General features: G+C 39.2%; 1 protein-coding gene across 9 annotated transcripts; it reads right to left on the minus strand.

Moving 5' to 3' along the window:
- Positions 1-24,673: 24,673 nt before the first annotated feature.
- Positions 24,674-54,047, minus strand: LOC119826715 (zinc finger protein 431-like). Of its 9 annotated transcripts, XM_038348186.1 has the most exons (6): positions 53,922-53,991; positions 50,640-50,764; positions 49,310-49,449; positions 28,880-29,006; positions 28,620-28,680; positions 24,674-27,454 (listed from the first exon to the last, which is right to left on the minus strand). In XM_038348186.1, the coding sequence occupies exons 4-6, from the start codon at positions 28,911-28,913 to the stop codon at positions 25,792-25,794; spliced, it is 1,758 nt and encodes a 585-aa protein (XP_038204114.1). In that variant the 5' UTR covers positions 28,914-29,006; positions 49,310-49,449; positions 50,640-50,764; positions 53,922-53,991; the 3' UTR covers positions 24,674-25,791. The 9 variants fall into 9 exon arrangements, with proteins under 9 accessions (XP_038204114.1, XP_041911930.1, XP_038204115.1 ...); XM_042055996.1 differs by lacking the exon at positions 49,310-49,449 and having other exon boundaries at positions 50,640-50,762; positions 53,922-54,028; XM_038348187.1 differs by lacking the exon at positions 50,640-50,764 and having other exon boundaries at positions 53,922-54,021.
- Positions 54,048-72,089: the final 18,042 nt, after the last annotated feature.

The following is a 72,089-nucleotide window of genomic DNA, read 5'->3' on the forward strand; positions in this document are numbered from 1 at the left end:
CTGTCCTCGTGCCTCCTTACTCTGTTCATCAGCTCCAATAATTTCTTCAATCTTTTCAAACCTTTTTATCATTGTCTCTCTTAAATCCTGAATCTCCTGACTTGTATGTGTTTCTATTGATTTCAATAAGGTATCAATTTTTTGGTCCCTATTCTATATCTGTGTTTCCAAATTTTTAATTTTTTCCTTGTATATCATGTAGATTCCCATCTTGGAGGTACATTCTGTCTGTTACCTTATCAAAACTTTGTGATAACATCAGAACATCAAATTCAACATCCTGAACCCTTTCAGGTAACTTCCTAGTACCTTTGGATATGGAGTTAATTTTGTCTATCATAGTATCCACTTGTTCAGATAACCTCTGATTTTCAATAATTTTAATCCTTTCAACTAGTTGTTCATTATTAGTCCATAGAGATTGTATCGTTCTTATGAGTCCCATATTCTTCCTTAATGATAGAATATGGAAAATAAAACTGAAACCTAGTAACAAGTAAATTAGGTATCCCCATAATCATATAAACCTTGCATGATATAATCCGTTGTATTAGTAAACAAAGCAGTAAAATTTGTGTTGGAAACGAAAACTGCCATATTACCTATTATCCAACAGGTGGTGCTGTTGCTGAGTCATGACTAGAACCACTGCAAAGGTGATGAAAACAGGGTCCTGTTTCAGTGTCTGCCTTAGTAATTGTTAAAAACTGGGAAATATTAATTGCTCAACAAAGTAAATGTAATTAAATCAATTCCATACATGGAATCAGAAACCTAGAATCCATGGGTAGAGAAGAGCAACCCAAAAGTCGCATATGCCTCCATGTGACAGAGTCACCCCAGGGGTTGCAGCTTTCAGCAACTGCTTGTGCTCTGGTTCACGCCATTCAAGTGCTGCGCTTGCAAGGGAGATTTAAAAATGACTCTGAAAAGAGCAAACCAGGTGAGCAGAGACTGTCCAGGCCTGTGGAGTTTAAATCCACATGGGGAGACAAACAATAGGGTGCGTGGGACTGGAAGCCAATCTGAGGCATGTAAAGAGAAAATATAAGGAATTTCAGCAAGAAAAGTCACTTCGTGATAATTTATGTTAAACACTGTCTCCATGCACAAGGCACAGGCCGTGGCTGAGGGAGGGCTGGTTCCAAGCTAAGCTGGCGGCAGGCAACCAAGTCCGGGGGGGGGGTCCTAAAACCAAACTTTTGGGCGTCAGATGAAGGCATAAATCATAAACAATCCCACACCAGTTTGGGATTATGATTAATAGAATGGTTATTTATTTAAAGGGGAAAAACTTAGAGATAACCGTCCCAGACAACAGCCCTCTGTGCAATCAGGAAGGGAGCCTAGTCACTGGATGCTGAGCCAGAAGCCAGAGAACGAGCAGAGGGAAGTGGCCGCTTTTTTAAAGAGAGACCACACCTCAGTGGGCTGGTATCTCAGCGGCTATTGGCTGAAGGAGTGGAAGGAGAACCCGCAAGAGGACATAATTTTTGTAGTATGCATATTACCTTCCTGGAGAGACATTCTATCAATCAATCTGTCATACCCCTTTGACAGAGTCAGATTAAGACATTCAACAGTGCAAATTCTCTCAAATAATGTTTCAGTACCCTATTGGGTTTTTTGTGCCAGATTGGCTGCTTCCTTATTGAGAGTGCTGAATCTTCCTTTAAATAAATTACTATCAGTCTGTACCATTCCCAAAAGTATGTCAGTTGACTTAGTTTTGTTAGTTAAATTGGCCATATCCTTCTTTAGATTTCCATACTCTTTCCTGAGAAGTGTGGTTTCAGTCTGAAAAGACTGTACCATTTCTAAAAATGCCTCATTCCTAGCCCAATTTTTAAATCATTTTTAAAGAAAAAAATATTGAGTAGAAGACTAATCCCCAGAAACAAAATTATAAATCTTGTAAAACCTCATACATGGTGTAAGTAAAGAGGCTATTGAAACCTTGGATAGTTAGATTGTCTAACATATTGTGCTTTTAAATTAGCAACTTATGCTCTATATTTAGGATATTAAATCTTACCTGTGGTTCAATTTGTTGGATTAGGTGCAATAACCATAACCTGCCAGTAAGTGTCATGGGCCACCTACAAAACTAATCCAGAGGGGCATAGTGGTGCATATAAATTCACCTGTGTCTGTGGTCTGGAATCTGATTTTAGAGCACAATGCTAAGAGATAAATCACAGACTGTGTGCTCTGTGGATCTCTAGAGCAATGGAATAAGCAAATGCAAACAAATCATTATAATGCTGCAAAACAGCTGGCTCAGATGGGGGAAGCCTGTGTCTCATCAAAATGTTTACAATGTGCCCTGGTGGGAGGCAAACATCAAGCATGGGAACTTGAAGCCAATCCCAGGCATGTAAAGAGAAAAGAACTCTGGCTGATCCGTAGAAAAAGCCACTATGCGAGATTCTATATGAAATGCTAGCTTCATGCACAGGCTGTGGCCTGCTGAGGGAGGGCTCACACCGAGAATGGCTGGCAGCAGGTAGTAGAGCTGTGGTTTCTAAACCCAAACGCTGAGCACCAGATGAAGCTACAAAACAATCCCTCACCAGTTAAGAATTATGAATAATAAAAAAAGTTTACTTGAGGGGAAAAACTTACAGATCAATATCCCAAACAACAGTCCTCTCATCGCAAACAGGAAACAGAGTCTAGCAGCCAGATTGGGAAGCAAGAAAGAGCGCACATTTCCAGCTGCTTTTTAATGTATAAGAGACCATGCCCCAGTGGACTAGTATTTTAAAATCTATTAGCTGAAGGAGCAGAATGTGCTCCTGCAGCATCCCCTTTTATACCATTATCTCTATATTATATCCCTTTTTTCCTTACAAAGAGACTTTGGAATTTAATTCTTGTTTAATATATTTTGACTAAGACACATAACAATTTGCAACAAATTCCCCATAAATGACAACAAATATTCATAACTCATCTTTTGTAAATATGGGGGTTATTCTCATGACTACTTACTATTGTATAGGGGCAATGGTATCTTTGTGAAAACCTTTAGAAAAGAGGAAGGGTGCAGGAAATCCTTCTGTATATGTATTGCTTTTATTGATTAATGAACAAAGAATCTGCCTTGGCCTGTGATAGGGTAGAGTAGAGCTACGTGGGGAAAACTAAATTGAATGCTGGTAGAAAGAAGGCAGAGTCACAGAAAGGTCATGTAGCCTGCTTCTGGAGACAGATGTGCCGGAACCTTGCTGGCAGGCCACAACATCATGATGATGCACAGATTAGTGGAGATGGGCAGGTTTAAGATATAAGAACGAGCTAAAATTATGCTTAAGCTATCGGTCAAACACTATTGCAATTCATATAGTTTCTGAGTGATTTCAGGAGTCTGGGCAGCCAGGAAATAATCAGTCTCCTATAACAAAGAACAATTGCTAAGTCTTGACTACAATATTCTATGAGGTAGCATCATCTCAGGTAGAACAGCTTTGAAGCTGTCTAGATGCTGGTTCACCTGGGCAATCATTTTTTTATTGATGTCTGACCCACTTTTTCTGAAAATACATGAACTTTAAAGGTTACATACATATCTTTATTGATACAGTATAGACTCTTCACTATAAACAAGTAAGCCAAAAATGAATTTTTGTAAGGTAAAATATATATCATGTGTCTTATAGTTCTTCTAGGCTTATTTCTTTATGTCTGTAGCCAGGGTTTCCATGGTTTCTTTCTCAATCAAACCTGATCATCTTAAATTTTGAATCAATCCATAATCTTTCATTTACCATGGAAATAAAGTCATAATAAAGTAATATTTTGAAGTTAAGACATGTTTAAAATATATAAGTTGGTTTAATCTAACTGTTCTCCTAATCCAATTTGTTTTAGCAGCTGCTGTTTCTTATCAGCAATCAGAAAATCTAAAGACAACACAATAACATACAGAATTTAGACTTTCCATGTATTTCCCATTTTATGTGACTTATTTTTTTATTCTATACTTTTTAATGAAGATTATTTTAAACCATTTCTTAATCATTGTCTCTTCCCTTTCTCTTTTCTCTCCCAAGCCTATGTATATTTTTAAACACACTTTAGCCCATCTAGAGGTTTTTTTTTTAATCTGGATCTGTCTTTACTAGGCATCTCTACTCTTTTTATATCATTATATATCAATAATATTACCTCCTGCTGGTGTAGCACTGCTTACTATATGATGATAGTGAATGGTGGTTGATGGTTAGCTCTTCCTATGTGCAGCTGCTAAGAGATGTATCTTGGTACTGTAGCCATCATGAAAGACACAAGAATAGGAAACCAAGTTTGGCTCCAGTTTTATATGCTTAAAATCTTTTTTTATGGTTTTGGTAAGGTTTATGTGGAATTTTGGCCACATAGTAAAATGTCATTTGTAGGCACACTTTTCTGTCTTGCCACCTGCTCCGAGGTAACCACAGAGATGCTTAATGTTAATTTTAAATGCTCAGCCAATAGCTCAGGCTTGTTAATAGATAGCTCTTACAGTTTTAATTAAACCCTATTTTTTATCTACAGTTTGCAACATGTCTTTTTTTTAAAGATTTATTTATTATGTATACAGTGTTCTATATGCCTGCAGGCCAGAAGAGGACACCAGATCTCATCTTGGATGGTTGTGAGCCACCATGCGGTTGCTGGGAATTGAACTCAGGACCTTTGGAAGAGCAGCCAGTGCTCTTAACCTCTGAGCCATCTCTCCAGCTGCAACATGTCTTGGTACCTTTTCTCAGTACAGGATGTCCATCTTGTTTCTTTCCGCATTTTCACACTCCTCTGTCTCTGCTCTTTCCCTTCCCAGCATTTTCTGTTTGGGTCTCCTCCTAACCTTCTCCTGCCCATCTATTGACCAGTCTGCTTCTTTACTAAATCTATCACAGCAACATCTATACACAGTGTCAAGGAGTATTCTCTAACAACCCTTCCCAAAAGAATTAAAAATATAATTTTAATTTTAATACCATTGCTTTTAAAATACAGTTGCATACCCACTTATTTCTTAATATATTTAATGGTGTTTTAAAAGTATTTTAATTTTATATAATTTGTTCCTGAAATCATGGGTGGTAAGAAATCATATTTCAAATGTTACCCCTGAAAACCTTTTTGGATATAAAATGTGGAAGGAAGTATAACCAGTGGAGTAATAACACAAAGTATGTTTTCCTGTTCTCATCTATACAACTGCTGAAACTATGGCAAGCCAAACTTCTACTCCTGTTCTAAGGGTAGTCTACTGTGTGAATGTAACTAACATTTTATAAAGTTAGTGTTTGTTTGAGGATGCAGTTCAGTAGTAGAGCATTTGCCCTGAAAAACTAAGGCCCTAGGTTCTTGCACAAGTGTCACAAAATAGAAAGAATATGAACTACAACTTTTGACTGAAAATGTGTTTGTTAAAATGTATAGTCTTTCAATGTTACCTATTAGTAGTCAATCACAAAACATTAATCACAATGCACAATCACAATGCTTAAATATCTGTTTGTAGATATTTGTGTATCAGAAAACCAACAAACATTCAATCTTATGTACCAGTTAATTCTCACAGAAGAGACTATCCACTGAACATTACACATAGAAAATTAATGAGAAATGAGTACTATTCCAGCACTCAGAAGGATAAAGCAGGAGATTCCTCGTCATATCAGCCTGGACTTTGAGTATTCAAAGGAACTTAGTAAAGGCTTCTGTCAATGTTTTAAAGATACTTTTATATGATATATATGTAGCATAATTAATAAAAATTGAGAGACAGAAATTAAGGTTCAACCTAAAGGTCAGAAAAGCAAAAGATCCAGCCACTGTCTATTACCTCTTCCTCAGTCCAAAATGGTACTCCTATCTTGAGAAATCTCAGAATGAGACTGTGTGTCAGAGCTGTCTCCTCCCATCTTATATTCCTCTCTAGGGATGTGATTAATGGCTTGCACCACTACTACCCAGTTTCTATGGCAAACTAGTGGGGCTACTGGGATTAAAGGAGTGTGTTACCACTCTCTGGTCTGTAAGGCTGATCAGAGCAGCTGTCTTACTCTCTGAACTTCAGGCAAGCTTTATTGAGTAAAATACACATGAATCACTATACTTCCTCTTTTGTTTAAAAAATAAAAAGGCAATAACTAATATTAGAAAACTATATACAATAAGTATAATGATTATACACAATATATATAGGCAATAAATACATAAACAATGTCTAGTCCATTTACATTTCACAAATTCAGAGAAAAAATTCCATATTTAGCCTATCTTGGTAGTCCAAAGTCTTGTATTTAATTTACTTTCTATCATAATTTGCTTTCTGCATCAGGTAAACAAGAAAATCTACTAGTAAAACTATGTAGACTTCAACTACTATGTAGACTTCAACTACTCAGAGAGCTGACAAGGAAATAATATTCACTGAGTATGCATGAATTGCGAGCAAGCAACTTCCAAAAATGTGAGAAATGACAGAAACAGCTAGTTTCCTAGACAATCACCCAAAGTTACTCTTCAACATTGGGTCAATGTGGGAGTCATACATAGGGTTGGCAGCAAGGTATGGGGACCATGGGAGTGATAGGAATTTGTGGGGTGCCACAGGGAGCAGTATGGATGCTGCATATGTGGCAGCAAGCCATGGGTGCCATGAGAATCCAAGGGTGGACAGGAGGGGCAGGAGAGGAAGTATATGGGAGTATATGGGAGTTAGGAATGCTAGTTTTTTTCCCAAACACAGGAGGCTAGGTTTGGGTCCAGTTGTGACCTATGCCTATGGTTAAAAGCCTCTGACAAACAACTTTTTCTTGTGAAATTCCACAAATGTTGGATGCCAAACGTCATACTACATATGGAGATCTGAGCATATGACTTGATTGTTCATATGAGTTCCAAGGATTGAACACAGGTAATCAGGGTTGGTGGCAAGAGTCTAACCCACTTGCCATCTTGCCAGCCTTCAAAAATGTAAAGAAGTAGTAGAGCATTTCTCAACCATATTATATGCCATAAGGTCAATACATAATATCTCCAAGCAAACAAATAAACAAACAAACAGAATACTGAAAGAATAATCCAGGAGAGTAGGAAAATGGGTAGAGAATTATGTGTCACAAATATAAAGGTACTGCATTCCACTACACCACTAACGTACCACAAGTTGAAATATATTACACAAAGATTGTAATTTACCCAAATAAAAGTGCTACTACAGAAAGAAGGCAAGAGAACGTAGCAAGTATTCCAAAGAGTGATAATGATAGCTCATGTACTATGTAATTTAAGATAGCTGAGAAAAGATACAAGGATAACTTGGAGCACTAAGTTGAGAAGATACGTGACCTTCAAGCCCTAGGAAAACTGAAGAAATTCTGTCATATTATTAAACATACTGCAAAGAAACACTGAAATTGGTAGCCAGAGGTTGGGGTCATGAAATAAGTTTAGTGTTTGAGATGAAACAGAAGACTATTAGTGGAGGAATAAAATCCAGTGAAGTGAAATGTCATATTACATGGACTGTATTCTACAGCTAAGGAAATCAAGAATTATGACAATGGATTTGAGAGAATCAGATTACTACATACATACTATTAGTTTCCTATTACATACTGATTCTTCTGTTGTACTAGCAGAATTTAATTATTACTGGAAATAACATTTGTCCACTACTACTACTATCAATGGTGATGTCATTTAACATTTTCCAGTGCCACAAAAATGATTATAACAGTAAATACCCTGAAAGGTATAGTAGTGACACATATTCCAGGGCAACCTAAAACTTTCTAATTTGACATAAGATGATGGAGGACTTTCATTGGTTAATTAAGAAAGAAACTGCTTGGCCCAATAGGTCAAAACATAGGTGGGTGGAGTAGACAAAACAGGATGCTGGAAGTGAGGCAGATGCTTCAGGCAGTTGCCATAGTCAGTCACCATGCTTCTCCTCTCCAAGACAGATGCAGGTTAAGATCTCTCCTGTTAAGTGACTACCTCGTGGTGCTACACAGATTACTAAATATGGGTTAATTAGCCAATAAGAGGCTGAAACTAATGTTTAAAAGAATACAGTATCCGTGTAATTATTTCGAGTGTAAAGCTAGCCAGGTGGAGGGACACAGCCCCGCTGCTCCATCTACAATAAGACCTGCTAAACAGGGAAGAATTCATCTCCAATATTATAAACCTTGTCAACTACTTGTGACTCTTGAGTCTATGGACACTAGCAGAGAATATCCTATGGACAATTTCCTTAACCACAATAATTTCTGACTGCATTCTAATACACATATCTTTATTTTTTTTTCTCATGGTTTATTTTTTTTTATATATTTAAAAATTTCCATCTCCTTCCCTCCTCCTCCCTCCTCCCTCCCCTCCTCCTCCCCCTACCCTCCCCTCCTTCTCCCCCTTCCCTCCCCTCCCCTTCACCCATACCAACCCTCCCTCCCTCTCAAGGCCAAGGAGCCATCAGGGTTCCCCATTCTATGCTAAGACCAGGGTCCTCCCAACTCCCCCCTGGTCCAGGAAGGTGATCGACCAAGCTGAGAAGGCTCCCACAGAGCCCGTCCATGCAGAAGAATCAGAGCCCAGAGCCATTGTCCTTTGCCCCCGCTGTTGGCCACATTCAGAGAGACGGGTTTGGTCGCATGATCCATCAGTCCCATTCCAACTGGAGTTGGTGATCTCCCATTAGTTCTGTCCCACCGTCTCCTTGAGTGAACGCACCCCCCTCTCGTTCCTGACTTTCTCCCTCATGTTCTCGCTCCTTCTGCTCCTCATCAGGACCTTGGGAGCTCAGTCCAGTGCTCCAATGTGGGGCTCAGTCACCTTCCCCATCTGTCGCCAGCTGGAGGTTCCCTCACGGTCCTGACTTTCTTTCTCATGTTCTCTCTCCTTCTGCTCCTCATCAGGACCTTGGGAGCTCAGTCCGGTGCTCCAATGTGGGGCTCTGTCATTTTCTTCATCTATCGTCAGGTGGAGGTTCTATGGTGATATGCAAGAAATTAATCAGTATGGCTATAGGAACTGGCCTTTTCAGGCTCCCTCTCCTCAGCTGCCCAAGGGACTAACTGGGGGCATCTCCCTGGAAACCTGGGAACCCCTCTAGGGTCAAGTCTCTTGACAACCCTCAGGTAGCTCTTTAAATTAGGATATATGCTTCCCTGCTCCCATATCCACCCTTCCTATATCCCAAGCACCCCATTCCTCCGAGCTCCCCCCGTTCTTCCCTACACACTTTTCTCTCCCCATCTTCCCTTGGCCCAGTCTTGCCCAACCCTCAAGTTCCCAATTTTGCCTGGCGATCGTGTCTACTTCCAATATCCAGGAGGATTACTATATCTTTTTTTGGGAGTTCACCTTCTTATTATCTTCTCAAGGATCCCAAATTTATAGGCTCGATGTCCTTTAATTATGGCTAGAAACCGATTATGAGTGAGTACATCCCATGTTCATCTTTTTGGGTCTGGGTTACCTCACTCAGAATAGTGTTTTCTATTTCCATCCATTTGCCTGCAAAATTCAAGATATCATTGTTTTTTACCGCTGAGTAGTATTCTAGCATGTATATATTCCACAGTTTCTTCATCCATTCTTCCACTGAAGGGCATCTAGGTTGTTTCCAGGATCTGGCTATTACAAATAATGCTGCTATGAACATAGATGAGCATATGCTTTTGTTGTATGATTGGGCATCACTTGGGTAGATTCCCAATAGTGGAATTGCTGGGTCCTGGGGTAGGTTGATCCCGAATTTCCTGAGAAACCGCCACACTGCTTTCCAAAGTGGTTGCACAAGTGTGCATTCCCACCAGCAATGGATGAGTGTACCCCTTACCCCACAACCTCTCCAGCAAAGGTTATTATTGGTGTTTTGGATTTTAGCCAATCTGACAGGTGTAAGATGATATCTCAAAGTTGTTTCGATTTGCATTTCCCTGATAGCTAGGGAGGTTGAGCATGACCTTAAGTGTCTTTTGGCCATTCGAACTTCTTCTGTTGAGAATTCTCTGTTCATTTCAGTGCCCCATTTTTTAATTGGGTTAATTGGCATTTTACCGTCTAGTCTCTTGAGTTCCTTATATATTTTAGAGATCAGACCTTTGTCAGTTGCAGGGTTGGTGAAGATCTTTTCCCAGTCAGTAGGCTGCCTTTGTGTCTTAGTGACAATGTCCTTTGCTTTACAGAAGCTGCTCAACTTCAGGAGGTACCATTTATTCAATGTTGTCCTTAAAGTCTGTGCAGCTGGGGTTATGCGTAGGAAACGGTCTCCTGTGCCCATTTGTTGTAGAGTACTTCCCACTTTCTCCTCTATCAAGCTCAATGTGTTCAAATTAATATTGAGGTCTTTAATCCATTTGGACTTGAGTTTTGTGCATGGTGATAGATATGGATCTACTTTCATTCTTCTACAGGTTGACATCCAGTTATGCCAGCACCATTTGTTGAAGATGCCCTCTTTCTTCCATTGTGTACTTTTGGCTCCTTTATCAAAAATCAGGTGTTCATAGGTTTGTGGTTTAAGATCCGGGTCTTCTATACGATTCCATTGGTCAACTTCTCTGTTTTTATGCCAATACCAAGCTGTTTTCAATACTGTAGCTTTGTAATAGAGTTTGAAGTCAGGGATGGTAATGCCTCCAGAAGAACCTTTATTGTATAAGATTTTTTTGGCTATCCTGGGTTTCTTGTTTTTCCATATAAAGTTGATTATTGTCCTCTCAATCTCTTTGAAGAATTTTAATGGGACCTTGATTGGGATTGCATTGAATCTATAGATTGCTTTTGGTAGAATTGCCATTTTTACTATGTTGATCCTCCCAATCCACGAGCAGGGGAGATCCTTCCATTTTCTGGTGTCCTCTTTAATTTCTTTCTTCAAAGACTTAAAGTTCTTGTCAAATAAATCCTTCACTTCCTTGGTTAGAGATACTCCCAGATATCTTATGCTATTTGTGGCTATTGTGAAAGGTGATACTTCTTTGATTTCCCTCTCTGCTTCCTTATCCTTTGTGTATAGGAGGGCGACTGATTTTTTGGAGTTGATCTTGTAACCTGCCACGTTACTGAAGGAGTTTATCAGCTGTAAGAGTTCTTTGGTGGAGTTTTTGGGGTCACTTATGTATACTATCATATCATCTGCAAATAATGAAAGTTTAACTTCTTCCTTTCCAAATTGAATCCCCTTGATTCCCTTATGTTGTCTTATTGCTATTGCTAGAACTTCAAGCACTATATTGAAGAGATAAGGAGAGAGTGGACAGCCTTGTCGTATTCCTGAATTTAGTGGGATAGCCTTGAGTTTCTCTCCGTTTAGTTTGATGTTAGCTGTCGGCTTGCTGTAAATAGCTTTTATTATATTTAGGAATGACCCTTGTATCCCTAATCTCTCCAAAACTTTTATCATAAAAGGGTGCTGAATTTTGTCAAATGCTTTTTCAGCATCTAATGAGATGACCATATGGTTTTTTTCCTTCAGTTTATTTATATGATGGATTACATTGATAGATTTTCGTATGTTGAACCAGCCCTGCATCTCTGGGATGAAGCCTACTTGATCGTAGTGGATAATTTTTCTAATGTGTTCTTGGATTCGGTTTGCCAGTATTTTATTGAGAATTTTTGCGTCAGTGTTCATGAGTGAGATTGGCCTGTAATTCTCTTTCTTGGTTGAGTCTTTGTGTGGTTTAGGTATCAGGGTAACTGTAGCTTCATAGAAGGAATTTGGCAGTGACTCTTGTGTTTCTATATTATGAAATACCTTAAGGAGTATAGGTATTAGGTCTTCTCGGAAGTTCTGGTAGAATTCCGCATTGAAACCATCTGGTCCTGGGCTCTTTTTGGTAGGGAGGTTTCTGATAACAGTTTCTAATTCTTTGCGTCTGACAGGACGATTTAGAGCATTTACCTGGTCCTGGTTTAACTTTGGTATATGGTATTTATCTAAAAAACTGTCCATTTCTTTTACATTTTCCAATTTTGTGGCATACAGGCTTTTGTAGTAAGATCTAATGATTCTCTGAATTTCCTCTGTGTCTGTGGTTATGTCCCCCTTTTCATTTCTGATCTTCTTAATTTGCGTGTTCTCCCTCTGCCGTTTGATTAGTTTGGCTAAGGGTTTGTCAATCTTGTTGATTTTCTCCAAGAACCAGCTTCTTGTTTCATTGATTCTTTGGATTGTTTTCTGTGTTTCTATTTTGTTGATTTCTGCCCTCAGTTTGATTATTTCCAGTCTTCTACTTCTCCTAGGTGAGTCTGCTTCTTTTTTTTCCAGAGCTTTCAGGTGTGCTGTTAAGTCACCAATGAGTGCTTTCTCCGTTTTCTTTAAGTGGGCACTTAGTGCTATGAACTTTCCTCTTAGCACTGCTTTCATTGTGTCCCATAAGTTTGAGTATGTTGTGTCTTTGTTTTCATTAAATTCAAGAAAGACTTTAATTTCTTTCTTTATTTCTTTCTTGACCCAGGTGTGGGTCAGTAGTTGACTGTTCAGTTTCCATGAGTTTGTGGGCTTTCTGGGGGTAGCATTGTTGTTGAATTCTAATTTTAATCCATGGTGATCCGATAAGACACAGGTGGTTACTAATATTTTTTTGTAACTGTGGAAGTTTGCTTTGTTACCAAGTATATGGTCAATTTTCGAAAAGGTTCCATGAGCCGCAGAGAAGAAGGTATATTCTTTCCTATTTGGGTGCAATGTTCTATAGATGTCTGTTAAGTCCATTTGGTTCATTACCTCCATTAAGTCTTTCAATTCTCTGTTAGGTTTCTGTCTGCTTGACCTGTCCATTGGTGAGAGAGGAGTGTTGAAGTCTCCAACTATTAGTGTGTGTGGTTTGATGGCTGCCTTGAGTTCTAGAAGTGTTTCTTTTACATAAGTGGGAGCTTTTATATTAGGGGCATAGATATTCAGGATTGAGACTTCATTCTGATGGATTTTTCCTGTTATGAGTATAAAGTGTCCCTTTCCATCTCTTCTGATTGATTTTAGTTTAAAGTCAATTTTGTTGGAAATTAGTATGGCCACACCCGCTTGTTTCTTAGGGCCATTTGCTTGATAGACCTTTTCCCAACCCTTTACTCTGAGTAGTTGTCTGTCTTTGTGGTTGAGGTGTGTTTCTTGTAAACAGCAAAATGTTGGATTCTGTTTTCGTATCCAGTCTCTTAGCCTGTGCCTTTTTATAGGTGAATTGAGTCCATTGATATTAAGTAATATTAATGACCAGTGGTTGTTAACTTCAGTCATTTTTAGTAGTAGAGTTTGTGTGTTTCCCTTCTTCTAGTTGTGCTGGTGAAGGGTCGCTAGAAGCCTGAGTTATTGTGGGCGTTGTTGGACTCCTTTGTTTGTGATTTTCCGTCTATTACTTTCTGCAAGGCTGGATTTGTGGCTGCGTATTGTTTAAATCTGTTTTTGTCCTGGAATATCTTGTTTTCTCCATCAATGGTGAATGCAAGCTTTGCTGGGTATAATAGTCTAGGCTTGCATCCATGTTCCCTTAGTGTCTGTAGCACATCTATCCAAGCTCTTCTGGCTTTCATGGTTTCCATTGAGAAATCAGGTGTAATTCTGATAGGTTTCCCTTTATATGTTACTTGACCTTTTTCCTTTGCAGCTCTTAATATCTGTTCTTTATTCTGTATGTTTTGTGTTTTGATTATTATATGGCGTGGGGATGCTTTCTTTTGATCCAGTCTATTTGGTGTTCTGTAGGCTTCTTGTACCTTCATAGGAACATCCTTCTTTAGGTTGGGGAAGTTTTCTTCTATAATTTTGTTGAATATGTTTTCTGGGCCTTTGAGTTGTAATTCTTCTCCTTCTTCTACCCCAATTATTCTTAGGTTTGGTCTTTTCATGGTGTCCCAGATTTCCTGAATGTTTTGTGTTAAGAATTTGTTAGATTTGTTTAGTTCTTTAATCTGTGAGTTTATTTCCTCTATTGTATCTTCAGAGTCCGAGATTCTTTCTTCCATCTCTTGTATTCGGTTGGAAATACTTGTCTCTGAAGTTTCTGTTCGTTTACTCAGAGTTTCCATTTCCAGTCGTCCCTCAGATTGTGTTTTCTTCAATACCTCCATTTCATTTATCAGGTCTTGTACTGTTTCCCTTACCTGCTTGATTGCTTTTTCTTGTCTTTCTTGTTTTTCTTGGGTATCTTTGAGAGATTTATTTATTTCCTCTACCTTTTTGTTTGTCATCTCCATTTCTTTATGGCAGTTTTTTACCTCCTGTTTAAGGTCCTCTATTATTTTCATAAAGTACTGTTTAAGGTCGGTTTCTTCTATATCTTCTGGGGTAGGGTATTCAATTCTTGTTGTTTCGGGATGTCTGGCTTGTGGTGATGTCATGTTGCCTTTCATGTTGTTGGAGGAGCTCCTGCATTGGCGCCTGCCCATCTCTTCCTTCAAAAGGAGCCCGGAGGCGTTTGGTGTCCTAGACCAATCTTTGCTGTGACTGAAACTGGTTGGATCTCCCCAGTGCCAGAGGAGGACCTATTCCTTGCGTCACAATCTGAAGAAGCCCGCACTCCCTTGCAGGAATCCTCAGACCTGCCTGGAGGCCAGAGTCTGATCCCTTTGGGTGGATGGCCTTAGAACAGGAGCAGGACACCTGAGAACACTAGGGAAAGCTTGGGAGACACAAGCCTGCAGAGGGAAGTGGGGGTAGGGGGTCTGTGCTCTCTTCCAGGGCAGGTTGCCCCAAGGTCTGCATTCACTCACCAGTTCAGATGGAATGTCAGGGCACAGGATCAGGGATTCCAGGCAGCCCAGGGTCGCAGCCCAGACAAAAGGGCCAAGGTGGGGGCAGGGCGGGATGGAATACCACACAGCGAACCTGGCAGCACAATCTGAAGGAACCCGCACCTCTCCGCAGGAATCCTCAGACCTGCCTGGAGGCCAGAGTCTGACCCCTTTGGGTGGATGGCCTTAGAACAGGAGCAGGACACCGGAGAACACTAGGGAAAGCTTGGGAGACACAAGCCTGCAGAGGGAAGTGGGGGTAGGGGGTCTGTGCTCTCTTCCAGGGCAGGTTGCCCCAAGGTCCGCATTCACTCACCAGTTCAGATGGAATGTCAGGGCACAGGATCAGGGATTCCAGGCAGCCCAGGGTCGCAGCCCAGACAAAAGGTCCAAGGTGGGGGCAGGGCGGGATGGAATACCACACAGCGAACCTGGCAGCACAATCTGAAGGAGACGCACCCCTCCGCAGGAATCCTCAGACCTGCCTGGAGGCCAGAGTCTGACCCCTTTGGGTGGGTGGCCTTAGAACAGGAGCAGGTCACCTGAGATCACTAGGGAAAGCTTGGGAGACACAAGCCTGCAGAGGGAAGTGGGGGTCGGGTGCTCTCTTCCAGGGCAGGTTGCCCCAGGGTCCGCATTCACTCACCAGTTCAGATGGAATGTCAGGGCACAGGATCAGGGATTCCAGGCAGCCCAGGGTCGCAGCCCAGACAAAAGGGCCAAGGTGGGGGCAGGGCGGGATGGAATACCACACAGAGAACCTGGCAGCACAATCTGAAGGAGCCCGCACCCCTCCGCAGGAATCCTCAGACCTGCCTGGAGGCCAGAGTCTGACCCCTTTGGGTGGATGGCCTTAGAACAGAAGCAGGACACCTGAGAACACTAGGGAAAGTTTGGGAGACACAAGCCTGCAGAGGGAAGTGGGGGTAGGGAGTCTGTGCTCTCTTCCAGGGCAGGTTGCCCCAAGGTCCGCATTCACTCACCAGTTCAGATGGAATGTCAGGGCACAGGATCAGGGATTCCAGGCAGCCCAGGGTCGCAGCCCAGACAAAAGGCTACACATATCTTTAAATACAGAGATGTGAAGTTCTCATCGCTCTTCAAAGAAGTTTCATTTTGTAGCAGATAGGAGACCACCACATAAACCCACAACTGTCCAAATGCAAGGAACAAGTGACTATAGGGTGCTTTTATCTATAGTTAATCCATTTACAACACAACCCCCAAAAATAACATTCATGGAGCACCATAGAAATGCTACCATAAATATCACAACAGTAAGAGTATAAGGATATCTCCTGTGAGATGAGGTCCTTTGTATATGACAGGAAGTTCTACAAAATAAAATCTCAACAACATGGTTGCCTCAATGAGACATGAATAAGCAGAGGGGGAAAATCTCACAGAGACCTAAAGGAAAAGCAAAAGGTAACTCATAGGAAAAAAGTGAAACTAAGTTTTCTGCATGGATGAGGTCCCTAATTGGTTATCCTACACCAAATGCCCTACAATCATATACAAAAACACAGTAATAAAAGAACTCAATAGACCACATTTATAAATATAGATTACTCACATATATTTTTATATATAAATATCTATATTTAAATTTATTAAACAATTAATTTTATTTAAATTTAAAATATTAAATTTATGTGAAAATAATTATATATGAATATAATATAAATTATAAATTTATAAATACATTCATAAAATATGATTTTAATAAATATGTATTTATGGAGGTATGAATATAATTTGTAAACTACAAAACTCTGAATATATGTTTGTAAATATATATTGCTTATATGTGAATACAATATGTAAATATATATATATATATTTTTTTTGGTTTTTCGAGACAGGGTTTCTCTGTGGCTTTGGAGCCTGTCCTGGAACTAGCTCTTGTAGACCAGGCTGGTCTCGAACTCACAGAGACCCGCCTGCCTCTGCCTCCCGAGTGCTGGGATTAAAGGCGTGCGCCACCACCGCCCGGCTAAATATATGTTTATAAATGTGGCCTATATATAATATATGTTATGTGTGTATGTAATGATACTAAGGAATAAAAGATTGATTTTGAGGAGGGCATGATAGGAGTTGGAAGGAGAAGGAAGAAAATCTTGCAAATATAAAAGTCACATATAAAATTCTAACAAAATTTCAAAAGATAAAAATGTCACCAAGATATAAGCATTGAAATAAATGCAGTATGAAGACATATAAAATTTTCATTCTCTAAAGATAGATTTGTGTCCCAATAAGGAAATGGAAAAAAAAAAATCACTGCAAAATAACACTGGTAGAAGTATCCCTAGAAATGAGTCAAAACCATCACTGAGGAACAAAATGTAAAAAGAAATGTTATGCTTTATCTCTAGTAGTGCTGACACAAAAGAAAAAATATTAATTTCTGTAATTCTCAGTGAGAAAACAGAAAAGGAGGCAGCATATATTTAGAGGAATTGAATTCCACAGAACAAGCTTCAAAGAACCAAGGAGGCTAATATGGGTGTGGAGGAAGCAGAATAACTCTTGCCTCCTGGACCATCTCCAAGCACTCTGACATTTATGAACAGAATTTGAAAAATCAGTTGAGCTTTTAGCGACGGCAGACCTGCGAGCTCTGCCCAGTGGAGGACAGCAGACAGCGTGGAACTCTCCAGCCTTTCCTCCCCACGCCTCTGAATAAAGTGCTTTGACTCCGAAAAAAAAAAAAAAGAAAAATCAGTTGAGCCTTCACTTATCCTGCCAGGTTACTGCATAGCCATTTCCTCAGAGCTGAAAAATTCATTTCTAGAGGGAGTTGAGAGACTCATAAGACACAGGAAGTGAGCAAAATTTATACTCACATGTGCCCTGAAACTGACAAGATTGAGAGAAACTTCTTAATATTAGATAAGCTCTAACAATGAAGATAATCAAAACTGAACTGGTGGGGGCTGGAGAGATGGCTCAGAGGTTAAGAGCACTTACAGAGGTCCTGAGTTCAATTCCCAGCAACCACATGGTGGCTCACAACCATCTGTACTGAGATCTGGTGCCCTCCTCTGGCGTGCAGGCATACATCGAGGCAGAATGTTGTATACATAATAAATAAATAAATAAATGAATGAATGAATGAATAGATAAATCTTTAAAAAAACTGAACTGGTGAGTTCAATTGTCTGTAAATCAATCATGAAGGGATTGATTTCTTACTACTTACTACCCATTGCACAACAGGGCTGAAGACCAGAGTGGTCACAAAAACTAGCTTTCCACTTCACACACTACATGAGTCATGAGGATGCAGGAAAAATATGTTCCCAAACACCTGGAAGAAGTGGGTGGTCCTTTAATTCTCCTAAATGACATCTGTGGGACTGAGCATAAAATTGCACTTTCAGCCTTATCTGGACACAGTCACTGGAATGCAATGAAGACTTCTGATGCCCCACTATTATCCAAGACAACCTCTAAGCCACAGTAAGCCAAGCTAAGAAAATGAAAAGCATTCAGACTAGAAAATCTTAATGAAAAAAAATTGAAATTGTCTGGGAAAGATGATATGACTGTCCTCTCAGTCAGTAAGCATAAACATTGAGAATTAAAATACACAATGAACAAGAATAATATACCTAACATAAATACACACAGTAACCATATGCCTTTCAATCATAACAAATGTACAGAAATAGATGTTTTATATAAAATTCAATTCCTTGCCTCCATACAAGGCTGAGAGAAGCTTGATAAGCCATATAACTTTTTCTTGAGACCCTTTTACCAACAAGTTGATTTCAAGTATAGCTTTCAGAATGATGAGAATATAAATTTCTGTTTCTTTCTCTGTTCATTTGTTTTAAAGCCACACTTTTTGTTGCTTATTGATGTTCAATACCTTTGTCCTGGTTGCTATAATACAATACCATAAACCTTGTGACTTAGAAACCCAAACCATATGTTGTCACAGTTATGGAGGCTGAGAAGTCCAAGCTCACATCATCAGCAGATTTAGTGTCTGAGGGAAAAAAAATCCAATCAAAAATTATTGATATCTCTGCTATATTCTAACATGGTAAAAGAGACAGTTGTTTACCAGGGCCTCATTTATAAGGTTCCTAGTTCCATACATGGAAGCATTCCCAAGATGTTCTTATCATTTTCCAAAGGATGTCAACTATAGGAGATCAGAATCTCAGCACAGGAATTCTAGGAGATAATGCACAAGCTCTCACACCATGAGAAATACTAGCATTGAAGAATTACACTCATGCACACATGAATGCACATGTACATTTTATCTTTAAGTTTTCCAAGAGAAACATAGACTTTTGACAATTTCTTTATAACAGGCTATTAGAGAAAATAACTCTTGCCCCTGAAAGTATATAAACAAATAAGACAAGACAATTTGACACAAAACAATATAATCATGAGAAAATAAAAGCCACAGGCAGAAAAATTCTTCATATATAAAGGTTATACAAGAGAATCCAAAAGTTGCATCAGATCCATTGGAAGTAAATTTCCTGGAGATGGTTAGCTACCAGGTGGGTTCTGGGAATGGAATCTGTGTTTGCTATAACAACACCTAGTGCTCTTACCTGCTAAGCCATCCCTGTAGTCATGTTTACACTTAAAATTTATTTTGATACATTTAAATTAAAATATATTACATGACTTTTCCCTTCCTTTGTCCTTTCTCCACCTCTTCCCAAGTTTTTCCCTTCCAATTTTATTCTGGTTAAGTATGTATAAGAATGCTCAAATACTCTATTAATAAAACCTGCTGTGTTGAGTTTTATTGGTTGTGTGTATGTGGTTTTAGGGCTGGACAAATTGCACTGCATATGGAATTAGGGAATTTTTCCCTGCCTGAGGGCTAATTCTCCCACCTCAGAAAAATTACACTGATTAATTAGCAACAAGTGTCTGACCATAAAGTGCTGCAGGAGCTCCTTCTGCTCCTTCAGCCAATAGCCACTGAGATACCAGTCCACTGGGGCATGGTCTCTCTCTCTTTAAAAAAGCAGCAGCAGCCCTCCACTCACTCTCTTGCTTCCAGCTCCACTTGCAACTACTAGACTCCTTTCCTGATCATGCAGAGGGCTGTTGTCTGGGATGGTAATCTGTAAGATTTTCCCCTTTAAATAAATAACCATCTATTAATCATAATTCCAAACTGGTGTGGGATTGTTTATGACTTATGCCTTCATCTGGCACCCAAACATTTGGTTTTAGAACCTCTCTTCTCCCCCTCTCCCCCCGCTCAGCTGCCTGAGGCCAGCTCAGCTTGGCACAAGCCCTCTTTCGGCCTCAGCCTGTGCCCTGTGCATGGAGCCAGCAGTTCAATATAAATTATCATGTAGTGGCTTTTCTTGCTGCAATTCCTTATATTTGATCTTTACACACCTCAGATTGGCTTCAAGTCCCCACACACCCTATCATTTTCCTCCCCACGTGGATTTAAACTCCACGCCTCCCAAGCTCCACAGGCCCAGTCTCTGTCTGCCTGGTTTGCTCTTTTCTGAGGTGTTTTTAAATCTCCCTTGCAAGTGCAGCGCTTAAGTGGTGTGAATCAGAGCAAAAGCGCTTGCTGAAATTTGCAAACCCTCAGGGCGACTCTGTCACATGGAGGCATACGTGACTTCTGGGTTACTCTTCTCTTCCCCTGGATTCTGGGTTTCTGGTTCCGTGTATGGAATTGATTTAATTACATCTACTTTGTTGAGCAACTCATATTTCCCAGTTTTTAATAAATACTGAGGCGGACACTGAAACAGAACCCTGTGGTTCTAGTCGTGACTCAGCAACGGCACCACCTGCTGGATAATAGGTAATATGGCAGTTTTCATTTCCAACGCAAATTTTACTGCTTTCTTTACTGATACAATGGATTATATCATGCGAGGTTTATATGACTATGGGGATACCTCAATTTACTGGTTATTAGGTTTCAGTTTTCCATATTCTATCATTAAGGAAGAATATGGCACTCTTAAGAACTATATAATATTTATGGACTAATAATGAATGGCTAGTTGAAAGGATAAAAATTATTGAAAAACAGAGGTTATCTGAGCAAGTGGAAATACCATGATGGGCAAAATTGACTCCATATCCAAGGGTACTAGAAATGGTTCAGGATGTTGAATTTGATGTTCAGACGTTATCACAAAGTTTTGATAAGGTAACAGACAGAATGTACTTCCAGAATGGGAATTTACATGATAGCCAAGATAAGTTCAAGGAGGACATGTTATCTTTGAAGGAAAAAATTAAAACCTTGGAATCACAGGTGCAGAATGGGGACCAAAAAAATTGATACCTTATTGAAATCATTAGAAACACATGTAGGTCAGGAGATTCAGGCTTTAAGAGAGACAACGATAAAAAGATTTGAAATTGAAGAAATTATTAGAGCTTGTGAACAGAGTAAGAAATCACAAGGACAGGATACAACATCACCACTGGCTGTCAGAACTGGTTTACCCAGGGTTTTAGCGTCATACCCTGTAATTTACTCTGACCTAAAAATACAGGTACTTCTAAGCTACCTAATATAGGTGCTAGGAATTGAACTTAGATAACCAATAGAAGCAGTAATGAGTAAGCCCTTCAGCCCCCAAATGTCATTATAATACAGATTATTATGCAACATTACTCTATCTCCTATCACTTGAAGATAATGAAAGAACCCATTAGATGCCAATGGATTCTAGCCCTGCCTGAAAGAACTTCTTGACTGCTGACAGGATTCAAAGGGAAACTCTACAGCACAGCACATACTGAGACTTTTTTTAGTGGAGGGGGTTAGGGAAAAAAAGGATAATCAAACATATTTTGATGGATTCATTCTTTATTCTCTCATGACAAATTCTCTAACTCTCCCAGAAGTATAGAATTTACACTTGAAAAAAAAATTAAAAGTCATTTTGACAACTTACATGCAAAAAAATCTGAGTAACTTGTTACAAAGCAATGAAGGAGCATAATATTTTTTAGTCAACTCCCTAATTTGTGGGCTGTAACTTGCAGCAGCAAAGAATCAGTCATTTTGCTAGCAAGAGAAGTAGTCTTATAAAGGATCTTTAAAAAGTTATAAAACTGTACTAACTAGGGAGTCTAAGAAAAATAAGGAAATTGTGTACTATATTCTAGTATACAAACATTTTACACTAACTTTCTGTAAGGGAAGTTGTAAAATGACATGCTTTCTGGTCTTGAGACTGTTAACAGTGAAAAATGTGCCAATAAATTCTTTAGTTTGGGTTTTAGCATACCATAAATTTCTTGATACTAGCTCAATCAACACTACCAAAGTCACAATGACACTAACAATATTTTAAATCTTAAAATGTATTTTCCACCCTGCACGTAATTTAGACCACAAAAAAAATTGGAAACTTAAAAAAAATTGGAAACTTGTAACTCTTTACTGGGGCTATGAAGTCAAATTATTTTTTGTTGCCCTGACCAGCCATAACTTCTCTTCCTGGAGGGTTTCTGAAAAAATGCTGCAATTATTTTCCTAGGTTACCCATTAAATCTAGCAAAAGTGTATAGAAATTAGGTTACTGTGCCTTTTTAACCTTAGCTCAAAAACCCCAAAAGCTGTATATATACCTTATGAAACGAGATTGTTTTTCTGGGAATAGTTAATCTTAGAAACCATTAGCAAGGAACCTGGTCTAATCTAAAACTACTTGGAAATTTTATATCAGGTAATAGTGTACAGCTTTCTTGGCACCTGGGGAAATACAGCTGTTTGCGCCTAACACTTGATTTATGAAGTATTTCTTTGTATTCATTGGTACTCTTTACAACTCTGTATGAACTGTCACTGATAATATCCACTAAAAATACAGAACAAGGGGTCATCGCTTTAAAAGATAAAAATGCCCAGTAAATCGGGATGTAATTGTGAGATAAACACACTATATACAGGCAGTGGAGGACTCCCTATAGACACTAGGGAAAAATTGCAATACCACCTGTGAAATTACACCCAAAAGCAAAAATATTCTGGAGTCTCTAACATTCTGGCCTTGCTTAATAAGGCTTCTCATTAGAAAATTTCTTCCTGCTGAGTTGAAACCTTGAATATTAATTGCCATCTGCTCTTCTTATGACATGGCTTCTGACAGGATTCAGTATCTTTCTACACATCTGTTAATGGACTCTCCATAGTCTTCTTATTTTCAGTTAACACAGTTCTATTAATGAGTAAAGATAACAAAAGGTTTCTTTGTAACCAGTCAGAGTCCAGTTGGATTATATTAGGAAAAGTTCCATAATTTAAGATGTGAGTTTTCTTTTTGGAATTTTTTTGGAGATAGAATATTTCTAAATAGTCTTGGATATCCTGGAACTCACTATGGAGACCAAACTGTCCTCAAATTAAGAGAGGGTGGCAGTTATCTCCCAAGTGCTGGGATTGCAGGCATATAACTCTTAAGTCCAGCTGAGATGTTTTACAATGACCTATATTTGAATTAGAGAATTAAATGATAAAATATTTAGAAAGGATCAATCAATGTTCTAATGAACAATAATACTTCTTTAAACTCTGTAACTTAAACTGGTAAATCATTTCATATATTCTCAATAATTGGACTATTTTATCAATTTCATGCATTTAAAAATGCTTCTATGTGTCTATGCATTTATCATGATGTGTATGTGGAAGTGAGAGGAAAATTTAGAGTTGTCTATTATCTATTTTCACTATGTGAGTTCTAAAGGTGAAACTCAGAGAATCATTTGGCTACAAGTAAACTCAGTGGCACTTATTTGACTTAAAAATCATTTATATACATGCCTCTGTGGGAGGGAGCATATGCTACAGCCCAAGTGTAGAAAAATTAGAAAAATTTCTAGGAGTAATATGGATCTCCCAGAGATTTAATTCAGGTCATCAAGTCTTTTAAACAGTGCTTAGCTCTCAGAAAGAACTAAAACATTCCACCAAAAAAGAAAAAGATAGCAATGTAACATTTTCATTTACAATTTATTATTCAATGTCCTATTTTCATCTGTCTTTCGATGGAAATATATTTACATTCTGAAAAGACAAGTTTACTGACATAATAATTCAACTAATCTTATTTGAGCATCAGCCAAAGAACACAGTGGGCAATTTCTCTGGTGTGTAAGCTCATCTTGATCACCACATGAATGGAACAAGGTAGATTTCACAAAATTGACTTCCAATCTCCACATATGTTTCATGGCCTAAAAACCCATAATAATGTTACACACACACACACACACACACACACACACACAAGCATACTTTAAAACAATATCATTGTTATTACATTATTTATCATCCTGGCTAATTCCTTTAGCAGGCAGTACTTCAAGATGAAGTACCAAATGGAAAACTGATGGGGACAAGATGCATGAAACTTCAAAGTTTATCAATAGAACATCAAGCAATGTTGTGAGATACACTATAGGTTGCTGATTATCCCAGCTCATTACATTTCTACCAGATAGATAAAAATGCAGCTTTGGATACACACATGAGAAATTTAATGTTTCTTATATTCTCTTCTATTAACCATTATAACATTAATATTGTTAAAATGTGTTGTATTGACAAAATAGCAAACAGTGACGTTACATCATCTAACATTAGAGTTGTACTCAGGAGACTGACACATGAGGATCATGAATTTAAATACATACCTATTTACTGACATCCATGCTAGAATGGATTACAAACAACATTTCAGGGAATTTTAATCCAGCACTCGGGAGGCAGAGGCAGGCGGATCTCTGTGAGTTCGAGACCAGCCTGGTCTACAAGAGCTAGTTCCAGGACAGGCTCTAAAGCCACAGAGAAACCCTGTCTCGAAAAACCAAAAAAACATGAAAATTAAAACCAGGTACAACAATCTACCACCTTTTCACAGACATATTTACTTGGAAAGCTTGATCATACACTGCTTGTTATTTATTTAAATAAAAATGGTTCACAAATGATGGGCATCCCATTCTATACACTGAAGAAAAGAAAAGAAAATTATGGATTATGGTCAAGTACTAACTGGAGTATTCTGTGAGGCTGGGTTATCTCATCCAGCAATTTGGAGGCTGTTCTGTATGCAAAACTCAGAAAAACTGCAAAACTGGTGCTCTAAAACACTGGATCATTGCGGCCATCCATTTCCACTGGAGATTTTTTCCGGGAGGTCTTCCTTGATCAAAGCTTATTTTTCTTAGCCTAGAATAAAGCCACAGCCTCTCATTTCCTGTGAAAACAAAAACAAAACCTCTTCTCCAAAGTATCATATCTTTTGACTTAAATTGCAATGTCAAGACATTTTCAAAATATATAGGTTGGATTAATTCAAAAGCATTTATAATTGTCTTTTAGCAGCTATTGCTCCTCCTTCCTCTGCAGCCAAACACTTGAAAGACAACACAATATTATACTGTATCCAGATTGTCTGTGTATTTTCCATGATTATGTAGCTTTTTTCTCTATTTCTTTGAGTTTTACTTTTAATCCTTAGTTTTTCCAGTCACGGTTTCGCTGTACATCTTTGGCTATCCTGGATATCACTCTGTATACCAGGCTGGCTTGAACTAAGATCCATAATAATGCTTGAAGAAACTGCTGACTCTTGTCAATTTTTTTTCTGCAGAATAAAAAATCTTGTTTAATTGAACATAAGTGTTTTGGCTATAAATCTTACCAGATACTTTATATAGATTCCATTCAGTATGAGTTTTTTTTCCAATCCTCAAAGTCTAATATGTTCAAAGGCTTTATAACAGACCAATCACACAAGTTTTACTCTTATACTACTACCATGACTTGCAAAACTTTGCTACACTGACTACATTTTGAGGGTTTCTTTGCAGTATGATCTTTTATGATTCTGAAGATAACTGATATATGTAACAGCTTTATCACATTACATGTGTATGTTTTTTCTCCAGAATGTTTTAGTACTCAGAGACTGATTTGGCATACAAAAGTCTTTCCACATTGAGTATATTCATAGGGTTTCTCTATAGTATGTGATCATTCATACCTATGAAGAGAATTTAGTGTATAAAGGCATTTCCAAATTGAGGGCACTCAAAGAGTTTCTCTCCAGTATGTGCCCTTTTATGTGTTCGGAAACTGCTTTGAGATACAAAGGCTATACCACATTGATTACATTCATAGGGTTTCTCTCCATTATGTGTTCTTTCATGCCTTTGAAGATAACAGTGCCGTGCAAAGCCTTTTGAACAATGAGTACATATATAGGGTTTCTCTCCAGTATGTGTTCTTTTATGCCTTTGAAGATAACTATGTTCTGTAAAGGCTTTTCCACACTGAATACATTTATAGGGTTTCTCTCCAGTATGTGTTCTTTTATGTCTTTGTAGAACACTAGGATGTGCAAAGGCTTTTCCACATTGAGTACAATGATAGGGTTTCCCTCCAGTATGTATTCTGTTATGCCTATGTAGCACACTGGGGTGTGAAAAAACTTTTCCACAATAATTACATTCATAGAGTTTCTCTTCAGTATGTATTCTTTCATGCCTTTGAAGATGACCATGTTGTGCAAAGGCTTTTCCACATCGAATACATACATAGGGTTTCTCTCCAGTATGTGTTCTTCTATGTTTTTGAAGACGACTTTGGCATACAAAAGCTTTACCACATTGAGAACATTCACAGGGTTTCTCTCCAGTATGTGCTCTTTTATGTAGTCTGAAACTACTTTGACAAACAAAGGCTTTACCACATTGATTACATTCATAGGGTTTCACTCCAGTATGTGTTTTTTCATGCCTCTGAAGAGAATTTTGATGTACAAAGGCTTTTCCACAATGAGTGCATAAATAAGATTTCTCTCCAGTATGCGTTATTTTATGCATTTGAAGATATCTGTGTTGCGAAAAGGCTTTACCACATTGATTACATTCATAGGGTTTCTCTCCAGTATGTGTTCGTTTATGCATTCGGAGACTAGTTTGATATACAAAGACTTTTCCACATTGATTACATTCATAAGGTTTCTCTCCAGTATGCATTCTTTTATGCCTTTGAAGATAACTGTGTTCTGCAAAGGCTTTTCCACATTGATTACATTCATAGGGTTTCTCTCCAGTATGTGTTCGTTTATGCATATGGAGACTTCTTTGTACTGCAAATACTTTGCCACATTGATTACAGTCAAAAGGTTTTTCTCCAGTATGTGTTCTTTTATGCATTTGAAGAATACTAAGACGTGCAAAGGATTTTCCACAATGAGTACATTCATAGGGTTTCTCTCCAGTATGTGTTCTTTTATGCATTTGAAGAGTACTGTGTTGTGAAAAGGCTTTACCGCATTGAGTACATTCAAAGGGTTTCTCGCCAGTATGTGTTCTTTTATGTATTTGAAGATTACTGTGTTGTGAAAAGGCTTTTCTACATTGAGTACATTCATAGGGTTTCTCTCCAGTATGTGTTCTTTTATGTATTTGAAGACGACTGTATCGTGAAAAGGATTTACCACACTGATCACATTCATGGCGTTTTGCTGCACTATGGCTTCCTTTCTGTATCTGGAAACTATTATAATATTCAAAGGCATCACCATATTCAGCACCTTCATAGAGCTTCTGACCACTATGAATTCTTTCATGTCTTTGAAGATAACTGTGATATGGAAAGGCTTTAACCCACTGAGTATATTCAGAAGGTTGTTCTGAATGACTTCTTTTATGCCTGCAAGGATAATTGGCACATGTAATATCTTTACAACATTCATTACACTGTTGAATCTTTATATCTGTATATTTGTATGAATTAAATTTACAATTTGTTCTAACTATAAAGAGGATTCAGATCTTAAGCTTTTACCCCTTTGTTTGCACTCATGTTGTTCTTCTTCATTAATGACTGTTTTGCATCTATGAAGATGCCTGTGATGGAAAGAGCCTTTATTACCTTGCTCACATTTATGGCATCTTTTTTTCTCTATGATATTTTTCACTTATTATAAGAGTACTGGAAGAATTCAGACTTTTACCCCAATTATTCCACTGTTAATTTTTTTATATTGTAAGTCATACTACATTTGTAAAGTCCAACAGGACAAAGAGAAGTTTATACACATTCCTATTACTCATTGGACTTTTCTGCACTATGAGTTTGTTGATGTATTCCCAAAGAAGATGGAAAACCAATTATTTGTAAACTTGCATCACATTCAACAAGTCTACTCAACATGGGGACTACTACATTATCTTCTAATTGTTTTGAGATGAAAAGTTATGTTAATTCTTTCCACATCCCTATGATCATATGGTTTCTATCCAGACTGACATAGGATATACCTATTAAAGAAAGCAAAACAAAGGATTTCCACAATACATATACACAGCTTGAATCTCTGTTTCTCAGTGAGAAATGGTATATTGATTAAGGTTTCTCCACAACGAATTCCCTTAACTCTTAACTCTACCCCTCACTGAACTTAGCCGTCATGACAACTATATATATAAGTAACCCTAGTTTTACTAGGGAGTATTTGCTTACTTAAAGATTTTGGACATATACTTATCACCTGTTCAATATGTATCTTTTGTAATAGGAGTGGTTTCAAACTAAACAGATTGGAAGTTCTACAGCATAGCTCTGATGTAGCTATGATTCAAGTAGTAAGATCTGTTAAGACATTGTTTCCTTGTCCTCCTTTTAATTGTTTTAACAATTACTACAAAACACAATTCACTTACTTGCCATTGCGACATATGCTTTTGTGAGGATTTAATAATCATTAATACACTTTAAGCTGTCTTTATTTACACTGATGCTTTTCTTTAAAACCTCCAGATATATTAAAATATCTTCAGAGGCACATTTGTATCAGCTTGCACATAAAAATTACCTTCCATATCTTCGAGAACTTTGACAATACTCTTCAATATTATGATCTTCCCATCTGCAGCCTAAGAGATAGTAGCAAGAAATGTATGATATGTTATTAAAAATTGGACATAGGTTACTATCTTCAGTGAACCTTAGAACTATGCCTGAGTTATTCATCTTATTCTTCCTCCTTCTCAATAGCAAATACGTAAGAGCATTAGTAAGCAAAACACAGTTGTTCCATTAATTTAAAATGTAAAGGGAGTTTCACAGTATTACCTATAGCAGTGAGGTTCGTATAGGTCTCCAGCATCACATCTTTGTACAGATTCTTCTGGGAAGGATCCAGCAGAGCCCACTCTTCCAGACTGAAGTCAATATGCACATCACTATAAGTTATTGCATCCTAAAATATGCCATACATGTATAAAAAGGGGTAATACTGACAATGCTGTAAATGTATACTTCTTTGACAATACAATCATATAATTCTGGTACTTACTAGATGTATCCTATGGCACAAACATTATAATACAATCATTAAGACATTTTAGAAGGAAATTAAGTAGGAGATATATCTCGATCTTTCCTGAGTGGGATACTACCTACCAAAGGAAATGCCTACTAAGAGACAAAGAAAGACAAGCAAACAGATCAACAGTAATGAGTACACAACAAAAAAATTTTATAAACAATTACTAACTACAAGAAAGGATGGGCAAGATCAGTGTATTGGCTTATGTTTTTAATCCCAGCACTAAGAAGGCAGAGGCAGGAATATCTGCCTCTGAGTTGAATGCTATCCTAATCTATGCAATCAGTTCAAGGACAGTAAGAAGTAAATATTAATAATCCATCTCCTGGTCTACAAAACAGCTTCAAGACAGCCAGAACTATGCAAACCTTGTCTCGGAAAAAAAAAAACAATAAAATAAAATAATTAAACTAGTAAAATGGCTTAGCATTGAATTGTTACACCTTATGTGATTTAGTGATACCATCAATGATGGTGGTAAAGTCATGACAGCACAAAAAGCTGACTGATCAGTTTTAGCTATTACACAAAAGAAATTCAAAAATTAAATCATGCTACCAAAATGGCTTAGCATTGAATAGAAATTGTTTCTACTGTGTCTTATATGATTTACAGATAGAATTTATAATAATTCTGAAGGCATGACAGCAAAAGAAGGAAACGGGTTGATAAATTTCAAACACAACATAGTAGATACAAAGAACAAAAATGGGTTGAAGCTAGAGACACTCAAATCCCACTTCTAATGAGGAGTTTCATCCAAAAAGGATTCTCATACTAATGCTTTCACAAGCATCCCGAAGAAAGCCATCAAGGAGATAGAAATTTACTCATTCAGTCAACTAGATTCTGAGCCATGTCACTATAGGTTCAACCCTGGCTATCAATGAAGAAAATGCATTTAGTCACCACAATGATATTCATAGACTAAAGCAACCACTACACTGCTCAAATGTCCAAAGACTCTTTTGACACTCAAGACTGTGTTATCTTTTAAAACAAGAATATTATATCTTTTCAATAGACAATGGCAGAGAATATTCCGAATATTCCAAAGGAGAGGAACTGAGACATGGTAAGAAAAGACTAGTCCAAGGTAAGAATGAAACCATCAAATCCAGTAGCTCTGTGTCAGACATATCATGTTTTAGTTTGAAATGGCTAAGATGGCCCTATCCCCACAACTTTGCATATATCTTTTTCTCTTTCTTTACTTCCACTCCATATATACGGTCCTCCAAAAGATGTTTCATGGCTTAAATATCTCACCATCTTATGGTCTCAAAATACAACCCAGGCATCTTTCTCACAGCGTCATGTAATGAACTCTTAAAGTCTCCTCAGTGGAGCGCAGAAGCTACCAGACACCTACAAAAGTGCTGAACTGAAAAAAAGAAAGAATGTATAGCCTTAAATTTTGCATCTTTTTGTTTCCAGAACCAGTACAATATCGATTATTCCCCCAAATTTGGCGTCTAAGTTGTGATAGACCCTGCCTTGCTTAGACCAGAGTTGCAGCAGGCTTTCTATGAAGTTGTATCTGGAGACTAGGAATTACTTTACCTATTCTTCCATTAACTGAGGACATAGAAAAATAAATTCTTACATTTTGGCAGCTTGCTAGGCTATCAATGTAGATTGTTGTCTTCTCTATAATGATTATTTCCCTGAAAATTTCTGCCACTGTTCAGCACTTGACTGCCACCTGGAACTACCTGTTTTTCTCTACAACCCAGAGACATTATTTATGACCCAAGTGTTGCTTTTTTTTCACTGTAGTCCTGAATGAATCATAAGTAATAGCCATCCAAGAGATTTAATATTTTATCTAAGATACCAGATCTTTGCTTTAGAGAAGGTTTTCGGTTTTAACAGGTCCCATTTATTAATTATTTCTATCAGTGTCTCTGCTACAGACATTATATTTAGGAAGTGGTCTCCTGTGCCAATGCATTCAAATGTAGTTCCTGCTTTCTCTTCTATGAGGTTCAGTGTGGTTAGTTTCATGTTGAGGTCTTTGATCCATTTGGACTTGAGTTTTGTGTGTGGCGATAAATATGGATTTATTTTCATTCTTCTACATTTGATATCCAGTTATGTCAGCATTATTAAATATGCTTTTTCCATTTTATATTTTTTGCTTCTTTGGCAAAACTCAGGTGTTCATAGGTATGTGGATTTATATCTGTGTCCTTGATTGGGTTCCATTGGACCTCCTGCCTGTTTTTATGCCAATACCAGCCTGTTTTCAGTACTGTAGCTCTGCATAAAATTTGAAGCCAGGGATTATGATGCCATCAGAAGTTTCTTTATTGTACATGATTGTTTGTGCTATACAGGGTTTTTGTTTTTCTATATGAAGTTGAGTACCCTTCTTTTGAGGTCTGTGAAAAATTGTGTTGAGACTTTGACGGGCGTTGTATTGAATGTGTAGATTGCTTTTGGAAAGATTGCCATTTTTCCTATGTTAGCTCTACCTACCCAAGATCATGAGAGATCTTTATATTTTCTGGTGTCTTCTTCAATTTCTTTCTTCAAAGATTTAAAGTTCTTGTCATACAGGTCTTTCCTTCTTTGGTTAGAATTACTCTAAGACCTTATTTATTATTTGTGACTCTTATGAAGGTTGGCAATTTTCTAATTTCTTTCTTAGACCATTTATCACTTGTATAAAGGAGGGCTACTATTTTTTCTTTTTTTTTTACTTAATCTTGTACACTGGCACATTGCCTTGATAGAATTTTTGGGGTCAATTATGTAAACTATCATATCATCAGCAAGCAGTGAGAGTTTGACTTCTTTTCCAATTTGTATCCCTTTGATCTCCTTTTGTTGTCTTATTGCTCTAGCTAAGAATCTCAAGTACTATATTTAATAGATATGGAGAGAGGGAACAACCTTGTCTTGTTTCTGATTTCCGTGGGATAGCTTGAGTTTCTCTCCATTCAGTTTGATGATGGCTGTTGACTTGCTGTATAATGCCTTTATTATGTTTAGGTAAATTGGCAGTGTGGGAATCATAGGAGAAGATAGAAAGGGAGGGAGGAGGAAGGGACAGGAGTAGAGAAAATATAGAGATCAATAAAACATTAAAAAGAAAAATTCCCTTTACCACATAATAATCAAAACACTAATCATGCCAAAAAATAAACAACAAAACAGGAATTAATCATCATTTCTGATATCAATAGTCATAGAAAACAAAATAGTTTGTAACTGCTTCTAATGGTCTTCCTTATCTTTAACAAGAGAATATTAAAAGCTGCAAAGTAAAAAAAAAAAAATCAAGAAACATGCAATGGCACACCTATGAGAATTACATTTGACTTCTCATTAGAGATTCTAAAAGCCATCAGGGCTTTGACTCATGGGACGTAGGTTCTAAAAAACCAAGGATGTCAGCACAGATTACTATACCCAGAAAATTTTCAAACAACATAAGTGGAAAAAATATTATATTTAATGATAAAGTAAAAATTAAACAATATCCATATATAAATCCAGTTTTACAGAAGCTATTAAAAGCAAAAGGTCCAACAAAAGGAAGCTAATTACACATGTGAAAACATAGGAAATAATCAAGCATCAGGAAATTCATCTTATGATGCTACAGAGTATCCATAAATTCAGGTTTTTGTATTTAAATAATCATAGATGATTCATATCAGATGCTACTATATATGTTAAAGCTGAGACAAAAGACAGTGGAAACAAAGGTTTCTGGAATTGCCCTTAACAAGATAGAGACTGTGCCAGGTAGACAGACTCTGAGAATTCAGATTTCAAGTATTCATTGCCTCTAGTCCCTCTGCTTCAGGACTTTGAGATCATTAAACTAATTCAGTACAGAGATCCAGTGTTGTGACAAATTTTGTAAAGAGAGTTACAGACCAATATCCCTCTTGAATATAAATTCACAAATATTCAAATACTTACAAAGAAATTCCAAGAACACATCAAAAAATTAACTCATCTAAACTCATCAATTAGGCTACATCCCAAATAGGCAGTTGGTATAGAAGGGTCTTTTGTCTATGTGTTACTTTTATTAGTTAGATAGAGATTGCCTTGACCTTTTGATAGGGCAGCCCTTAGGTGGGCGGAGTAGACAGAACTGAATGCTAGAAAGAAGACAGTGTCGCAGGCGCCATGCTTCTCCTGTCCTAGATGGATGCTGGTTAGACTCATGCCAGTAAGCCACAGTCAAGTGGGAATACACATTAATGGAAATGGGTTAAATCAATATGTGAGAGTTAGCCAATAAGAGACTAAAGCTAATGGGCCAGAGAGTGTTTAAATTAATACAGTTTCCATTTAATTATTTTGGGTAAAGCTAGCTGGGCAGCTGGAATCCAGGCGGGATGCAAAGCAGCTCGCTTGCCCCATTGACAACAGGCTGTGAAGGTTCAACCTGAAAAAAAATTAGTAAATACAATCCACCATAAAAATAAATTAAGGTGTCAATAGCCTGCCTGCAGCAAGGTAGGCCCTTTGTCAGCAAGCTCCCTGGCCAAAAGGAGACCTGAGTCTCTTCCAGAAGATCCATCAGTGGGGTGAATGAGTGCCTGACCTGTGGCAGAATCCAGGGAGACAGAGTACAGACATTCCTGAACCCCCTATACTTCCTGGTCTTCCTGCAGGGGCTATTCTCCCCGACTACTACCTATCTCTTCCTATCCCATTGCAGCTTGCACCCAGAAAACTCTTCCCTTCATCCTCCCCTCTTCGGGGCCATAAAATCCCCCAGCTCAGCCTATTTGGGCTCTGGGACCGGGTAGTAAGCTCAACCAGGTGGGCGGGAGTTCCTTTGATTCAATAGCCTGCCTACAGCAAGTTAGGCCTTTTGTCTGCCAGCTCCCCGGCAAGCAAGGAGAACTGAACCCGTAAAAGAAGGACCATAGCGGGGCTGGAGAGATGGCTCAGCGGTTAAGAGCACTGCCTGCTCTTCCAAAGATCCTGAGTTCAATTCCCAGCAACCACATGGTGACTCACAACCATAAGAAATGAGGTCTGGTGCCCTCTTCTGACCTTCAGGCATACACACAGACAGAATATTGTATACATAATAAATAAATAAATAAATAAATAAATAAATAATATTTAAAAAAAAGAAGATCCATAGGGGAGTAGTTGGAGGAAGAGGTGGGCAGGCGTCAATGCAAGAATTCCTCCAACAATTTGAAAAACAATATGAAAGCACCAGAACCCAGCGAAATTACAACAGGAGGATTTGAACACCTTAATCAAGAAGTAGAAAAAAACTGACTTTATGAAAGTGATAGAGTCTTTTAATCAGGATGTGAAAAACTCCCTTAAAGAAATGGATGAGAAGAATAAAAAAAATTTTAAAGAACTGAGTAAATCTGTAAAATGATATCCCAGGAAACCAAGAAAAAACAAAGCAATCAAACAGATAATGGAAATAGTTCAAGACTTGAAAAGTGAAATGCAGACAAGGAAGAAAACACAAACCGAGGGTCGGCTGGATCTGGAAAATCAAGGTAAATGAATAGAGACTACAGAAGCAAGCAAAACCAACAGAATACAAGAGATAGAAGAAAGAATCTCAGATTCTGAAAATAAACACACTGATCAAAGAAAACAGCAAATTCAACAAATTCCCATCACAAAACATTCAGGAAATCTGGGACAAAATAAAAAGACCAAACCTAAAAATAATAGGGGTAGAAGAAGGAGAATTACAGCTTAACGGTCCAGAAAATATATTTAATAAAATTATAAAAGAAAACTTTCCCAACCTAAAGAAAGATATTCCTATGAAGGTTCAAGAAGCATACAGAACACTGAATAGACTGGATGAAAAAAAAAACCATCCCCTCGCCATATAATAATCAAAACACAAAACATACAGAATAAAGAAAGGATATAAAGAGCTACAAAGGAAAAAGGTCAAGTAACTTATAAAGGGAAACCTATCAGACTTACACCTGACTTCTCTATGGAAACCATGAAAGCCAGAAGGTCCTGGATAGATGTACTGCAGAAACTAAGAGACCATGGATGCAAGCCCAGACTACTATACCCAGCCAAGCATTCATTCAATATCAATGGAGAAAACAAAATATTCAGGATAAAAACAATATGTAGCCACAAATCCAGCCTTACAAAAAGTAATAGAAGGAAAATCACGAACCAAGGAGTCCAACAACGGCCACAATAACTCAGATATCTAGCGACCCTTCACTAGCACAACTCAAAGAAGGGAAACACACAAACTCTACTAACAAAAGAATTGATGACCAGAGTTAATAACCACTGGTCATCAATATCACTTAATATCAATGGACTCAATTCACCTATAAAAAGGCACAGGCTAAGAGATTGGATACAAAAGGAGAATCCAACATTCTGCTGTTTACAAGAAACATACCTCAACCACAAAAACAGACATCTACTCAGAGTAAAGGGTTGGGAAAACGTTTTTCAAGCATATGGACCTAAGAAACAAGCGGGTTTGGCCATAATAATTTCTAATGAAGTTGACTTCAACCTAAAATCAATCAGAAGAGATGGACAGGGACATTTTATACTCATAACAGGAACAATTAATTCATCAGGATGAAGTCTCAATCCTGAATATCTATGCCCCTAATAGAAAAGCACCCACTTATGTATAAAAAACATTACTACAATTCAAGGCAGCCATCAAACCAAACACACTAATAGTAGGAGATTTCAACACTCTTCTCTCACCAATGGACAGGTTAATCAGACAAAAACCTACAAGAGAAATAAGAGAATTAAAGAAGATAATGAATCAAATGGACTTAACAGACATCTATAGAACATTCCACCCAAATAGGAAAGAATATACCTTCTTCTCTGCAGATCATGGAACCTTCTCGAAAACTGACCATATACTCAGTAACAAAGCAAACTTCGACAGATAAAAAAAATATTACTAACCACCTATGTCTTATCAGATCACCATGGAATAAAGTTAGAATTGAACAATAAGTCTACCCCCAGAAAGCCTACAAACTCTTGGAAATTGAACAGGAAACTACTGAACCACCCCTGGGTCAAGGAAGAAATAAAGAAATTAAAGTCTTCCTTGAACTCAATGAAAATAAAGACACAACATACCCAAACCTAAGGGATACTATGAAAGCAGTGGTAAGAGGAAAGTTCATAGCTCTAAGTGCCCACATTAAAAAAATGGAGAAAGCTCACATTAGAGACTTAACAGCACAGCTGAAAGTTCTAGAAAAAAAAAGAAGCAGACTCACCCAGGAAGAGTAGAAGATTGGAAATAATCAAACTCAGGGCTGAAATCAACAAAATAGAAACACAGAAAACAATCCAAAGAATCAATGAAACAAAGAGCTGGTTCTTTGAGAAAGTCAACAAAATTGATAAAACTTTATCCAAATTAATCAAAAGGCAGAGAGAAAACATGCAAATTAACAAGATGAGAAATGAAAAGGGGGACATAACAACAGACACTGAGGAAATTCAGAGAATAATTAGGTCTTACTACAAAAGCTTACATGCCACAAAGTTAGAAAATGTAAAAGAAATGGACTTGTTTTTAGATTAGTACCACTTACCAAAATTAAATCAAGACCAGGTGAACAATTTAAATAGACCTATAAGTCATGAGGAAATAGAAGCTGTCATAAAAAACCTCCCAACCAAAAAAAGCCCAGGACCTGATGGTTTTAATGCAGAATTTTATCAGAACTTCCAAGAAGAGCTGATACCTATTCTCCTTAATGTGTTTCACATAATAGAAAGAGAAGAGTTATTGACAGACTCTTTTTATGAAGCTACAGGCACCCTGATTCCAAAACCACACAAAGACCCACCAAGAAAGAGAATTACAGACCAATCTCACTCATGAACATCGATGAAAAAATTCTCAAAAATTCTGGCACGCCGAATACAAGAATACATTTAAAAAAATTATCCATTACAGTCAAGGAGGCTTCATCCCAGAGATGCAAGGCTGGTTCAACATACAAAAATCTATCAATGTAATCCATCATATAAATAAACTGAAAGAAAAAATCCATATGATCATTACATTAGATGCAGAAAAAGCATTTGACAAAGTTCAATACCCCGTTAATGATGGAGGAGAGTTATCTGTCTATGTTTCTTTCATTGGTTAATTAATAAAGAAAACTGCCTTGGCCCTTTAAGAGACAGAAAATTAGGTAGGTGGAGTAGACAGAACAGAATTGTGGGAACAAGGAAGTAGAGTTGGGGAGACGCTTCAGGCAGTCGCCATAGTGAGTCTCCATGCTGCTCCTCTCCGAGATGGACGCAGGTTAAGATCTCTCCTGGTAAGCCACACCTCGTGGTGCTACCCAGATTACTAAATATGGGTTAAAGGAAGATGTGAGAATTAACCAATAAGAGGCTGAAACTATGGGCCAGGCAGTGTTTTAAAAGAATACAGTTTCCGTGTAATTATTTCGGGTGTAAAGCTAGCCGGCGGCCGGTGGCGGGACGCAGCCCCGCCGCTTCACACTACACGTTATGATAAAGGTTTTGGAGAGGTTAGGGATACAAGGATCATACCTAAATATAATAAAAGCAATATATAGCAAGCCAACAGCTAATATAAAATTAAATGGAGAGAAATTCAAAGCCATTCCACTAAATTCAGGAACAAGAAAAGGCTGTCCACTCTTACATATCTCTTCAACATAGTTCTTAAAATTCTAGCAATAGCAATAATACAACACCAGGAGATCAAGGGGATTCGAATCAGAAAGGAAGAAGTCAAACTTTCTTTATTTGCACATGATATGATTGTACATTAGTGACCCCCAAACCTCTACCAAAGAACTCTTACAGCTGATAAACTCCTTCAGTAACGTGGCCGGATACAAGATCAACTCCAAAAAATCAGTTGCCCTCCTATATACAAAGGATAAGGAAGCAGAGAAAGAAATCAGAGAAACGTCACCTTTCACGATAGCTACAAATAGCATAAAGTATCTTGGGGTAACTCTAACCAAGGAAGTGAAAGATCTATTAGACAAGAACTTTAAGTCTTTGAAGAAAGGAATTAAAGAGGACACCAGAAAATGGAAAGACCTCCCATGCTCTTGTATAGGGAGGATCAACATAGTAAAAATGGCAATTCTACCAAAGGCAATCTATAAATTCAACACAATTCCCATTAAAATCCCAACAAAATTCTTCACAGTCCTTGAGAGAACAATAATCAACTTTATATGGAAAAACAAAAAACCCAGGATAACCAAAACAATGCTATACAATAAGGGAACTTCTGGAGGCATTACCATCCCTGACTTCAAACTCTATTACAGAGCTACAATAATGAAAACAGCCTGGTACTGGCATAAAAACAGAGAAGTCTACAAATGGAATCGAATCAAAGACATGGATATTAACCCACAAACCTATGAACATCTGATTTTTGAAAAAGGAGCTAAAAGTATACAATGGAAGAAAGAAAGCCTCTTCAACAAATGGTGCTGGCAGAACTGGATGTCAACCTGTAGAAGAATGAAAATAGATCCATATCTATCACCATGCACAAAACTCAAGTCCAGATGGTTTAAAGATCTCAATATCAACCTGAATACACTGAACATGAGAGAAGAGAAAGTGGGAAGTACTCTACAACATATAGGCACAGGAGACCATTTCCTACATATAATCCCACTAGCACAGACAATAAGGGCAACATTGAATAAATGGGACCTCCTAAAACTGAGAAGCTTCTGTAAAGCAAAGGACATTGTCAATAAGACAAAAAGGCAACCTACTGATTGGGAGAAGATCTTCACCAACCCCGCAACACACAAAGGTCTGGTCTCCAAAATATATAAAGAGCTCAAGAAACTAGATTTTAAAATGCTAATTAACCCAATTAAAATGTGGGGTACTGATCTGAACAGAGAATTTTCAACTGAAAAAGTTCAAATGGCCAAAAGACACTTAAGGTCATGCTCAACCTCCTTAGCTATCAGGGAAATGCAAATCAAAACAACTTTGTCAGAATGGCTAAAATCAAAAACACCAAAAACACCACCTTTGCTGGAGAGGTTGTGGAGTAAGGGGTACACTCATCCATTGCTGGTGGGAATGCAAACTTGTGCAACCACTTTGGAAATCAGTGTGACGGTTTCTCAGGAAATTTGGGATCAACCTACCCCAGGATCCAGCAATACCACTCCTGGAAATATACCCAAAATATGCCCTATCATACTAAAAAAGCATGTGTTCAACTATGTTCATAGCAGCATTATTTGTTATAGCCAGAACCTGGAAACAACCTAGATGCCCCTCAATGGAAGAATGGATAGAGAAAGTGTGGAATATGTATGAGTTAGACTACTACTCAGCGGTAAAAAAACAATGACATCTTGAAGTTTGCATGCAAATGGATGGAAATTGAAACACTATCCTGAGTGAGGTAACCCAGACCCAAAAAGATGAATATGGTATGTACTCACTCATAAGTGGATTCTAGCCATAAATAATGGACATTGAGCCTATAATTCATGGCCCTAGAGAAGCTATATAAGAAGGTGAACCCAAAGAAAAACATATAGTTATCCTCCTGGATATTGGAAGGAGAGAAGATTGCCAGGCAAAAATTGGAAACTGGTGGGTGGTGATGGGATTAGGGTAAGGGGAGATAGGGAGAAAAGTGAGAAGGGGAGGATGGGGAGAGCTTGGGGGAATGGGACGGTTGTGATGGTTGTGGATATGGGAGCAGTGAAGTATATATATTAATTAAGGGAGCCATCTTAGGGTTGTCACGATTCTTGACTCTAGAGGTATTCCCAGGTGTCCATGGAGGTGTCCCGACCTAGATCCTTGGGCAGCTGAGGAGATTGAGCCAGAAATGCCCTATCCTATAGTCATACTGATGAATATCTTGCATTTCACCATAGAACCTTCATCTGGCGATGGATGGAGATAGAGTCAGAGACCCACATTGGAGCACTGGACTAAGCTCCCAAGATCCAAATGAGGAGCATAAGGAGGGAGAACATGAGCAAGGAAGTCAGGACCATGAGGGGTGTGCCCACCCACTATGTTGGTGGGGCTGATTGAATGGGAACTCACCAAGGCCAGCTGGACTGGGACTGATGGAGCATGTGATCAAACTGGACTCTCTGAATGTGGCTGACAGATGAGGGCTGACTGAGAAGCCAAGGACAATGGCACTGGGTTTTGATCCTACTGCATGTACTGGTTTTGTGGGAGCCTAGTCTGTTTGGATGCTCACCTTCCTAGACCTGGATGGAGAGGGAGGACCTTGGACTTCCCACAGGATAGGGAACCTTGACTGTTCTTTGGACTGGAGAGGGAGGGGGTAGGGGGAGGGAGAGAGAAATGGGAGGAGAGGAAGAGGTGGAAATTTTTAATTAAAAATAAATAAATTAAAAAAAGGAAAAAGAAAACCATGAGTCTTTATTCAAAGATAGGATACATGAAACAAAGAAAATCTTAGAAACTAAAAGAAGTCATGTTAGAAACTAAAAGAAGCACAACTGTCCTACATTGAGAAACCCCACAGATGAAGTAAAAACTAATATAAAAGATTTACTAAGTAAAGTGTTTGATCTATTTACTGAATCATACCAAAAAAAAATTTCAAACATCAACAAGTAGTGAGAGCACCTGCTAGCATGAGCCCTGCCTTTATTTCACTCCCAACATGAAAATTATCTAGAATAGTGGAGAATATAAGATATGCAAACAAGCCATAATTAAAAAAACAAATAAGCTTTTTAAAAGGAAATCTGAATAATAATAAGGATTTAGAACTAATTCATGAGCAAAAAAGACAAAAATATAAATCACAGACCTAAAAGAAAATCCAGATTATTATTCAACTCTGAATGAAAACCTATGCAGTATGAACAAAGAACCAACATTTCCACATTATATGTGTTGAAATCATAAGCTGGAGACTGGCTTGTGTGGGAATAAGAACATCAAGACAAGGCCATCCTCAGGGGAATTCAATGCCACCTTGGCTAACTAAAGACCAGGTAGTGGTGTAGAAGGTCCTTCTGTATTTTGTTTATAAATATTCTTTTACATTTAAAGGGGGATATAATATAAAAATAAATAATTTACATTAGTATAAATCTTGATTTATGGATACAAATTTAAGGTCAATTTTGTTATATGTATATGTATTTCTGATCTTGATTAAGGTATTGTGATTGTGTAGTTCATTTAAAAATGTAATGTATAATTAAAAATATAGGTTGTTAATGGATAATCATCTATAGCAGTCAAGTTTGTAGTCATGTTAGCTAGATTTTCTAGATGTACATAGATATATTTCAGATAGGCATTCTTCATATCTTTCAAAGAATACAAAGCATGACATTGAAGATGTTTTAATAACTTAGGACTTTTTGTGACAATGAGACATGTCTGCTCCTGGCAGCACCAAGCTATTTCAAGAGAAACATGAACATCAAAGAGGCTCCTTATGGAGTTGGTTAGCCATTTGGGCAAAAAACTGCTCTTACCTGGACTGTTACATAACTGGACACGAAGAACCCACAGAGAGAGGACTACTAAACTTGCCTAGAGATGAGATTATCCTTTGGGGTTCCTGTTTCATAAAAGAGAGTTTGCGAGAGATTCTTCAAAACACACAAAAAAGTGACTAAAGTGTCTTTAAAATTTCCTACTTCATGGAAATGTCTGATGGATGCTATGGGTATGTAGGCTAAAGATGAATGCCCCAACGGTACAAAAAAAACTTTGGGTACAGGCAACGAGATGTCTGTCATTTCTAGAGTTTTAAAAGTTGTTTACTTCTTGTTTACTTAAGTAATATATCCTTCTGGAGTCTTTGACGGAGTTAAAAATAGTTATAGTTTTCCTCTGTTATGATAAAAGGTAAAATACATATAAATATTGTAACTGTAATTCTACTATGTTAATGTAAAATCCTTTCTTTTTTAAACAAGAAAAGGGGAAATGGTGTAGGAAGTTCAATACATATGCTTTCATTAGTTGAATTAAGGAACTGCCTTGGACTTTTGCTAGGGCAGCCCTTAGGTAGGTGGAATAGACAGAAAAGTTTGCTGAGAAGAAGGAAAGTGTGGCAGACGCCATGATTCTCCTGCCTGAGACAGATGCTGGTTAGAATCTTTCCTGGTAAGCCATGACCTCGTGGTTATATACAGATTGATAGAAACAGGTTAATTAAGATATGAGAGTTAGCCAATAAGACACTAAAAATAATGGGCCAAGCAGTAATTAAATTAATACAATTCTGTGTGGTTATTTCAAGGGTTAAGCTAGCCAGGCGGTGGGACGCAGCCCGCTCCTCCATACTACAAGGTAGCAACATAAGTAAGTATGACCAGAAATTTTTAGTCCACATGTGTTAAACTTCTTCAAAGCACAGCCAACATTAGCATTTAGTGGTCATATGAAAAAGACATCAGATAGTTGTGGTGGCACATACTTTAATCCCAGGACTCTGGAGTCAGGGGCTAGCAGATTCCTGGGCTGGAAGCCAGTCAGCCTGCACTGCTCAAGAACTCCAGGCCCACAAAGTGGGTTTCTGTTTTTTTTGTGTGTGAGTGCAGGTACATACATCATGTGTACTGACCAATGGACAACTTTCCTTTTAGGATTTGGTTCTTTTTAACATGGGTTGCCAGGAATAACCATATTGTGCTTGTACCTGTTTTGATCTGATGAGTCATCCCAAGATCTCACAAATACATATAAATAAAATTTATAAAATAAATGCTGGCAGCTAAAGTCAGTGTAAATATATAAAGACAGTGTATATATAAAGACAGTGTAAATACTGTCTTGTATAGCTGCTTTTCAAACATACAAGGACTAAGTCAAGTTTATTACTAAACTACTGTAGTAAAATTCATGAAAGGCAAAATTTTCATGCTTATACTAATTTTCTCTAAATCAACAGTGGCTACAACTACACAAATTCGCTTCATCCACTGGTCTATGTAGTTACTAACACCAGTCTGGAACTTTTCCAAGTGTTTTTGCCATAGGACAGAGGTGGCAATTTAAGATGCATACAACTTATAAACCATCCATTAGTATATGCAGGTGACAGGGAAGTCCTTAAACATTAAAAGATATAGAGTACATGTACTAGCAAATAATCCCACTAGTGTAAATATTCCACATTATTCCAAGATGAGATTTCCTCTGTCTATGAAACTCTCTAAAGCTGCAGACTATAAATACTTACATTAGGTCATTTTTATCTAAAAATCCATTTTCTAGAATACATCTCCTGCAGTGATATGGAGTACCTAAAGTGATGCCGAGTAAGCATTTCTTGCAATCCTGACGAGCAGTCAAATTTGATTACCATTACTCCACACTAGCTGACTTTTTGTTTTTAATTCAACATATCAACTTCTGAAAATGTGTGAATGGCACAATGGATATGAATAAATGCCCTCAGTCTCTGCAGCCTCTGCTATATAGCTCTCATTGGTGAGCCACTTTCCCATCTAATTATACAGGAAGCAGGGAACCTAGTTTTTCCAATCTGACACTAACTTTTAACTGTTCGGGAGTACAAAGCATATATCCCCAGCGCTCAGAAGCTGGGAAGAAAGCTGCCATTAATCAGTGGCCAGGCTAGACCAGATAACAAAACAATAACAACAAAATTCCATTTGGAATAGTAAGAGCAGGTCTAATAATTTCATGTCACTGAAAACCTCTTAAACCTCACAACAGCAAGATGAACAACACTTTAACTATATCACTCTGGTTTCTGTATGGGAAAGAACTTTTATAAACTTATACAGACACTAAAGAAACCAAAATGGCAGTTCCTCAGAAAAACTGGGAAAGATCTACTCCAAGATGCCACTATACCACTCTTGGACACATACCCAAAAGATGTTTCATTCTACCACAAGGACGCCTGCACAGCTATGTTCACAGATTTATTCCCAATAGCAAAAAAACTGGAAACAACTTAGATGTCCCACAACCAAAGAATGGATAAAGAAAGTGAGGTACATTTACACAATGATTACTCAGTTATTAAAGCAAAGGTATCATAAAACTTGCAGACAAATGGATGGAACTAGAAAAAAAAATTATCCCGAGGTAATTGAAACCAAAAAGGAAAAACATGACATGGATATTAGCTATTAAGTAAAAGATATTCATGCAACAATCCACAGACCCAGAGAGACTAATTAGCAAGAAGGGCTGGGGAGGCGGGGATACATAGATCTCCCTGGAAAGGGGAAATAGAATAGATTTTCTGGATAGACTGGGAGTTGGTGGAATTGGGAACAGGAGAGAGCCGGCTAGGGAAAGGGATGTCAGGAGAGAGTGCAATCTCTGTTATGGAACTTAATTGGTTGAAACACTTTTCTTTCTAACTTCAAAAGAAGCAGTAAACCTAGCTCTTCATATACTCCTTAGATTTTATGAAAATGACCCTAAAGACTCCTAGAAACAGGGGGATGAGGAAACTGAACAATCTTCTTTAAGCAGGCAAGGCTTACAGTATTGTGACTGGGACACCAACTCAGTCACAAAACCTTCAACCTACAATTAGTCCTACTCAAATGATGCTGGGTTAATTGGTGGCTCAGAACTTGTGGGAGTGGATAGACTGGTCTAACTTGAGTACCATTCCATTAGAGCGAGCCCATGTGAAACACTACTTGGATCCAAGAACCCAAAGTTCAATAGCCTACAGATCTAGGATAAAAACAAAAAAGATTTTTAAAAAACCAGAGAAATAATTCTTAATGATATTCTGCTATACTGATAGAATGATACCTACCCCAACTGAATTCAGACAAGCTTAATCCAGAAAGTGATGGGGACAGATGTAGAGATCCAAAGCCAACCATTAGGAGGAGCTCAGGAATTCTTGTTGATAAAGGGGAGGAAGAACTGTAGCAGCCAGAGAGACTGAGAACAAAGCCCACAGAATCAAATAACCCAAGGTCTTAGGTGTCACACAGACAGAAGAAGAAATCATGAATCCCATAAGGGTCTGTGCTAAGTTCTTTGAAATACATGTTATGATTATGTACTTTTATGCTTTTGTAAGACTACTAAAAGTGGAAATGTGTGTGTGTGTGGGGGGGGGGTGTCTTTGACTCATTTACCTGCTCTTGGGACCATTTTCCTCATACTGGGTTGCCTTAACCAGCCCTGATATGATGGTTTGTGCCTAGTCTTATTGTAACTTGCTGCAGTATGTATACTAGCTGATTTTGTATGTCTACTTGACAACAAGCTAAAGACATCAGAGGGTTGGGGCTTAGTTGAGGAAATGTCTTAGTGAGGCAGTGAGGCCTTAATTACTTAACAATGGAGGAGGGCCCAGTCCACTGAAAGTGCTGCCATCCCTGTGCTGGTGGTCCTGGGGCTCTATAAAAATAGAAGGCTGGGTAAGTCATTAAAAAGCACTCCTTCATGGCATTTGCATCAGCTGCTGCCTCCAGGATCCTGCCCTGTTTGAGTATCTGTCCAGAATTTCTTTAAAAGTAAACATTAATGTGGAAGTGCATCCAAATAAACCCTTTTCTTCCCATCTTGTATTTTGGTCCCAGTGTTTCATCACAATAGAAATCCTAACTAAGACACCATGTCTAGTTGATATTTATGAGACTTCCTCATTCCTAAGTGTAAAAGGAAGAATAGTGATACCTCTAGGTCACAATCCCTCCTTTTAGGAGCTTAGGAAAGAAACTCAAGCTAATAACTAAAGGCACAACACAGGGAAACATTGTTTACTGGTTTCCTCTCTTACTTATTCACTGGCTCATACTCAACTACCTTTCTTATCCAGCCCAGACCCACTTGATTAGAGATATTGCTGACTCAATGGAAGTGCCTTCCTACATCAATCATAATCAACACAACCTCCCCCAGACACAGTAACAAGATATTCTGATTTGGCAGGCCCTCTACTGATGTTCCCTCAGATGATTCTAGTCTGTCATGTTGACAGCTGAAGCTAATTAGGACGCAAAGACAATGTATTGTTCATACCAATCACTTCAGCAGGAAAAACCCAAACTAGAAGATTGCAACAACTGAAAAATATAGATATGCTAGGAAATTGGAAGATGCAAGCCTCTAAGATCAAAAGGAGAAACTAAAACTGTCTCTCCACAGAAGTTCCACAGCAACAACAACAAATCACAGAACTCATAACAAGAAAATTTCTGGATACAAAATTGGTGAAAGTCCATCATTTTCCAGAAAGTAAACAAAATAATTAGATTACAATTAATAAAATCAACAATATAGGTTGCACAACTGACAAAACAAGACACAAGGACAGACCTACAAATATTTTTATGGTCCCTTAAACAAGAACTTCAGGAACCTAATCAAAATCAAACTCAAAGAAGTCAATGGCCATGACTCATCCTGTGCACCACAGTTCTCTCCTTTGCCAGTCACAGAGAATTGGATGAGGGAGGAGGTTGTTTCACCAAAATTGAAGAGATTTGTTTGAAGACTTCTGATGTTTCTGATGTAGAAAATAGTTTTGAGTACTAAAAGGATTTCATTCTCTGTGAAAAGGATGCCACGCAGTTCTGGCACACAGCTTTAATCCCAGCACTCAGTAGCCAGAGAGAGGTGAATCTCTGTGAGTTTGAGGCTAGCCTGGTCTAGACAGCAAGTTCAAGGCTCCTAACCTACACAGAGAAATCTTGTCTCAAAAACAAACAAAAAAAGAAAGATAGATATAAAAAAAGATGTCTGTTAGTATCATTTAGACATGATTTTGTTTTTAATAATTGATGATTTTCTATAAGTCTGAAGCAAAGTGAGGAAATGAAAACTCTTTTTAAAACAAAATACAAGATAACAGATTTTTAAAGAATCAGTGTGCACCTAAGTGTTAACCGAGGTTTTCTGTCCTGCCTGGTCCTGTAGCCATAAAGTCCCAATGAATCACATAGCAGTCTGCATTAGTTGGTCCATTAGCTCAGGCTTCTTATTAACTAATTTTTATAACTTACATTAGCCCACATTCTTGTGTATGTTGGCCATGTGTCCTGGAAACTTTTTTGGTGAGGCAGTGACACCTTGCTTCCCCCGAGGCTGGGTCACAACTGCAGACTGAAACTTCCCTCTTCCCAGAATTCTCGTTGTCTTGCCTCTACTTTCAGCCTGATCACCCTGCCTATACTTCCTGCCTGGCTACTGGCCAATCAGTGTTTTAGTGAAGTGATTTCTCTGGGACTTAATGACTGTGGGAACCAGTCAGGACAGAAACCTCAGTCAACAAATGGTGCCTAACATGTGGATAGCTACATGCACATAAAGCCTAAGGGAGCTTGGAAAAGAATAGAGTCAAACATGGCTTCTTGATAGCAGCATTTTCTCAGGTGGGCTATGCTTGTTACAGGTAAGCGCTCTCATTTAAGATAGGCTTCCTGACTTAGCTTTAGCTGCAAGACCTTGCAGCTCTTTTAAGAGGTCCTGCCACAAAACACTTAAATGGTGTTGATGAAAAGCTGACTGCATAAATTTTGGTGGTGGCAGGGACCTTGAAAGGCCATAGAGTTGTGGTAATAAACATGGCTCCAGCTAGTACCTCTGCCATGAGGCTAGGCTGAGAAAGCTAAGAAATGGAGTGGATCCAACCCTCAAAGTTGCAGCTTTATTCCTAGTCATATCACTTGGCAAATTAAAGACTCACGTGGTCAGAAAAAGAGAGATATACAGTAAATAGAGATTCAAAGATGAAGAAAACCTCTAAATGGTTTACAGTGTGTTAAAAACATATGTAGGCTTGGAAGAGAAAAGAAAAAGAAGGATAAAGTCCTTAAAATAAAAAACAGAGAGTAGTTGGGTGTGGTGGCAGACACCTTTAATTTTAACATTTGGGAGGCAGAAGCAGATGGATCTCTGTGAGTTCAAGGTGTGGTGGCACACACCTTTAATCCCAGCACTTGGTAGGCAGAGGCAGGCAGATCTCTGTGAGTTCAAGGACAGCCTGGTCTACAGAGGAAGTTCCAAGACACCCAAAGATACACAGAGAACCTGTCTCAAAAGGCCAAAAATTAAAAATAAAAAAAGAAATAGAGGTTAAAATAAAGCCACGTAAAGATGAAAAATACAAAGAGAGTCTGGATATTGTATGTTTTATGTCCTCTTTGAATTGTTTAAATGCTGAGGAAGGAGCAACAGCTGCTAAAAGATATTTGTTTATAAATGCTGCTGAATTAATCCAAGATAGGCATTTTGAAAATACTTGACTTCAAAGTTGAAGTCAAAAGATATGGGAAAGAGGTTTTGCTTTTGTTTCCTCGGGAAATGAGAGGCTGTGGATTCATTCCAGGTTATGAAAAATCAGATTTGATCAAGGAAGACCTCCTGAAAAATCTCTGCTAGGAGCAGATGGCCCAGATGTCTGAGTTCTACATCCAGAACAAATTCAAGGCTGCTGCCTGAGATGATCAAGGGTCACAGAATTTTCCAGTCAGAATTTGACCATGATTCTAAATTTTCTTTAGGTTCCTGTAAAATTATCAGCATCCCCAATCAGCAGTAGCCTGGAAAACTATGCCAACATTCCCAAAAAATGGACTACAGATATTTTCCTTTGTTTAGAATGTTGGTTACAAGTTGTTATGGATAATGATCAGGAGAAAGGCTAAACAAAGAACATTAGATACAGAGTTCTTTTTTTTTTAAGGGGGGAAGTGCTGTTGGACTTTTACCTTTTACCCTGTCACTTGTATTTTAAACAAATGCTGGTTGTCCAGTAGCTAGCTCCACAGGAAGTAAAGGCAGGGCAACCAGGCAGGAAGTAGAGGTGGGACAACAAGAATTCTGGGAAGAGGGAAGTTTCAGTCTGGAGTCATCATCCAGGCACAGAGGAAGCCAGACACAAGAGCACACAAGAAGTGACTGCTTCGTCGAAAAAGGTACCAAGCTATGTGGCTAACACAGACAAGAATAATGGGCTAATTTTAAGATGTAAGAATTAGTTAATAAGAAGAGCCTGAGATACTAAGCCAATAAGTTTATGATTAATGTGGAGCTCTGTGTGTTTATTTGTGACTACACAGATGTGGGACCTAGTGGGACAGAAAACTTGGTCAAGACCTAAGCAACTTGTTTTGCTTTATAAGTCACAAGCACTTTTGAAAACAAGATTATTGTTATTTTTGTGAATGTTTGTACATGAGAAAAAATACCTTCTATATGTATACAGGCGACATACAAACGAGGGTGTCATACCCACTGGATCTGGAATAGTAGATAGTTATGAGCCTCCTAACTTGAGAGTTGGTATCTGAACTCAGGCTCTCCCCAAAAAGAATATGTGATGAGCCACCTGCCAAGACATATGACATTTTTTGGCCAATAGACCAAAAGTCTTTCACAGATTAACAACAACAAAACCTAAATAAATGAAGAAATAAATAAATGATCCTTGAGAACATAATGCATCAATATAAGAGGCTGTGTATGGTAAATTTACACAATAAAGTAAATACAATCCAATGACAATGCCCAAAATTTAGAACAGGAAATATAATTTAAAAGCTACAGTCATAGTAGAAGCACTCAGAATGCTCAATGGGATTATCAAAAAAATACTACACAGACTGACACAATATGACTTCTTTAGTTAACACAATGCTACCTACAACAATCAAGAATGTGTAAAATATTTGTCAAAGAATAAAGAGGATGGAGAGAAAAGGCCAAGAACAAAGGAAGGAAAATATAGTCAACTATTAATCAAAAGACCAAAGGAAACTCAGCCAGGAAAAGTGTGATTTTGACGAATGTTACCCAACTCCGTAAAATTCAATGTGTATAGAAGTATAATAAGCCAGGTGATGGTGGTGCACGCCTTTACTCCCAGAACTCAGGAGGGAGAGACAGGCAGATTTCTGTTAGTTTGAGGACAGCCTGGTCTACATGAATTATAAAATAATGAGGAGTCATAGTAGGGCATGGAGTCAAGAAAAAGACTGTGGATACGATGTAGTTTTTATCTCAAATAATTATTTTGAAAGGTAAAACTGGCTTTAGGGCCAAGTGCTCCAGAGACTAGGGATTAGTGCACATCAAGGATTACTCACACCTTTTATCTCAGACTGTACATAATAAATCTGAAAAATAACAGGCCTGTTAGGCAGGGCCAGAAATGTTTACACAGATCTTCTATATTGGTTAAACTAGTGTAACTGCAGTGATTTAATTACATGATAAGGTCAGTACTTTATTCCGAATCATGATTGCCCTGGTCTGTGGTCCTCAATAAATGGCCAGTCAGGAAATTTATGAAGCCTCTAAAATTTATTACCTGACTCCTCATTGTTAATAACAACTATTGCCAAAGCAGAAAAGCTCTCACCCTCCTTTCTGCCCCTCCCTTTCTATGCTCTGACTACATCATTTTCGAAGTTGGTCAGTGAACTCAATTCTTGCACTGGTCCTTCTTCATTTGTAACTCCCAGTAAAAGTCAGAGAGATTGGAGGGCACTCATTGAAAGGTCTCTTATCCTCACTTACCAGTCAAGGCCCAGCCTGAAAGGAGCTGCAAGACTGACTTCCCACCACTGGGCAGCAGAGGCATTTCTCAAAGCAGTTCTCAATTTTATGGCTCCAGGCAAGTCTGGGCTACAGGAAGTTTTGCTCTCAAGAGAAACAAATAAATCAATTGCACTTGAGAAAAAAAGGAATGATTTTTTTTTCTTTTCGAGACAGGGTTTCTTTGTGTAACAGCTCTAGCTGCCCTGGAATTACCACTTGTAGACCAGGCTGGCTTTGAACTCACAGAAATCCATCTACCTCTGTCTCCCGAGTGCTGGAATAAGAGGATTCACCACCACCTCCCAGAAGGAATGAAATTCTTTTTTTTTGTTTGTTTGTTTGTTTGTTTTGTTTTTCGAGCCGTGGTTTCTCTATAGCTTTGGAGCCTGCCCTGAAACTTGCTCTAAAGGCCAGGCTGGCCTTGAACTCAGAGAGCTCCACCTGTCTCTGCCTCAGTGCTGGAATTAAAGTCAGGCACCACCACCTGTCTTGGAATGAAATTTTTAATGACCAGGAAACAATGGAGAACAGAAACAAATAAATAAAGAACATTAATGTGCTTTAAAAAAATGTTAAAAATGAAACCAGTAAGTGACTTATAATAATTATAAAAATTATGTATTTTTAAGATTAAAATCCTTAGCTATGTTGACCTTGTAGAAGAGTAGGTCCTTCCCTAGTAGAGAGAAGGACATTAATAAGAGACTGATTGATCTTCCCTATAGGCACATTGGCTGCTGAGATCTGTAACCTGACACACTGAGTTACAATGGCCTGTTTCTCAAACTTCAAAGATGACTTAAATGTGTCAATCAGGACTGAGTATATCTACACAGGAGAATTCAATATTCATTGACTCAAGATAACTTTCTCAAATTGTACAATGACCAATGCGGTCTGTGTTTATTCACATGGCATGAAATAATGCATACTGGGAAATTATAAATTAATTCCCTCCGCCAAAATTAAGTCCTTTTTCATAGTGGTGATTCCAGAATTTGACTGCCTGCCCTGTTTCCCTTGCAAGTGTACACAATAAACTGTTCTTCCTGTTCTGGTCTGGAGGCAGATGCCATGCTCACATGCAAATCCTTTCCCTCTAACCACAATGGACAGTCAGCTACAGGACTCAAATGGATAATTTTTATACTCTGAGGTGGTATGGGCATTTAGTTCAAGAATTGTGGAGGTGAAAAAAAAAGAATTATGGAGGTGGAATATAGAGAACAAGGTCGTTACCCCGGAGTGCAAGAGTCTGAGATCAAGGCCACCTGAATCAACAGAAGAGAGCTTGTTTCAGAAACACTTTTCTAAAAGGCTGGAAATGCAGCTGTCCTAGAATTAATACACCTTCCCAGGGAGAAAAAACCTCTACATATTTGGCAATTAATAAAGGAAAATCTCTTTAATGAGAGCAAGTATCTATCTCTGGCTAATGCTCAAAGAAGAGCCAGCCTAGACATTTTTCATTCAACATATGCTGTCATCCTTATATTTCTGTTATGGTCATGCTCCGGGTTACACTGTGAACAATTTAAATAGGGACAGGAGACTGCATGTCTATACATTTAGGCATATGGGAGACTTACACTCAAAGATATTCCCAGAATTGTTTCTAAAGTATACATACCAGTGGTCTGATACAGCAGAACATTTTTCAGTGACTGAGTCCAGAGGTAAAGGTGCCAGGGAATGAGAAAGACAGGAAAAGTAGAAAGTAGAAGAGATAAAAGCTGGCTGGAATGGGGAGGTTTTTATACAAACTATGTCTTATACCAAGTAAGTTCTTTTTGTTGTTGTTATTTTGTTTTTTGGATTTTTTTTTTGTCTTTGTTTTTCAAGACAGAGTTTCTCTGTAGCTTTGGAGCCTGTCCTGGAACTATCTCTTGTAGACCAGGTTGATCTCGAACTCAGAGATCCGCCTGCCGCTGCCTCCCTAGGTAATGGGATTAAAGTGCTGTGATTAAAGGCGTGTGCCAACACCGCCCAGCTGCCAAGTTCTTCTATACTACTTCTATACTACTTCTAGGGGTGAAATGGAGGGAAATGGGGAAATTCCATGAAGCCATCTGAATCTATGATACAATGGAATAAACTCAGGAGCAGTTTAATCAAATAATGTTGCACAAGGGGAATACAGGGTATCTCAAGAATATTACTACTGTGGTTTTGGAACTGAGAACAATAGCTCCATATAGTGGGAAGAATTGGGTTCTTGGGATCTGGAGCAACTAGTCCACAAAGGCCGTGGCCCCAGACCATTACTAGCTTTATATTCCTGGTTTTAGAGAAGGAGCTCTGCTTTATTCTCAATGCATCAAGTCTTGAGGCAAAACGCTGAAGGCCTAGGCCCCAGACTGTCACTAGCTCTCCCGAGAATGTGCTTGCTCCCTGCCTTGCTAAATGAAAGCCTTGCTTGACCACGTCAGTTCATAACACAACTATATTTTACTTTTCAAATAGTTGTCCCCTGGTGTCACATTGCCCATTTCTCAGAACTAGGGCGTTTCTCAATAGAAAACTCCAACTTTAAGACAGACCAGGCCTTAAGTAGGTTGTGACCTCCTTGAGCAGCTAGGGAGAGGCCTGTTTTTTGATATACAGATAAGGCTAGTGGCTGCTTCTAAATCAGGGGTATCTCCTTTGTAACAGTTTGGAGCCAAATGCCTGGACAATCCTGGTTAAAAAAAAAAAAAAATGTGTATCCTAACACCCTATCTCTACCAGTCCTCACTCGCTTATAATTATCTTTGGAGTGTTTCAGAAGCAGCCCTCCCTTATCTATATTCTTCTTTGTGAGACTTACTTTCTACTAAACCTTAATTAACTTTTGTAATAACGAGTTCTACCCTTCTACATCACAGCTAAGTAGTGAAGTACCCAACGCAAGAAATGATTTTACAACCTCCACAAAATTAACCGTGACTGGATCTTACATGAAATGTTAATGCAAAGTGCTGAACGTCGCTTAGAAACTGGAGAAACACGATCTGTTCAAGTCTGACAACCTAAAACGTGTTGTTGTTGACTCCAAATGTTTCTACACACAGCTCTCTGTTCCCAATATCTGCACAGATGTAGCCCACAGAGAAGTTATGCAGAGCCATGTGCCTGGGTCCAGGAATTTGTTCGGATTGCTTGGGGACTCACAGGACAGGGACTCTTCAGATTCCCACCCGAGGCCTGGTAGGACCCGCCACACAGGCTCTCGAAACTCCCCATCCACTCTTCCCCATAAGAGGACAGCAGCTCCTCACTCACCATGTCGTGGCTTCCCAGCTCACCCATAACCCCTTCACAGCTCCCTGCAGCAACACAGCAAGAGGAAAAGAAACGGCGTCAGCTCTTCCGCAAAGCCAAGCCTGCAACTGGACTCCCGGAAGGGCCCTGCACCGGTTCTGACGGGCAGTTTTTACTGGAGATCCTGATTGGCTAATAAGGCATGAGTGACAAGAGCACCTCCCTTAAGGTTACAGTGCGCTTAAAGACACAGCTCAAGGGTTTCTGACCCCTGCCTTAAACTGAGGAGGGAGACCTACTTCAGAACTATAGAGATTTGCATTTTAATAGCGCTTGCCCCTGGCTTGACTTGAAGACTGTGCTGTTTTACTACTGCCTTCTGTAAGCACTTCCCGTTTTGTTCCTCCTGAACAAATGACTAGCTCGCAGAGTCCTTTACTCAGTGTGGAGTGTAGTGATTCCCTGACCCACAGGTGGAAGGGTGCCCAGAAACAATTTTATATTATATATTATATTATATTATATTATATTAATTTATTAACAATTTTAAAGAGAGTTTTAAGAACACAAAAGGAGATGTTTGGTCTGTGTCTTTTCAATGGAATGTACTTTTCACTGAATGTACTTACTTGCTAGTCAAAAGCACTTAAGAGAACCAGGACAGAAATGCAGGAAGCATATAAAATAATGATAATGATGATGATGATGATGATGATGATGATGATGATGATGATGATGATGATAAATCTCTCTTTCACCAGAAGCCAGGATGATGAAAGAAAAATTGCTTTCTTCCAGAGTTCAAGGCAAACTCTTGGCAAATGAGTAATAATAAACAGAGTAATCTTCACTGTAAGTTGAATATTTATAGAATAATGAACCTAGGAAGAATGTCTTTATGAGCACTATTGTGTGCCAGTAAATCTGCCTCAGACAGAAAAAAATGGCTGCATTATTGATGGTTCTCTACATGAGCAGGCCTGGTAAGAATCAATCTCTTCATATATGTGAATTGATTAGAAAGATTCACAATTTGTAGTCCACCTAGCCCAACAATTGCTGTCTACCAATGGAGATGTGAAGAATCAGTAATTGTTCAAGCCATGAGGCTGGTTGTCTCAGATGGTTTTCTGAACCTCTGGCAGGTTCATTTTTTTACCACAAGGTCTTTATTTAAAATCAAGTAAATGACACTGTGAAACAATACTGCTTTGCAGCCTATACTTCATATTACCCTTGATATTTGATCTAAATGATAGCTGTGCCAATGGCACAATTCTCACAGATTAAAAAAGACAGACCATAACTACAGAAAGCAGCAAAGGAAAAGGCACCTAACAGCACTGTATACTCTACTCTTAGAAGAAGGGTTATGATGAGTTCCATTAACATAAGAAAAAAGCTGCTTTTGTCTCTCACTAACCTAGGAGGGAGGCTACATCTTCTTCCATGCAATACCAGAAGGAGCTCATTTTAACTACCCATTGCTGCTGTTTGTCTCAGGCCTGTGAAATCACTGTAGAAAATTCATTTTTTCCTTTTTCATTTTTTTTCCTAATTGTTATGTGGGTGTTTTGCCTGAACAGTACTGACTGGGGCCAAAAGAAGGCAAGAGATGCCTGGATTAAAGTTACAACAAATGATTATCTATCATGGTGGTTCTGGGAATGGAACCTGGATACTCTGTAACAATACCCAGTGAGCTTAACAGATGAACCATCTTCCTAACTCCTCTTTTTTATTAATTTTTTATACATTTTAATTAAAACATATTACACCAATTTTCCTTTTTTGACTGTCTTCTATTCTTTTCCACATGCTTCCATTCAAACTTCTTCCAAGACAAGTGTGTATAAAAAAGTATATTGAAATATATGAATACACCCTGTTGAGTCCATTTTTGTTATTTGTATGCTTATGGTGTAAGGGCTGACCATTTTGTGCTTATGGAGCCCATCCCAGCCTGAGGATAATTCTCTCACCTGAAGGAGAATTCCACTTTTCAATCAGGTGTCTGACCCAAACTAGGCTGCTTTGTACAGGAAATATAACCAAGAACAGAAAATTTGCATTGGATAATACTTTAGCAGTTAAAAGTAATGAAGAATCTTCCAGAACACCCAGGTTTCCTTTCCAGTATGTAAAGAAGCTCCATTTCCAGAGGTTTTGACACCATTTCCTGGCCTCCATGCTTACCAGGAATGAGTGAGGTGCAAAGAGACATGCAAACAGAAAAAAAGGCATGCACATTAAATAATGACTGAAATTAAATTTGAAAAATAAAGCCACCATAACAAAAAAATGTAACAAAAGATAAGTTGCACTACAAAACTTATGTTTAAAGCTGTGGTAGTGCATTTTTTAAATACGGAACTCCAGACACAGAGGCAGGAAGTTAACTGTAAGTTTAAAGGCATGAGCTACAGAGACAACATCAACCCATCAATAATTTATACCACAATGTTTAAAAAACAACAAAATTGAATAACAAACAACAGAGGAGGTTCAGGACAATATCTCTTAAAGTTATTTTAGGTGTCAGGCCCTTTAAATCCTTCTCAGAAATGTATATATCTGAGCATAGTAGCAAAGTCAAGCCAGTCTCCGTGAATTCAAGTCTGCATAGCCTACATAGTAAGTATGATAAAAGACATATCTAAATAACCCAGTGTAGAAGGGAGCGGCGGGGCTGTGTTCCCGCCGCCCAGTTCCCAGCAACCGGCTAGCTTTACTCCCAAAATAATTACACGGAAACTGTATTCTTTTAAAGCACTGCCTGGCCCATTATCTGTAGCCTCTTATTGGTTAATTCTCACATCTTCCTTTAACCCATATTTAGTAATCTGGGTAGCACCATGAGGTGTGGCTTACCAGGAGAGATCTTAACCTGCGTCCATCTCGGAGAGGAGAAGCATGGAGACTCACTATGGCGACTGCCTGAAGCGTCTCCCCCACTCTACTTCCTTGTTCCCACAATTCTGTTCTGTCTACTCCACCTACCTAATTTTCTGTCTCTTAAAGGGCCAAGGCAGTTTTCTTTATTAATTAACCAATGAAAGAAACATAGACAGATAACTCTCCTCCATCAACCCAGAATAACACAGACACCCCATATGCATACACATATATTTGAATGCAATTTTGTTTTGTTGTTTGAACCAGGACATTATTAGAAAGTTCCAGCTAGCTTGGAACTCATTGTGTATAGTTTAATGAATAGTATTCATATTGAACTTTTGAAACAAATTCTGGTAAGTATTTTATTCTATATTATTGATTGGCTCATTATTCAAAGCATGACAGCTTTCTATACAAGAGGGAGCTTGCAAACAATTTTCTTCATATGTATTTGAAGAGACTGAAATTGGTGGAAATTTTACGCTGCTTACATGCTTTTAGATTGTTTTCTTTCATTCAATCACTATGAAATCAATAACAATCTTTTCTTGATATCATTCTATTTTAGAAATATTTTAACTATTTTAATTTCACTATTAATTTATTATTAAAATAAAGTTGTAAATTGAGCTATTTGAACATGTGTTAATCCTAAGACTCCAGTTATGGAAGCTGAAACATTGCCTTCTAGAGTAAATATATATACCAGCTACCAGTAAACCAATGAATTTTTAAGAATGTTTTTCTTACTGATGCAGAGATGCACAGCCAAGCACTCAGCTGAGCTTCCAAGAGTCCCATGGAGGAGAGTAAGAAAGGATTGTGCTCGCAAGGGGGAGTCAAGGTCATGAGAGTGGAACCCACAGAGACAGCTGACCTGGGCTTATGAGAGCTCAAGGGTTCTGTATCAACTAGGGAGCCTGAATAAGGACCGACCTACAACCTCTGCATGTGTGTGACCGCTACATAACTTGATGTGTTTGTGTTGCTCCTAGCAGTGGGATCAGTACCTGTCCCTGGTGCTTTAGCTCTCTTTTGGGAACCTATTGCCCATGCCGGGTTCCTTTGATGTAGGGGGGAGGAGAATAACGGTCGGTTAACTTATTCTCTAATTCTTGTGAAATAAATAACATTAAATGAAAAATAGCTGTTCCTGACTGGCAACCAGCAGCTGTGAACATCCGGGGTTTGGAAGCGCACAGGGATCATCCAGGCCAGCCAAATTAGGCTCGTGTTGACAGGGTGCAGTCCACTGTAAAGATAAAACATGATAGAGGTCGTGAGAAAGCAGGGGTATAGCAGGAGAGGGGCAGAGGGATATAAGAAGGCACAAGGATAAGGTTCCCTTAGGAGAAGAATATCAGCAACTCTTTCTGGCCCAGGGAGGATGAGAAAGGGCTCTTTCTGACAGGAAAATTTTTTCTTACAGTCTTCTACTGATGGAATGTGTACCTGGGGTTTCCTGAAACATGTTAGCCTCAGTGAGAACCATGGAAATCATTTGTTGCAAGACTCCCCGAGTGAGTTCTACTCAAGTATTCATGGCTCTGAGTAGTAAATAAATAAAGATTTAATTTATAAGTGCATTGCTCTTATAGTTTTTCTGTCCCATCTTCTGCAATGATACCTTAGCCTTAGGCAAGGGTATGAGATAGGTCTTTCATTTAGGATTGAACATCTGCAAAGACCATTTGTCAGTCTCTGTCTATCACCATCTACTACAAAAATAAGTTTCTCTGATAAGGGTTATTAAAGTCAGAAATCTTTGTGCTTAATAAAAGAGACTGATAAGTGATTAGAAGCTAGTTTAATACTTATTAAGCCAATCACAGCAACATTCCTTTACACACTGTAAAGGAATATTCCACAGCAATGCTGTCTTTCATCAAGGTGTGTTGTTGGCCTCTTTGTCAAATATCAGGTGACTGTATGGACTGTAGGATTATATGTGGGTCCCCAAATTCTATTCCACTGATGGATGTCTTCATTTTGGTACCATATTTTTATTATTATATATATTTAGTAATATTTTCATGTGTGTGTATGTGTGTGTGTGTGTGTGTGTGTGTGTGTGTGTGTGTGTGTGTGTGTGTGCTGGGGACTAGCCTCAGCAGAGAAATGGGTCTTGAATCTGGGATGTCTGGAAGATGAAATGAATGAATGAACACAGCATTAAAATGCAAATATCTATAGTTCTGAAGTAGGTCTCCCTCCTCAGTTTAAGGCGGGGGTCAGAAACCCTTGTGCTGTGTCTTTAAGCGCACTGTAACCTTAAGGGAGGTGCTCTTGTCACTCATGCCTTATTAGCCAATCAGGATCTCCAGTAAAAACTGCCTTCAGAACCAGTTCACCTCCCCTCTCCATTCAGGGTTTTTCTGTGACTTGAGATTGCCTAGGTTTTGCACATGCTATTACAACTACTATGGAGTTCATATGTGCAACTGCCCTGAACACTGAGATTAAAGGTGTGTGTTACAATAATCTGGTCTGTAAGTCTGACCAGTGCAATTGTTTTACTCTCAGATATTTTTTAAATTTTTTAAAGATTTATTTATTTATTATGTACACAGGGTTCAGTCTCCATGTACACCTGCAGGCCAGTAGAGGGCAACAGATCTCATTACAGATGATTGTGATGCACAATGTGGTTGCTGGGAATTGAACTCAGGACCTCCGGAGAAGCAGTCAGTGCTCTTAACCTCTGAGCCATCTCTCCAGCCCTACTCTCAGATCTTTATGCAATCTTTATTTATTAAAATACAATCAAAATGCCATCACAAAACACCACACACAGTTTGAAAAATAAGTATCAAGTGCAGACATCTCTTTATATTTTTTGTTATGGCTTCTTTTTTTTTTTTTTTACAAATGTAACATCAGTTTTTATTTAAGTATGTGTGTTTGTTTTGTATGCATATCTTTGTACCCATATCAGACCTGATGAGCATGGAGGCCAGGAATTGGTGTCAGAACACCTGGAACTGGAGTTACAGAGTGCAGTGAACTTCTTTACATACTAGGAATAGAAGGTGGGTACTCTAGAAGACTCTTTACTACTTTTAACTGAAAAGCCAGAAAATTTTCCATTTCTTTGCTGGTGCAGGATGATTGTCTATAGTCTGTCAATTATGTTTTAATAATTCCAGGAAGGAAGTATAGGCAGGACAACCAGACAGGAAGTAGAGGCAGTGCAATGAGAACAGGAAAATTCTGGGAAGGAGGAAGCCCATTCCTCCCCACTCCTGTCCAGATACCAAAGAAGCAGGATGTGACCTGCCCCATGTGGCTAACATAGATAAAAATAATGGTTAATATAAGTTATAAGAGCTAATACAAAGCCTGAGCTAATGGGCCAATCAGTTTATAATTAATATAGACCTCAGTGTAATTTTCTTTGGGGGTTACTGGTTGTGGTAATGTAGGTACAGTTTTCCAGGCTACTTCCTGCTGGTTGGGGGTGCTGATAATTTTATGGGGACTTAAAGAAAATTTTGAATTATGATCAAGTCCTGACTGGAGTATCCTGTGAGTCTTGATCATCTCAGGCAGCATTTTTGAATCTGTTCTGGATGTAGAACTCAAATACCTGGGCCATCTATTCCTACTGGATATTTCTCAGGTGGTCTTCCTTGATCACACCTGATTTTTCTTAACTCAGAATGAATCCATAGCCTCTCATTTTCTGTGTAAACAAAAGCAAAACCTCTTGCCAAAGTTACATACTTTTGACTTCAATTTTGAAGTCAAGGTAATTTCAAAAATACCTATCTTGGATTAATTCAGCAGCATTTATAAGCAAATATCTTTTAGCAGCTGTTGCACCTTCCTCAGCATTCAAACAATTCAAAGAGAGCATAATAACATGCAGTATCCACATTCTCTGTGTATTTTCCATATTTATGTGGCTTTACATTAACGTGTATTTCTTTTATTTTTACTTTTAGTTTTTTAGACCGGTTCTCTGTATATCTTTGGCTATCCTGGAACTCCCTCTGTAGACCAGGCTGTCTTTGAACTCACAGAGATCCGCCTGCCTCTGCCTCCCAAGTGCTGGGATTAAAGGTGTGTGCTACCACACCTTAAATTCTCAGAGGTCTGTCTGCCTCTGCATCCCAGGAATTGGAATTAAAGTTGTGTGCTACCACACCTTGAACTCACAGAGGTCCATGTACCTCTGCCTCCCAAGTGTTGAGATTAAAGTTGTGTACCACCAAACCCAACTACTCTCTTTCATTTTTATTTTAAGGACTTTAACCTTTTTCTTTTCTCTTCCAGGCCTGCATATATTTTTAACACACTGTATACAATTTAGAGCCTTTCTTCATCTATGAATCTTTCTTTTTCTGACCACATGAGTCTTTAATTTGCTAAGCAATATGGACTAAAGCCATGGCTTTGGTGGATAGATCCAGCTCATTCCTTAGCTGTCTGAGATTCCAGGCTCATGGTGGAGGTACTGGCTGGAGCCATGTTTATTGCCACAATTCTATGGCATTTCGTGGTTCTTGCCAGCAAGCAAGCTGCAACAGTGTGTCCACAAACAACACTCAAATGATCTCTTTGTAGCCAGACCTCCTGCCTTAAAGAGTCAGAGTTTGCACTGGCAGGACAGTGCAGAAAGCAGGCATTTTAAAACAGCACAACTTTTTTTCCTGCTATCACTGAAAACAGAAAGCATGCAGTCCACTTTTATCAACACCATTTAAGTGTTTTGTGGCAGGACCTCTTAAAGAGCAGGAGGGTTTTGCAGCTAAAGCTGAGTCAGGAAGTCTCTCTTAAATGAGAGTGCTTGCCTCTAGCAAGCAGAGCAGATCCAAGAAATTGCTGCTACCAAGAAGCCATGCTTTACTCTATTCTTTTCTGTCTAGAATTACTTCCCAAGCTCTCTCAGGATTTATGTGGATACAGTTGTACATATGGGCACAATTCTGTGAGACTAAAGGGTTAATATAAGTTGTAAGAGCTAATACAAAGCCTGAGGTAATGGGCCAATCAGTTTATAATTAAGATAGACCTCTGTGTAATTTTCATTGGAGGCTATTGGCTGTGGGAACTGAGAAGGACAGAAACCCCAACAAAGCAGACCCTCATCTTACACTGTGCTGTGCCTTTTATTTTAAACATTATTTCAATACAATGTTCTTGACTACTAAAACAATTACAGGAAAAGACTTTGATAAAAATTTTCATGTTCTTTAAAAAATGAGAGGAGAGACAAGAACGTTTTTGATGAAAGTTTTTTTTATGTTTTTTTTATATTTAAAAAATTTCCATCTCCTCCCCTTCTCCTCCCCTTTCCCTCCACCCATACCCCCCTCCCTCCCTCTCCAGGCCAAGGAGCCATCCGGGTTCCCTACTCTATATTAAGACCAAGGTCCTCCCAACTCCTCCCAGGTCCAGGAAGGTGATCAGCCAAGCTGAGAAGGCTCCCACAGAGCCCATCCATGTAGAAGAATAAAAGCCCAGCGCCTTTGTCCTTGGCTTCTCAGTCAGCCTCCACCGTCGGCCACATTCAGAGAGTCCGGTTTGGTCTCATGTTCCATCAGTCCCATTCCAACTGGAGTTGGTGATCTCCCATTAGTTCTGTCCCACCATCTCCATGGGTGAACGCACCCCTCACTGTCCTGACTTTATTTCTCATGTTCTCTCTCCTTCTGCTCCTCATCAGGACCTTGGGAGCTCAGTCCGGTGCTCCAATGTGGGGCTCTGTCATTTTCTTCATCTATTGCCAGGTGGAGGTTCTATGGTGATAAGCAAGAAATTCATCAGTATGGCTATAGGAACTGGCCTTTTCAGGCTCCCTCTCCTCAGATGCACAAGGAACTAGCTGGGGGTGTCTCCATGGAAACCCGGGAACCCCGCTAGAGTAAAGTCTCTTGACAACTCTCAGATGGCTCCCTAAATTAAGATATATGCTTCCCTGCTCCCATATCCACCCTTCCTGTATCCCAAGCATCTCATTCCTCCGAGCTCGCCCCATTCTCCCCTTCACTCTTTTCTCTCCCCATCTTCCCTTGGCCGCGTCTCGCCCCACCCTCAAGTTACCAATTTTTGCCTGGCGATCTTGTCTACTTCCAATATCCAGTAGGATTACTATATGTTTTTCTTTGGGTTCACCTTATTATCTTCTCAAGGATCCCGAATTATAGGCTTGATGTCCTTTCATTATGGCTAGAAACCGATTATGAGTGAGTACATCCCATGTTCACCTTTATGGGTCTGGGTTACCTCACTCAGAATAGTGTTTTCTATTTCCATCCATTTGCATGCAAAATTCAAGATGTCATTGTTTTTTACCGCTGAGTAGTATTCTAGCATGTATATATTCCACAGTTTCTTCATCCATTCTTCCACTGAAGGGCATCTAGGTTGTTTGCAGGTTCTGGCTATTACAAATAAGCTGCTATGAACATAGTTGAGCAAATGCTTTTGTAGTATGATTGGGCATCTCTTGGGTAGATTCCCAAGAGTGGAATTACAGGCTCCTGGGATAGGTTGATCCCGAATTTCCTGAGGAACCGCCACACTGCTTTCCAAAGTGGTTGCACAAGTGTGCATTCCCACCAGCAATGGATGAGTGTACCCCTTACCCCACAACCTCTCCAGCAAAGATTATTAGTGGTGTTTTGGATTTTAGCCAATCTGACAGGTGTAAGATGATATCTAAAAGTTGTTTTGATTTGCATTTCCCTGATAGCTAAGGAGGTTGAGCATGACCTTAAGTGTTTTTTGGCCATTTGAACTTCTTCTGTTGAGAATTCTCTGTTCAGTTCAGTGCCCCATTTTTTAATTGGGTTCATTAGCATTTTAAAGTCTAGTCTCGAGTTCCTTATATATTTTAGAGATCAGACCTTTGTCAGTTGCAGGGTTGGTGAAGATCTTTTTCCAGTCAGTAGGCTGCCTTTGTGTCTTAGTGACAGTGTCCTTTGCTTTACAGAAGCTGCTCAGCTTCAGGAGGTCCCATTTATTCAATGTTGCCCTTAATGTCTGCGCAGCTGGGGTTATGCGTAGGAAACGGTCTCCTGTGCCCAAATGTTGTAGAGTACTTCCCACTTTCTCCTCTATCAAGCTCAGTGTGTTCAGATTAATATTGAGGTCTTTAATCCATTTGGACTTGAGTTTTGTGCATGGTGATAGATATGGATCTACTTTCATTCTTCTACAGGTTGACATCCAGTTATGCCAGCACCATTTGTTGAAGATGCCCTCTTTCTTCCATTGTGTACTTTTGGCTCCTTTATCAAAAATCAGGTGTTCATAGGTTTGTGGTTTAAGATCTAGGTCTTCTATACGATTCCATTGGTCAACTTCTCTGTTTTTATGCCAAGACCAAGCTGTTTTCAATACTGTAGCTCTGTAACAGAGTTTGAAGTCAGGGATGGTAATACCTCCAGAAGTACCTTTATTGTATAAGATTTTTTTGGCTATCCTGGGTTTCTTGTTTTTCCATATAAAGTTGATTTTTGTCCTCTCAATATCTGTGAAGAATTTTGATGGGACCTTGATGGGGATTGCATTGAATCTATAGATTGCTTTTGGTAGAATTGCCATTTTTACTATGTTGATCCTCCCAATCCACGAGCAGGGGAGATCCTTCCATTTTCTGGTATCCTCTTCAATTTCTTTCTTCAAAGACTTAAAGTTCTTGTCAAATAAATCCTTCACTTCCTTGGTTAGAGTTACTCCCAGATATCTTATGCTATTTGTGGCTATTGTGAAAGGTGATACTTCTCTGATTTCCCTCTCTGCTTCCTTATCCTTTGTGTATAGGAGGGCGACTGATTTTTTGGAGTTGATCTTGTAGCCTGCCACGTTACTGAAGGAGTTTATCAGCTGCAGGAGTTCTTTGGTGGAGTTTTTGGGATCGCTTATGTACACTATCATATCATCTGCATATAACGAAAGTTTAACTTCTTCCTTTCAAAATCGAATCCCCTTGATTCCCTTGTTTTGTCTTATTGCTATTGCTAGTACTTCAAGCACTATATTGAAGAGATATAGAAGAGGAGAGAGTGGACAGCCTTGTCGTGTTCCTGAATTTAGTGGGATAGCCTTGAGTTTCTCTCCATTTAATTTGATGTTAGCTGTCGGCTTGCTGTAAATAGCTTTTATTATATTTAGGAATGACCCTTGTATCCCTAATCTCTCTAAGACCTTTATCATAAAGGGGTGCTGAATTTTGTCAAATGCTTTTTCAGCATCTAATGAGATGACCATATGTTTTTTTTCCTTCAGTTTATTTATATGATGGATTACATTGATAGATTTTCGAATGTTGAACCAGCCCTGCCTCACTGGGATGAAGCCTACTTGATCGTAATGGATAATTTTTCTAATGTGTTCTTGGATTTGGTTTGCCAGTATTTTAATGAGAATTTTTGCATCGATGTTCATGAGTGAGATTGGCCTGTAATTCTCTTTCTTGGTTGAGTCTTTGTGTGGTTTAGGTATCAGGGTAACTGTAGCTTCATAGAAGGAATTTGGCAGTGACTCTTGTGTTTCTATTTTGTGAAACACATTAAGGACTATAGGTATGAGCTCCCCTTGGAAGTTCTGGTAGAATTCTGTATTGAAACCATCTGCTCCAGGGCTTTTTTTGGTTGGGAGGTTTCTGATAACAGCTTCTAATTCCTCACAACTTACAAGTCTATTTAAACTGTTCACCTGGTCTTGATTTAATTTTGGTATATTGTACTTATCTAAAAAAAGTGTTCATTTCTTTCACATTTTCCAATTTTGTGGCATACAGGCTTCTGTAGTAAGATCTAATGATTCTCTGAATTTCCTCTGTGTCTGTGGTTATGTCCCCCTTTTCATTTCTGATCTTGTTAATTTGTGTGTTCTCTCTCTGCCGTTTGATTAGTTTGGCTAGGGGTTTGTCAATCTTGCTGGTTTTCTTCAGGAACCAGCTTTTTGTGTCATTGATTCTTTGGGTTTTTTTCTGTGTTTCCATTTTGTTGATTTCACCCCTCAGTTTCATTATTTCCAGTAATCCATCCTCCTGAGTAAATCTGCTTCTTTTTTTCTAGAGCTTTCAGCTGTGCCATTAAGTCTCTAATGTGTGCTTTCTCCATTTTCTTTATGTGGACACATAGTGCTATAAACTTTCCTCTTAGCACTGCTTTCATAGTGTTCGATAGGTTTGGGTATGATGTGTCTTTATTTTCATTGAATTCAAGGAAGACTTTAATTCCTTTCTTTATTTCTTCCTTGACCCAGGGGTGGTTCAGTAGTTGACTGTTCAGCTTCCAAGTGTTTTAGGCTTTCTGGGGTTAGAATTGTTGTTGAATTCTAGGTTTATTCCATGGTGATCTGATAGTACACTTGTGGTTATTACAATTTCTTTGTATCTATGGATGCTTGCCATATTACCAATTATGTGAGCAATTTTTGAGAAGGTTCCATGCGATGCTGAGAAGAAGGTATATTCTTTTCTATTTGGGTGGAATGTTCTGCACATGTCTGTTAGGTCCATTTGGTTCATTACATCTGAAAGTTCTTTTATTTTTCTCTGCTGAGTTTCTGTCTGGTTGACCTATCCATTGATGAGAGTGGGGTGCTGAAATCTTCTACTATTAGAGTGTGGGGTTTGATGTATGCTTTGAGTTCTAGTAATGTTTCTTTTACATAAGTCGGTGCTTTTATATTAGGGGGCATAGATATTCAGGATAGATACTTCCTCCTGATGAATTGTTCCTGTTATGAGTATAAAGTGCCCATCTCCATCTCTTCTGATTGATTTTAGTTTCAAATCAATTTTGTTAGATATTAGTATAACCACACCTGCTTTTTTCTTTGGTCCATTTGATTGGAAAACCTTTTCCCAACCCTTTACTCTGAGGTAGTGTCTGCCTCTAAGGTTGAGGTGTGTTTCTTGTAAACAGCAGATTGTTGGGTCCTGGTTTCATATCCATTCTCTTAACCTGTGCCTTATTATAGGTGAATTGAGTCCATTGATATTAAGTGATATTAATGACCAGTGGTTGTTAACTCAGTTATTTTTTCTGGTTGTAGAGTTTGTGTGTTTCCCTTCTTCTAGTTGTGCTGGTGAAGGGTCGCTAGATGTCTGAGTTATTGTGGGCATTGTTGGACTCCTTGGTTTGTGATTTTCCTTCTATTACTTTCTGCAAGGCTGGATTTGTGGCTACATATTGTTTAAATCCGTTTTTGTCCTGGAATATCTTGTTTTCTCCATCAATGTTGAATGCAAGTTTTGCTGGGTATAGTAGTCTGGGCTTGCATCCATGTTCCCTTAGTGTCTGTAGCACATCTATCCAAGACCTTCTGGCTTTCATGGTTTCCATTGAGAAGTGAGCTGTAATTCTGATAGGTTTCCCTTTATATGTTACTTGACCTTTTTCCTTTGCAGCTCTTAATATCTGTTCTTTATTCTGTATGTTTTGTGTTTTGATTAATATATGGCATGGGGATGCTTTCTTTTGATCCAGTCTATTTGGTGTTCTGTAGGCTTCTTGTACCTTCATAGGAACATCCTTCTTTAGGTTGGGGAAGTTTTCTTCTATAATTTTGTTGAATATGTTTTCTGGGCCTTTGAGTTGTAATTCTTCTCCTTCTTCTACCCCAATTATTCTTAGGTTTGGTCTTTTCATGGTGTCCCAGATTTCCTGGATGTTCTGTGTTAAGAATTTGTTAGATTTGTTTTGTTCTTTAATCTGTGAATTTATTTTCTCTATAGTATCTTCAGAGTCCGAGATTCTTTCTTCCATCTCTTGTATTCGGTTGGAAATACTTGTCTCTGAAGTTTTTGTTCATTTACTCAGAGTTTCCATTTCCAGTCTTCCCTCAGATTGTGTTTTCTTCATTACCTCCATTTCATTTATCAGGTCTTATACTGTTTCCCTTACCTGTTTGATTGCTTTTTCTTGTTTTTCTTGTTTTTCTTGGGTATCTTTGAGAGATTTATTTATTTCATCTACCTTTTTGTTTGTCATCTCCATTTCTTTATGGCAGTTTTTTACCTCCTGTTTAAGGTCCTCTATTATTTTCATAAAGTCCTGTTTAAGGTCGGTTTCTTCTACATCTTCTGGGGTAGGGTGTTCAATTCTTGTTGTTTTGGGATGTCTGAATTGTGGTGATGTCATGTTGCCTTTCATGTTGTTGGAGGAGTTCTTGCATTGGTGCCTGCCCATCTCTTCCTTCCAATGGAGCCGGGAGGCACTTGGTGTCCTAGACCAGTCTTTGCTGTGACTGAATCTGGTTGGATCTCCCCAGTGCCAGAGGAGGACCTATTCCTTGCATCACAATCTGAAGAAGCCCAGACTCCCTTTCAGGAAACCTCAGACCTGCCTGGAGGCCAGAATCTGACCCCTTTGGGTTGATGGCCTTAGTACAGGAGCAGGATACCTGAAAACACTAGGGAAGGCTTGGGAGAGGCAGGGACATGAGAAACAAAGACAAGCCTGCAGAGGGAGCTGGGGGAGGGGGTCTGTGCTCTCTACCAAGGCAGGTTGCCCCAGGGTCCGCACTCACTCACCAGTCCAGATGGAACTCCAGGGCACAGGATCAGGGATTCCAGGCAGCCCAGGGATGCTGCCTGGACAAAAGGGCCAAGGTGGGGGCAGGGCAGGATGGAATATCTCACAGCTAACCTGGCAGCACAATCTGAAGGAGTCAGCACTCCCTTGCAGGAATCCTCAGACCTGCCTGGAGGCCAGAGTCTGACCCCTTTGGGTGGATGGCCTTAGTACAGGAGCAGGACACCTGAAAACACTAGGGAAGGCTTGGGAGAGGCAGGGACGTGAGAAACAAAGACAAGCCTGCAGAGGGAGCTGGGGGATGGGGTCTGTGCTCTCTACCAAGGCAGGTTGCCCCAGGGTCTGTACTCACTCACCAGTCCAGATGGAACTCCAGGGCACAGGATCAGGGATTCCAGGCAGCCCAGGGATGCCGCCCGGACAAAAGGGCCAAGGTGGGGGCAGGGAGGGATGGAATATCACACAGTGAACCTGACAGCACAATCTGAAGGAGCCCGCACCCCTCCACAGGAATCCTCAGACCTACCTGGAGGCTAGAGTGTGACCCCTTTGGATAGTTTTTTCATAATAGCGTTTGACAATAGTAAAATGATGCAGTCTTTACAGACTGAATTCAGAATTCTTGGAAAAGAGGTTGAAAATTTAAGGAAGAGCACGGCCATCTTGGATGATAAATTTCAGTCGGTTGAGGTAATTTCAAAAACAATTCCGACTGACTCAACCTCCTCAAGAAAGAGATTGGAGTTCTCAAGGAGGAGACTAGACCTTTGTCTAATATGACTCGATCAACTGTGCTAAATTTTGAAAAGGTGCAGTCTAATATTAATTCATTTTAGGAGAGATTCCCTGCTGTGGAGGAGGAAATGGCTGATTTGGCTCATAAAATCCAGTCCATGACTGTAGGTGCTGAAACATTATTTGAAAGGATTCGAACTGCCAAATGTAATAATCGGACTTTGTCAAAAGGGTATGACAGATTGATTAATAGAATGTCCATTCAAGAAGGTACTATACATGCCATGAGGTTTATGTCCAAGAATGAGATATTATCTCTAATGGACAGAGTTCATACCTTAGAATCCTCAATGAAGGCATTAGAGCATAATACTGGACAGGAGATTCAGGCCTTGCAGAGGGCAATGGTAAACAGATTTGAAAAGATTGAGGAAATTATAGACTTTGACGAAAAAGAAGAAAAGGTAGAAAGGCAAAATTTAACTTCGACAGAACGTAAAACTCTTCAGGATAGCTTCCCCAGAGTTCTACCTGCCTTTCCAGTAATAACATCAGAAATGATAGCCTGCTTCAAATGCCCTAAGGTCATCAACATATATGGGAGCCCGTATGAGTTCTGAAACAAATTAAACAAGCGATTGTGAATTACGGACTACATTCGTCCTTCCTTAGAGAGATGGTCAAAGCCTGGACTCTCAGTATCAAGACCACACCTCATGATTGGGCTCAATTAACCTCAGCTGTCCTAGAAAGTGGCCCACAATTGCATTGGAGGTGCTTTTTTAAAGAGGAGGCTAGAATTTTAGAGCAACAGGAAAGAGCGAAAGGAACTGAGATTTCCCTAGATCAAATTCTAGGTGAAGGACTTTAATCTGATCCTCAGGACCAAGTTCTTTATGATGACCAAATCTTATGTGTATGTGCCACAGCAGCTTTAAAAGCTTGGAGAGGGTTCAGGACCCAGGACAGAGAGTGAAATCATATCTCAGGGTTAAACAGGGGCAGAGAGAACCCTCTAGTGACTTTTTGCAAAGACTAACTAAAGCCATACAAATACGGATAACTGGGGCCACAAAATCCCACAGCTCAGCCTGTTTGGGCTCTGGGGACCTGGAATTGAGTGCACACAGGCCAGTGGGAGGTCCCCTCCTTCATTTGACTGCCCGGGGCAAGGTAGGCCTTTGTCTGAGAGCTGCTTGGCCTGCAAGAGGACCTGACAGTCTGCCAGAGGATACATCATTCTTTGGGGTGAGTGAGGAGTGAGTGCCCGAACCGCGGCAGCTGCCCGGAGAGGGACCACAGACACTCCACAACTCCCCCTGCCACCAGCACACTTCCTGCTCTTCCTGCAGGGGTTATTCTCCCCGGATACTGCCTCTCTCTTCCTGTCCCTTCCCAGCTTGCACCCAGAATCCTCACCCCCTCCCCCTGCCTCATCCTCCCGTCTTTGGGGCCACAAAATCCCACAGCTCAGCCTGTTTGGGCTCTGGGGACCTGGAATTGAGTGCACCCAGGCCGGTGGGAGGTCCCCTCCTTCATTTGACTGCCCGGGGCAAGGTAGGCCTTTGTCTGAGAGCTGCTTGGCCTGCAAGGGGACCTGACAGTCTGCCAGAGGATCCATCATTCTTTGGGGTGAGTGAGGAGTGAGTGCCTGAACCGCGGCAGCTGCCGGGAGAGGGACCACAGACACTCCACAACTCCCCCTGCCACCAGCACACTTCCTGCTCTTCCTGCAGGGGTTACTCTACCCGGATACTGCCTCTCTCTTCCTGTCCCTTCCCAGGTTGCACCCAGAATCCTCCCCCCCACCCCTGCCTCATCCTCCCGTCTTTGGAGCCACAAAATCCCACAGCTCAGCCTGTTTGGGCTCTGGGGACCTGGAATTGAGTGCACCCAGGCCCGTGGGAGGTCCCCTCATTCATTTGACTGTCTGGAGCAGGGTAGGCCTTTGTCTGAGAGCTGCTTGGCCTGTAAGGGGACCTGACAGTCTGCCAGAGGATCCATCATTCTTTTGGACACTGCAGTCCTGATGACGACTTCTGGAGATGCACTTTCATACCTCGCTGACCTCTCAACACAGTAGCACCAGTGATATTTTCTTAGTTGTTCTCAGGTGTCCTGCTCTAGTTCTAAGGCCATTAACCCAAAGGGGTCAAACTCTGGCCTCCAGGCAGGTCTGAGGATTCCTGCGGAGGGGTGCGGGCTCCTTCAGATTGTGCTGCCAGGTTCGCTGTGTGGTATTCCATCCCGCCCTGCCCCCACCTTGGTCCTTTTTTCTGGGCTGCGACCCTGGGCTGCCTGGAATCCCTGATCCTGTGCACTGACATTCCATCTGAACTGGTGAGTGAATGTGGACCCTGGGGCAACCTGCCCTGGAAGAGAGCACAGACCCCCTACCCCCACGTCCCTCTGCAGGCTTGTGTCTGTTTCTCCCATCCCTGTGTCTCCCAAGCTTTCCCTAGTGTTCTCAGGTGTCCTGCTCCAGTTCTAAGGCCATCCACCCAAAGGGGTCAGACTCTGGCCTCCAGGCAGGTCTGAGGATTCCTGCGGAGGGGTGCGGGCTCCTTCAGATTGTGCTGCCAGGTTCGCTGTGTGGTATTCCACCAGTTCAGTTCCACCTGAAATGGTGTCCTGCTCCTGTTCTAAGGCCATCCACCCAGAGGAATCAGACTCTGGCCTCCAGGCAGGTCTGGGGATTCCTGCAAGGGATTGCTGGCTTCTTCAGATTATGACGCAAGGAATAGGTCCTCCTCTGACACAGGGGAGATCCAACCAGTTTCAGTCACAGCAAAGATTGGTCCAGGACACCAAACGCCTCCGGGCTCCTTTTGAAGGAAGAGATGGGCAGGCGCCAATGCAGGAGCTCCTCCAACAACATGAAAGGCAACATGACATCACCACAATCCAGACATCCCGAAACAACAAGAATTGAACACCCTACCCCAGAAGATATAGACGAATCCGACCTTAAACAGTACTTTATGAAAATAATAGAGGGCCTTAAACAGGAGGTAAAAAGCTGCCATAAAGAAATGGAGTTGACAAACAAAAAGGTAGATGA

The sequence above is a fragment of the Arvicola amphibius genome, chromosome 11 (assembly GCF_903992535.2).
Source record: "Arvicola amphibius chromosome 11, mArvAmp1.2, whole genome shotgun sequence".
Taxonomy (NCBI): domain Eukaryota; kingdom Metazoa; phylum Chordata; class Mammalia; order Rodentia; family Cricetidae; genus Arvicola; species Arvicola amphibius.

Bases quoted from the DNA above. Each gene is read 5' to 3' on its own strand.
- LOC119826715 (XM_038348182.1), bottom strand. From the start codon at position 53,948: ATGGGTGAGCTGGGAAGCCACGACATG. The intron at 29,007-53,921 runs GTGAGTGAGGAG...GGCATATTTTAG, and splicing joins AGCTGGGAAGCCACGACATG to GATGCAATAACTTATAGTGA. The intron at 28,681-28,879 runs GTAATACTGTGA...ACTATCTCTTAG, and splicing joins TACGAACCTCACTGCTATAG to GCTGCAGATGGGAAGATCAT.